This window comes from Macaca thibetana, chromosome 1 (genome assembly GCF_024542745.1).
Source record: "Macaca thibetana thibetana isolate TM-01 chromosome 1, ASM2454274v1, whole genome shotgun sequence".
Classification (NCBI taxonomy): Eukaryota; Metazoa; Chordata; class Mammalia; order Primates; family Cercopithecidae; genus Macaca; species Macaca thibetana.
Window position 1 is genome coordinate 78,650,373 of NC_065578.1, and position 72,089 is coordinate 78,722,461.

Genomic DNA, 72,089 nt, shown 5'->3' on the forward strand with positions numbered 1-72,089 from the left:
TTTTTCCCTTGGAGTGTGGGACATTCATCATATTCTCGTTGTACTTCTCATCCTTGCACTCCTCTGTACCTTTTCCTAGAAATTTCTAAAATGTGGAATACTGTAAAGAATTTACAATCTTAGGGTTTCTGGCAGGGGAAAAAAGCAAGTTAAAAGATAGGAATTTGAAGATGTTTTTGCTCTACCATTGAGAGATTGCATCAGTAATAAGCCCTGTGACCTTGAGTCCACAGTTTCACATAATGAGATCTCTGCCTCTTCACCTGTGGAATATATAAGGGTAAAGTGCTCAAATCAAAAGGGGTCCCTTTGATTTCTAATCAGTCTAGTATTCTAGTTAGTATTCATTTTCACATTAATCTTTTTGAGGAGAAGTTAAGTCTAGAATAAAAATTGTGATATATTATTTGGTAATACATTGTGCTTTCCAAATGCAGAGTTTATGATAAATACATGTAAGATGAGAAGTAATACCTTATCATTTTGCATTGTGTTCAAAGATATGCTTCACAATTTTGGGAGGCGGGTAGACACTTTAAGTCAGGAGTTCGAGACAAGTCTGGCCAACATGGTGAAAACCCATCTCTGCTAAAAATGCAAAAATTAGCCAGGTGGTGGCAAGTACCTATAATCCCAGCTACTTGGTAGGCTGAGGCAGGAGAATTGCTTGAACCCAGGAGGCAGAAATTGCAGTGAGCCGAGATTGCCCCAGTGTACTCCACCCTGGGTGATAGAACGAGACTCTGTCTCCAAAAACAAAACAAAACCAAAAAAACACAAAAAGATATGCTTCACATACATTATGTATTTGATTATATTCAATAGCAATTATCAAGTAATTCTGTATTAGAAGAATTTATAAAGTTTAATGCCAAACAATTACTGTTACTATTGTTATTAGAATTATCAGATTAAATTTTCATAAAAACTAAGCATAAAGAAACTTAAAGTTTAAAATCCATATTAGATCCCGATGTTATTTCATAAGTTTATTTTAACTTATAATGATTTAATTTTAGAATAACTGATTCACTCATATATTCATTCATTTATTCAAAAGATAGATATTAAGTGGCACAGTCTTTAAAATTACTATGCTATTAATGAATTCGGGCAAGGAGCAAAAGAGGCGTTGACACTGAAGTCACAGATCTTTCCATCCAGGGCAGACAGGTATTTCAAGATATAATTTTACTAACATTCAATTAGTACAATAATAAGGAGGCTACAGTGTGCTTTAAGAGTATATATTAAAGGTTTAATATCCTTTAACCTCCTAGTTTAAAAATAACTATTAGCCCTTGATTAGTAGTAAACACTAAATATTCCTTTCTTCTAAAAAATTTTAGCTTTTAATACATATGTTTTCTATATTTTTATTGAAATTATCTAGGAATTTCTACCAAATTTGATTTCTAGAATACACATTGTAGAAATTTTATATCAGTAAGTATCAGTGACGGGATAGTCAATCATGGTGAAGGAAAGATATTTTAACTCTGCTTCCTACTATTGTTAGCTTAAATCATATGGCAAATATATATTTATACTAACAATTTATTTTCTCAACTATATTTGTTCTTTTATAGCTGTCAAAGAAAATAATACTTGGTGTGAACTAAGCAAATATATCTACCTCCTGTCTCTCTTGAGAGTCATTGGAATTAAAGTCTAGAATTAGAAAATGAAATAGTCAAAACAATAAATAGAATATGAGAGGTGTCACTGTTACAGAAATACCTGACTATACTTCTAGAAGACCATAATTGGATGGGGAAAAGCCTTAGCCTAAAGTACAATATTGATTGCTGTGGGAAAAGTTGCGGTTATTCCATCTGAAAGAGCTCCGGAAAATTCCTGTGACTCACAGGCAACAGATATGAAAGAGGGCAAACCCGTGGGGTAGAGTTACAGTCCACTGGACTGGTCTCTCACTCCTGCCTACACAGTGAAGATGGCGTTTACCCAACTATACCATCTTGGGAAGGGTTATGCTTACAGGATGACCCGTAATGACTAGCAATGAATGCTTTCTCATATTGGCATAGTGGTGAGGGCCTGGGGTTACATTTGACCCTGCTCTACCTGCTCTCCTTCACATGAAGCCGACCAATACAACCACAGACCCCACCACACCCTTCCACTCAGAGTGTCCAGGCAGAATTCCACACTCAGGGAAGAAACCGACCAGTAGTAAAAGCAGAAGAAATCATACCAGCTATGTATCCTGTGGAAACCAAAGATTACTAACACACGAGGACAGCAAGTTGTGTGGAAGAGAGACACCATATAAACAAAGAAAAAGCTACCCTAAAGGAAACATAATTCACAGCACCAAGCAGGTTTTAGAAATTTTTTTACTTATCTTCTGAGATATTTAAGAAGTTATCAGGTTCATAAAATATGAAAAGTACACTCTCAAAGGATCAATCAAGAAACATGAAAAACTCTTAAGAGATCAAAATATGGGATCTGAAATTAAAACCAACAAAACTAGAAGATAATAATAGCAAAAATTTATATATACTTACAATATGCCAGATCATGTTTTATGCCCTTTATGTGTATTACCTTATTTAATTTTCACAACAGTGCTGATATAGACACGCTATTATCCTTTTTTATAAATAACAAGCCTAAAGCACAAAATTGTTAAATTGTTAAAGGAGCACTTATTACCCAGTAAATAAGTGGCATTAATGAGATACAAGCCTTAGTATTCTGCCTCCAAAAACCTTCCAGTTAGGAATTAAACTATTTTTCCTCCCAAAATACATGAAAGATGAAGAAAAAATAAGTTTAATAAGGTTCCAGAGGGAGAAAGACAAAAAATTATCTACAGACTAGTAAAAATCAGAAAAGCATCAGACATTTTGTCAACGATACTTTATTCCAGAGAGCGATAAGACTCTTAAATTCTGACATCAAATGATTTTCAATTCAGATTTAATACCAAAACAAGCAGTTGACTACAAGTGAGGACAAAATGAAGGCCTTTTATAGCATTCAGGGACTGAAACACTTGATCTCTTTAATATCTTTTAGGAAGTATCTGGAGTATGTGTGCCATTAAATGAAGAAGTAAAACGAAAAAGAAGGATGCACAAGATAAAAAATAAATCTGGCCAACCACAGGAACGAAATAAAGACAGAGAAAGGAGAAGACAGACAGGAAGGGAGGAAAGAAGGAAAGGTGGACATTACTGTGTACTATTGTAGACTTTATAAACACTGTACACTTAGCGTGTACTAAATAGATACCTTTTCTTTCTTCAATAATAAATTAAACTTAGCTTACTGTAACATTTTTTACTTTATAAATTTTTTAACTTTTTTGACTCTTTCATAATATCACAGCTTAAAGCACACATTGTACAGCTATACAAAATATTTTCTTTCTTTATATCCTTATTTTATATGCTTTTTTCTACTTTAAACTTTTCTGTTAAAAACTGAAACACGAACATAATCATTAGCCTAGGCCTACACAGGGTCAAGATCATTGATATCACTGTCTTCCATCTCCACATCTTGTCCCACTGGATGGTCTTCGGGAGCAATAAAGCACATAGAGCTGTCATTTCCTACGATAACAATGCCTTCTTCTGGAATACCTCCTTAAGGACCTGCCTGGGGCTATTTTACAGTTGTGAAGTAGAAGAAGTACACCCAGATGTAACGACAAAAATATATTACATAGTAAGTATATACTTACTGATTTATATACTTACTATGTAATATATATTTTATTTATTATCATTATTAAATATTATGTACTATACATAATTGTATATGCTATACTTTTAACAGTTGTCAGCGCAATAGGTTTGTTTACACTAGCATCACCACGAATGTGTGTGTAAGGCGTTGCACTGCAACATTACAGTGACTAGGATATCACTAGTTAATCGAATTTTTCAGCTTCATCATAATCTATAGGACCACCATTGTCTATGTAGTTTGTCATTGACTCAAATGTTATGTGGCGAATGACGGTACCTGCAGCGCAGTTCTGATGGGAGTGAGAAGCACAAGGCTTTGGATAGTGATCTCCAGAAAAAAATGACAAATGGAGACAGCAGAAAGTGGAAGCTGTTCTGGCAAAAGTGAAAACATGCTGAAGGTATAAAATTTACGAAGTAGAAAACACTTCAGCAGCTCTCGGAATAACAATGAGTTTGAAACATAAACAAAACTGAATTGTGGCAGAATTCTGAGTAATTGAAGGAGTGTAAGAAAAGAGAATCCACCTGACTTTGCTGGTAGAAACATTCTCTTTAGAATAGCCCAGAAGTAATTGAATTGGGCCCACTAATCCTAGTGTCACTGCTTGGAACAGCACTGAACAATATATGCACAGTCATAGTCAGGTGAATACTGATTCTCAAATTTTAGAGTCAATCGATATTCATAGAAGATTTATTTGTGGTTGCAGTTTAGATCGTAAATATGACCTGCATAGATGGCATACATTTTAGAATCTAGCAGAGAGGTAAAATGAAAAAGAGGATTAGAAAAAGTTGATGAAAATACAGAAGCCCAATTATATTCATCTGACAAAATGAAGAATCAAGAGATAGTTTTGAATGTTATCAACACTAAAAATTGGGGTTTAAAAGGTAACCAATAGGAGATGGAACTGGAGGTCATTGTGTTAAGAGAAATAAACCAGACACAGAAAGACAAATATATTGCATATTCTCATTCATATATTGGAGTTAAAAAGTAGATCTCATAGAGGTAGAGAATTGGTTGGCAGTTATCAAAGGCTGGCGAGTGTTGGGAGGTAGCGCTGTATTAGTCCATTCACACTGCCATAAAGAAATACCTGAAACTGAGTAATTTGTAAAGAAAAGAGGTTTAATTGGCTCATTGTTCCGCAGGCTGTATGGGAAGCATGCAGCGACTGCTTCTGGGTAGGCCTCGGGGAGCTTTCAATCATGGTGGAAAGCAAAGGGGGAATGAGTTGTCTCACATGGGAGGAGCAGGAGGAGAGAGAAGCAATTCTACACACATTGAAACAACCAGATCTCAGAAGAACTCCATCACGAGAACAATAATAGGAGGATGGTGCTAAATCACTCATGAGAAACCACATCTATGAGCCAATCACCTCCCGTAAGACCCCACCCACCTCTAGCAGTAGGAATTATAATTCAACTTGAGATTTCGGTGGGGACATAGACCCAAATCATACTGAGGGGGGAAGAAGAGAGGTTGGTTAATGAGTACAAACACACTGTTTTATAAAAGAAATGAATTCTAGTTTTTGATAGCACAGTGAGGTGACTACAGTTAACAATAATTTATTGTATCTTTCAAAATAGCCAGAAGAAAGGATTTGAAATGTTCAAACACAAAGAAATGATAAATGTTTGAGGAGGCAGATATCTTAAATACCCTGATTTGATCATTACACATTGTATGCATGTATCAAGATATCACACATGACCCATAAACAGGTACAATTATTATGTATCAAGAAAAAATAAAACTAATAATTACTAATCAAAAGAAGGAAGGAAAGATGAGAGTACAAGTGAATTAAATCTTCATGTATCATAAAAGCAACTAAATTGATAGTTTCCAATATGTTGTTACAGGGGTAAGTACTGTAAGAGTTAGAAAGAGTGAGTGCAAAGAGTATAGGGAGTGGACTAAGGGTGGTGAGAACAGTACTAGGACCAGTGGTTTCATCACACATTCTCTTTACTCTTTGATTGTTACCTAGTACATGTATTATTTTAATAAAAGTAATTTTTAAAAATATTATAGTGGTTTTGAAATATGTTAATTGTAATTTTCTAATTTTCTAAATCTAAAGACTTGAATGGTTGATCTGTTATCGAGGTTAAAAATAAAAAGAAGAAAATATTATTCAGACATAAAAAAGAAGGCAACCCTATCATTTGAAACAAAATGGATGAAGCTAGAGGAGGTTATCCTGTGTGAAATAAATCAGTTGCAGAAAGACAAATATTGCATTATCTCACTTACATGTGGAATCTAAAAAAGTCAAACATAAAGAAGCAGGGAATGGAATAGTGGTTAGGGGCTGGAGGGAAAATGGGAAGATCTAGATCAAAGGGTACAACAAACATTCAGTTACAAGATGAATAAGCTCTGGGGATCTAATTTACAGCATGGTGACTATAGTTATCAGTACTGCATGATACATTTGAAATTTGCTAAAAGAGTAGATCTTAAAAGCCGTTACAATACACATGCACACACACATATACACACAAAACAATGGCAGCTATGTAAGGTGAGAAACGTGTTAACCAACTTGATTGCCATAATCATTTTACAATGTATACTTATATCAAATAATCATATTGTAGACCTTGAATACATACAATTTTTATTTATTAATTATTCTGCAACAAAGCTAGGAAAAAAAAAAAAAACAGGAAGTATGTTTTCAGCAATATAACCAGAAGGTTCTGTCCTTTGTGGAGTGGGCTCCTGGATTCCACAGATAAATTCCTAAGATTACAAATGAGCATGGGACAAATGATTTGGGTCAGTATGTTTTCTATATTATAATATCTGAGTAACCATGATGTATTAAATTCATATGTAGCAGAACAAAAGGCAAGATTTATCTTCCAAACACTTTCTAGATATAAAGAAAAGACTGAAAGTTTATGCTTGAAGGCATTTACCCCTTTCACTTTTGATGTATACATGGGATGAATATAGGGTATAACAAATAATATATTTAGCAGATAATTGGAAAATATGAATCTTGACTAATTACAATGTGATGGTGGCCAAGCGCTCTATCATTTTTGTGATTCAATTTTCTCATCCACATGAAAAAGTAAGAGAGGAAGAAAAGAAAGAAGGTAGAAAAAGAAGAGGGAGAGAAACAGGAAAGAAGGAAGGATGAATGGGGAAAATGAAGGACGAGAGAAAGGAGAAAAGGCAGATAGGCAGTCAGTCAAGAGGGAAGGGTGGATTTGACTTCAGACTGGCTCTAAAGTTATATATTATTCTGAGTGAGGAAGATGGTTTACTTGGAACTGAGATGATAGATGTGCAGTTTTGGAGATTGGTGGGGATTTTAGAAAGCTTTGAGGCAGAGGTGTGTATTTTAGTCATGGAGTTTCAGGAAATGGGGTCTCTGAAGTCTTAAGAAGTAGGTGGTGGGATCAGATCAGTTACTAATTACGGAAAACAAAACAAAGCAGAGGATGCTTGGAGGCACTGGCAATTTATTAATGTATCAAAACTTCATTACTCTATATTCAAAGTACTTTTGTGGGAGCTTTAGAGGCTGAACAGACACGGGCTCTGACTTGAAGAAGGTTACACGTAGGCAGGAAGACAACACACAATGTCTTCTTAAACATGTAAAAAATCAAATTCCATTGTCAAATATGTTGTAGAAAATAAATGGTCTGGGATTGCAGAAGAAAAACCACTTCTGCTTTTGCGAGAATGAGAGAAGACTTTTGAGGGCACAACGGGTTAGAGACTGAGATTTCATAGCAGGTCAGACTGGGCCTTCCTCCCTGCAACTCTTGCTTTCTCTTTCCCTTTCCCTCTCAATTTCTCTAAGAGAGGTTACCTGAAACAATAGACCTGGTAAAGGAATAGAGTTAATGTGATCTTTCAGGGAAGGTGGAGTCACTTTATTTACCTGAGAAATTAAACTAGAAATTGTTGGTCACTGGAGACTTTTTTCAGTCTTTGTGTGGGGTGCAGAAGTAGTTGGATTTCCAAATCTATGTGGCTCTTGATCCCTGGAGCTTTGTTTCCATTCTTGCCTCATTCTTAAGTAGCTTGCTTAGATTAGCCAATAGCGGACAATACTGTGGCTCTTCCCAGCCACTTCCTCTAGAGCTCTCGCTCAACATGTAAGGCATGCTTTCAAGTTATCTCAGACAATTTTCCAGATATTTGTACTGCACAAGGATTGTAGTTGTCCAGCCTCAGGTGTCAGTTTTAGTGCCACCTGCTGCTGAACTGCTTTTTGTTTTTGTTGTTGTTGTTGTTATAGCAGTACTGCCTACCAGTGACATTTTCTATAATACATCTGGCCACTTTGTGAATCATCTCCATTCCAACTAGTGGGAAGAATCATACGTAAGCAGTATCTTTGGGGCCATGTCTGAATAAAGTAGATATCCTTTCTGCTACATATCGATGGTTAGGACTGTCGTCACATGGTCATTCATAACTAGAGAGAGGTTGGGAAGTGAAGTCTAGCCGTGTGCCCAGGAAGAAGAGAAAGTTCATATTAATGATCCAGCTAGCAACATCTGGGAAATGGAAAGAGTGCTGTGATAGATTGACAATGCCTGCCACGGGAAAAGGGTTGGTGTGGAAATGTTTGTGTCACATATTTGCCATCCTGGCCATAAACAATGCAATTAGAAACAATTGTTAACCAAATCTCTTAAAAGTTTATAAATGATCCAATTTTATTTCAACTATGTTTCCCCAATAATCTCCATCTTTTCTTAACGATCTTCTTTAATAATGCTTTTAAAACAAATTTCGGCTAAAACTGGAGTTTGAATTTAAAACAGGCGCTAGAGCATCTTTTATAAAAAGCCTAGTTCTAGAACATCCTTCGCTTTAAAATTCTGCTATCTGTTCTCTAATTCCACAGGGCCCAAATATTTCAGAAGCAATATAATCTTCAGTTTATTTCAAATTTCTAAGCTTTCCCTGGGGTACTTGTCTCTCTATAGGACATGAGTAACTGGGAACTTTGGCCTCATGCTATCCACTTGGTTAAAGTTCACAAAGGGGAGAAATTGCCCATGTGGAAACTGCAGTTCCAATACTTGTCGCTGAACGTAAAATAACTCGGGCCTCCAGGGTTAATGGTAACACTAGAATCACTTGAGGCTCAGGTAAGAAAATTGTAATTAAAAAGGAAATAGAGTTTGAGATATAGGTGAACTTTATTATACAAAAGTACAGTGTAGCATTTCCTTCTTAACCTTGGAGCCAAGTCTCTGAACGTGCTGAAGTTTTTGATACCTAGAAAATGCCTTGATGAGGGAAGGGGAGAAGAAAGGGGGGGGAAGTCAAAGAGACCACTGTTGGAGTTCTGCCCTGAATTTTTTAGAATAATTAAGCCCTGCTGCCGTCTATTTCAAGTTTTTCTACTTTTGTTTCATGTCAGCTCAATTTTCTTCTCGTCAGTTCCTGTGCAAGGTGCTTTTGGCTTTAGTTCCTTCACAACTGATTGGCATCCATCCTCTTCCCTTGATACAATATCCCCCCCAGTTTCTCCATGTAGGAGCTTAGCCAATTAAGCAGGGTATTTTTTTTTTTTTTTTTATTAACTAAAATTGCACGGCCTAGTAGCAGTATTTTCTTTGTCCTTCTCTGTGACAGGCTGAAATAAACACATCACCATCTGATAAAGGTCAGCTTTGAAACACAGCTGCCTGCTGGGCGTGGAGCACAGACACAGTGCACCCCAAACCTTTCCTGACTACTAATACAATTTCAAATCCAATTAAAACCCTCAGCCTCCTCATTGAATCCTGAAGGTCTTAGAGACCCAGCGTCTTCAGACATAGCCTAGTGAAGTCTTCCCCTTCCTGCTTTCCATCACCACTGACTCTCAGCAGTTGTTTATTTCTAGGACTACATTGAAAAGACCTCAACAAAGACATGTTGGAAATGGAAACCCAAGAGCATAGACCTCTCACTTACCAACTATCCACCCGAGTCTTGGTATAATCATTCACAACGTGGCACATACAACTTCCTCCCTCAACAGACTCACTAACTTGGAATCCTAAGTCTGCCAAAGCCTGTTTTGTTTTCCCACTTGCATTCACATGATTTAAATGGAGTGAAGCCCAGGAGAAATTGATTTCTCTTGGTTGCATTATACTTACATGTTTGTCTGATCTCATAGCTACGCTGAGTGCCTAGCAATACGACAGTTTTAATAAACACCACACAGTTCTGAGTAGGAGGCATGCAATCCGGAAAGGTGGGGACCATTAGTGTACCTACTTATGAGTCCCTTTGACAAGACAGACGTAGGGCACTTGGTATCTTGCACCTGCTACAGATGCTCTGCTCCTCAGTAGCGGTGTGCCCTTCACCTGAGGACTCAATTGCAGCAGTGGTATGCATTTCTCTTTGTTGAGTTTCTATCCCTCTTGATACTTCAGCTCTGCCAAGTACTCAGTGGGCCAGAACCACTCTTTCTTGGTGTTTGTGCACATGGTGTTAAGGGATTAAAAAACGGGGAGGAATATTTACCCTTTAGGAAGTAAAGTGTTGGAAGCTTACACTGCCGCTGAACAGCTTATGACTGCTGATAGGGGTTTCCTTTCACTCAGATGGTCTGGGGGCTTGAGAATCACAAATGTGGATCAAACCCTTGACTCTGTACCTATTGTGGCATCTGCCCTCTCCATGCTACTGTTGGTGGCTAATATACAGGGCAACCTCTTTGCAAAACATTTACATGTAGGGAAATTTTGCAAAGCACTGAAAGGAGTTTCAAGTCCTCTCGGAAAGTCCACAGGGTTCAGTGAAAATAGAATCTAATCAACCTGTAAAAATTGAAATCCCACATCTATTGCATGACTTGATTTGATTTGAGGTATCTTCTTTTTGATCCCCAAGCAATAAAATGAGTTGACTATCTCTCCTGGAACATTATTTGCACCTGTCTTTGCTTTTCTCAGCCTCCTCTTCATTCTTTGTCTTCTTTCAGGCTTCTGTTTCTGAAATCTTACTAATTGCTCCTCAGCCCAGGTATAATCCATCTTTACTGTGGTGAGTGGCTTTGCCACTAACTAGAGAGGAAAGGAAAACAGTCCTTACTGCCTGCCTCCTATTTATGAGGCACTCCTTTGCCCATCTTTTTTGTGTGTGTCCTTCTTTCCCTAAGTTTCATGATTTCCCCCCTGGCTCCCAGGGTTTTATAAAGATTTTGTGAAGAATCATTGCTTAATCAATTACATTTGAATCAGAGCAGTTTCAGAATTCTGTGTGGTGTTTAGACAGGCATCTCCTGTGCTCACAACAAACAGTACCATAGGGAAGTTGATCTTTAAGTAAATCTTCTTTCATTAAATGTTTCAAGACTGGGACATCTGTCTCATTCACCATCTCCAATAATAAAAATATTATATATTCATGCAATATTTAAAAGTTCATATGAAGGTGTAAGCATTATTTAATTTTATCCTAAAAGGTGATGAGGAAAAGTAGTATAGCACTTTTTAAATTTATATTTTAACATGTGAGAAATTAAAACTTGAAGGATTTTAGTGGCAGAAATGGAACTAGAAGCCAGATCTGATATTTGGTCCACCTTTCCGTTATAACACAGTTGACATAATATCTAAAAATTATAGAGAATCAACAGTGATTATTAGTTTTGATACTATATATACTTGCACACATTACATTAACTCAAATTTGCAATAATTTGTAAAATGTCGATTTTTCATGTTATATCTGCTTTTGAATTATTAGTTGCTTTCTCCATAATACCTTGTCCTATACCACCATCAAAAGCATATGTTTAGTATAATATTTTACAATAGATTTCTTTACGTATTAATATAAACAGCCCTTCATTCTGAGAAGCTCTGAATCTGTGCATAATGCCAAGCTCATTGTAGGGGTAAAAAAAAAATTTTTTTTAGTGAAAAATGTGTGAATACAATATAGAACTCAAAGGACTTTTACTACAGGGAGTCCAGACTTCCTTACCTACTAAAAAAAAAAAATTGCATGGGGATGCTAGGGAACATTGTTTAATGCCACATTCCAGAGGCAATACCCAAAGCAAGGGTTCCTTCTAGCATCACGTTAGCACGCAGGTTCAATTATGAATATTTGGAGAACATCAGTGAACTGCCCCCAGCTTCTCCTTTGCCTCTCTTCTACAATCATCTCCCATCTGTACATTGTTAATGATCTCTGAGCTCTGTGCTGCTCAACTCTAAGCACGAATGTGATCACAGCCTAAGGAGGGAAAGCCTCATTTGAGTTTGATCTGTTCATTCAGCAATAGTGGAAGGAACGGTGTGGAATGATTTGCCCAACTCTGGAAGCATTTCTGGAGAAGCGTGTTGAAGCCAGCAGACTTAACTTGTTTGACCTTCAGATTCCATCTTCCTTGACATTAAGATTTGTTTTTATTCTTTTTCCTGTTTTGTTGCTGTTTTCATAGCCAGTGGTGGTAATTCTTAGAACAGTCAAAACTGGTGTGCATATACACGTGGCAATTATGTGTATTTGGGTGTTGTGGTGTATGGTCTGGCATTACATTAATAAAGAGATCCCATGTTGCATAATTCTAAGATTTAAGATTACTACTTAGAATGTTTTTAAATTTTTGTCCTGATTTGTGCTCATATATATTCTAGCATACTTCATCTGTCCTATGAGGAGAGATAATAGGAGGCAATTTCTACATTACTTATCTCTGCTTTAATTACAACATATTGCATGGGAGACATTATTTTCAAATGCCTTCCTTTTTTTCTCAGTCCTGATTGTTTCTCATCCCAGAGCAAATATTCGCTTAAATGTTGTAAGCCATCTGTAGTTTATAAAACACCTTTAAGCTATTGTTTTAAAGTTTCATACCTTTTAATGTTTTCCTATTTATTTCCTGCTGATATCAACATATACCCTGCCAAAACCAATCTTTGGTGGATACTAACATATTCCTATTGAACATTTGATCCAGAAAGTTTGCATATAATAAGCAGAATGAACATCTGTGAGGGCTAGATAATTTTTAATATTTATGGAGAGTTCATTTCAGTGTTACAATTCTTATGATGAGTTTGGTACTTCAAGACACTGTATAGTGTGAGTCCTTGAAGCAGATTGCATCATGGGACAAGTTTGAGAACTGAGTACTAAAATGTTGATTAATTGGGATTTCAACTGTGTAGGAAAATATTAGTTGTAAGAATTTGAGCACTGTGCAAGGTACTCATGCATAGGAATTGATGTCATACATTTTAAAATTGGCATATGCCAAATGCATTAAAGAAAAATGTTTCCACCTTAGAAAGAAAAGTCCACAAATGAAACTTAATGTTTTTACTCAACAAGATGTCTAATGCATTGGCTAACACGCTGGAAAACAGAAAAAGTGATAATTGTGGAATTAGAATATCTTATTAGTATATTCTCCTGTTTGTAAAGTGTTAGTGCCTGGAAACAATTAGTCACAGGTTCAAGTATAGTATCAATGCATTATATGGCCAGGAAACTTGTCTGAGGTTTTTTTTTTTTTTTTTTTTTTTTTTTTTTTTTTTTTTTTTTTTTTTTATAGAAGGAGTCTCTCTCTGTCACCCAGGCTGGAGTGCAGTGACACAATCTCGGCTCAGTGCAACTTCAGCCTACCAGGTTCAGGCGATTCCTCTGCCTCAGCCTCCTGAAGAGCTGGGAATACAGCCGTGTGCCACCATGCCTGGCTAATTTTTGTATTTTCAGTAGAGATGGGTTTTCATCATGGTGTCCAGGCTGATCTCAAACTTCTGACCTCAAAGTGATCCACGTACCTCAGCCTCCCAAAGTGCTTGGAGTACAGGAGTGAGCCACCATGCCCTGCCCCATTCTGAAGTTTTTGGGTATTATTGATTTGTGTTTTTTCTGTGGGTATTTTAATGTTTTCTAACTCCTCTCCCAGGTAGTTTCCTCAGGGTCAGATAAAGTGAACTGGTTGGCAAAGGAGTTTGCTAAGATAATAAATGTTGTTATCATATACTGATAAAAATATTACCAATCAAATTTAGATTCAGGGATCAAACAGGTATTTAGAGATCGTGTGGTTTCACCTTTCATTAAATTGCACTCTAAATACATTTTAAACATTCATCTGATGATGTAACGTAGTTTGAGGCAGATGCAGGATTGAAATGTAACTCTGTCTTTTAAAGTACCTGAAGCATAGTGAATCTGGGAAATAAGCTTGAAAAATGGCCAAGATGGGTAGAAGTTAACCTGCAATGACTATCCTTGTTTATGGACTGCTATTGAGGAGCCTCCACTTTTCTTCACAATCCTCTCGTACACATTATGACTTTGGAGAGAGCCATCTTCCCCGAGTTGTTTACATTGGTAGGCAAAATCCCTTTGTGTCCAAGAACAGTATTCATAGGAAACAGGGCTTCAGGCTTTTTATTCTGTAATTCTCTTCTAACCTATCTTTTTCTGGTGCACAATTTCCATTTAGATCCTGAAATCGATACTGAAGATAATTAACCTTACATCAGAAAAAGCAGCCTCCTCTTCTCAACTAGCCATTGGAAATGGCTTCTTACCTACCCACTGGAAAATAATGAAAGAAGATATTGGAAGATGGTTGTAGCACCATAAAGTTGGTCTGTGTCGTTTTAAGCTTCCTAAATATATAAATTTGATTAATTATTTATTGATCAAAATGATGCTAGAATTTCCTGTGCATGTTTCACTTTGGGTCATACAGAGAGATAGAGTTTATTTCTTCTTGGTTTTGGAGGTAATGATCCTGCTGAAGGTATTAATGATACATGGATAGAATTCTTCAGCACGGAAGTGCTGCTGAGTTACCCCAAAAATTCTCTAGAACAATAAATATTATAAGCAAATAAGTATCTCATCTCATGGGACCAAATGGTTTTCTCAGCACCAAACTGAAAAGAATCATTTAAGAGTTCATCTTTGGCTGGGCATGGTGGCTCACACACGTAATCCCAGCACTTTGGGAGGCCGAGGCGGGCAGATCACGAAGTCAGGAGATCAAGACCATCCTGGCCAACATAGTGAAACTCCTTCTCTACTAAAATACAAAAAATTAGCCAGGCGTGGTGGCACGAGCTGTAGTCGCAGCTACTGGGAAGGCTGAAGCAGGAGAATTGCTTGAATCCAGGAGGTGGAGGTTGCAGTGTGCCGAGATCGCACTACTGCACTTCTATCTGGTGACAGAGCGAGACTCCATCTTAAAAGAAAAAAAAAAGGGAGCTCATCTTTCACAGGCATGATATAAACAAGAGGGTGCAAAGAAAATATGTACAGAATAAGTAAATCATCTGGAAGTATTAAAAACCAGCATGCTATAAACAATATACCCCAATGCTGTTTGTGGAGCTCTAGGAAGCAGAGACCATTGTCTCTGCAGTGTCAACATGAACCCAAAGACTGCCCTATACTTGCTGTTTAATAAATTGTTGTTGAATTGATTAATTGATTAGCTAGTTATCCAACAAAAATGAAGCCATTATTTTCTTTTCTTAACAATCCATATGTATCAAACAAAATGTTTGAAATATGGGCCATTAAGAAATTTGGTGTTGATATCCCCAGTAATACAAATAAATCAACAAATCCAGAGAAGAATTTAAAGGTTGACTCACCATTAGCTAAGAAAAATTGAATAAGGAAGTCAGTCTTTCAAGTAAATAATGCTTCCCAAGTCTATGTAACATACACAAATAGAAGCCTTTTAAATGACACGTTTGTTTTCCTATTTCACTTGACCCTGTGAAGACGGTTGAATAATTATGTTGTACAATGCTTTCTGTCTTTTTCAAGGCAACTTAGGATAAGCTATTAGTTTCACATATAATGGAAATTTTCAAAGGTAAAATGTTACGTTTAATTGGGCTAGGGACTTGAGCATAATGTTGCTCTCAAACAAAATGTCAGCATCCCTCAAGGCATGCCTAGAGATATTATCTATGAGGCACCTTACTGCAAACTTCTGTTAACCTGGGTCATAAAGACATGAATGAGTTTACATAAAATTTGTTAGGAGTAGTGGATTATTTTCCTTCTTCTTTAAACCTTTATTCTAACTCTAGAACTTTCAACAATGTGTCATTTATTCTGTTCATTTAACCTTAATCCAGTGAACATAATTTAGCCTTTCTTGATGACACATTTGGAAATACACAATGTATGAAAACTCAGATATGAGCATAGAGGCAGATGGCATGAGCATGTCATCATCCATCATTCAGCCTTCTTTTTAGACCATGCCCCTTACCACTCTGCTAAAGTGTCCTGATAAGCCTGATGTTGTGGCCACATGACCTCTGGATGTGAGACTTTTTGATGTGTAGATTACACACATACACAGTAAACGTGCAGATAACCAAACACATATGCTTCATTGATGGAGATGACTTTCAAGTGTTACAATATGGAGAGGTACATCGTTACATTTTTCTTCCCTACCTCTCTTACTCTGTTGAGCTATTCCAGTTTCATTCTGTCACTTGGTCTTCCTTCATATTTATAAAAATTAATTTAATTCAGTAAACTTTTGATAAACACCTTCCATATGTCAAGTACTAGAGTAAGTGTTGAGGATGGATAATGCCTGTTTCTGCCCTTGATGAATTTACAATCTACTATAGTTTACAAATACATGGCTGCTAGTTCAGAGAGCTGTGACCTTCACAATTTTAAAGATATCGAATTACCAGCTATGCATTTTTGTTTCCCTAACACTGAAACCTACCGGCAATTGCTATTTATAAGCGTACTTGCACCATTATTACACAGCTTTGAAGAAAGTGAAATACTCCTTGTTCCCATATCTCTGTCAAAAATGGGAAAATAAAAGATAGGCCACAAGAAAAATGAGAAATCATGTTTATTTGTCGGAGAAAATAATATTCTTATGAATTTAAATGACAAACAAGTGTTTCAGGACCATGACTTAAATCATCTCACCTTCCACCCTCACAGGTTATTTATCTGCCCTATAGGCATTTGAGTTTGTGATTATATATGTGAGGCTTACTCGCTACTTCTAACTTCTGCCAACAATTCTGCCACAAATTATTTATAAGCTTGGATATCTTCTTTCTTCACTTTTTAAAACTACTACTACTTTTAACTTTCTAGTATTTCTTTGGAAAGAGCTGAATTTTCCAAAGTGTCATTAGCCACTGAGAATACTTCTTTCCTTTGTAGACAAACTAATGATAGCATCTTTGCTATAACCCCTTTTATTTCCGTAACTATCATTTTTACAATGTTTTGCTTAGATCAGTTACCAGGTTACATATAGTGAAAAAACAAAATCCTTTTTAGTTTTGTTAATTTGTTTGAGTTCTTCAATTCAAAAAAGATCATATCATTAGGTTATGTGGTCACATTTTATGTTCTACCCAATGAAATGGTTATAGGGATAACATTTTATGTATGCAAATTCATGTTTTAATGAAATAGTTTACATTTTGCCTACAGTTCTTTCTCCCTGTTTTTGTCCCAGTGTGTTTCAATGCTTTGACTCCTCAACAGCTCCTTTCTAAATTTCCATATTATAAAGATGTAAAAGCAGCTGTTGTATTGAGTTTTCATAAATGCAATCCGACCCTAACGAACAGGAGAAATTAGAAAGGGCTGCTTATAGACACATTCAGAACATGTAGTTAATCAGTGACAACGAAACATATAATTAACTTTAAAGGGAAACAGCAACATAACAGTGCACTTTGAAGGACAAAGCCTTCATGACATCTCTCCCCAAGCTGAACACAAAGTTAAACACCCACACATACACAAAAATAGCTGTCTCTAAAGTGCCATCTGTGACGCTTAATATTTTGGGGGTGGGTGCGGGGGCAGTGGGGAAACTTGTGTGAGGTAAACCAACATGTGTTAGACATCAGCAAAAGATGAGGCAGTCAGAAACATAAGCCTTAACTGCAAGTCCTATAGTAGAAACAGCAATAACATTAACAGTTACCTAAACAAAGAAACCATAAAGAAATCTTTCCATAAACACAGAACAAAACTGTGTTCAGCCGAATGTATTTCTGTAGTGTCTGGAAAGCAAGGTTGTTTAGTATTGCTGCAATGATCACAATTACCATTTTCCTGGGAGTGAGAAGGTTGTTTTTGTTTTCTTAAGTTTTTGTAAAGTGCACATTAGTGAGTAAAGACAGTCCCCTTAGGTCAGCACCAATCTCATCGTGCGTGTGTAAACACAGATTAAGGCATTTTAAAAAGTTCATTCATCATCCAGTTGAATAGGGAACTTGCTGTACCTGTTTGAACAGAATGAAGAGAAGAATGCATTTGATATTGCAAAGGTACTGGATAACGAGAATGGGCGGTATGGAAATGTTCCATTTGTAGGCTCTATTTAAAATAGAATGAGCTTCTGAAAAAGAACCATAGTCTGAATCAAACTAGAAGTATCATGGTTCTCTCTCGTCTTGCAAAGAAACTGAATTTGATCTCTGGTTTCAAGATTTTCACTTCTCATATATGAAGGAAAGAAAAGCATTGATATGTCATTAAGAGTGGGGGCCACCCTTGATGAAGTGTGATGTTTGGGAGCAACTCATCTAACTTATTTATGTAAGCTACAGAAATTCATTGCAATCATCTTGAACCAAAAGACTATTATGACCTAAATGATTAGGCTTATTTCCTATGGATATAGGATCAGAAGAAGGCAAAGACAGGGAGAGGCTGCTTATGCCAAAAAAAAAGATACATAAGCCTAAAAGCAGAAGTGAACAAACAGGGAAAAATTGTGGATGGTGGTTCTTGTTTAAAAACATTCTAAAGGATTTCAGTAATGAGACTGGGGACGTAAAAGAATTGAAGAACAGTGCTAAGTCATGAAAGACAAACTTTGGGATGAAAAGAATCTGGAGTTGAAAATAAAAACAAGATTCTTACTTTTTCTTTCCTTTACATGCCTTTGAAATTCAGAGCATCGCTCTGGTGGACAGGAATATTAACAATTGGAATGCAAACTGAGTTGGTATAATAAGAAATATCAAAACTTTCATTTTAGTAATCAGAGTCGAGTCACAGAGGACAGCCCTGCTTGAAGCCCATTAACACATCATAATAACAACCACCTGATGTAATGAAAACAAATGAATTCCAAAGAAATAGAAAATGTAAGAGTGGGTCATTATCGCACACACTAATGAGGAACAGACTTTACCTGTTGTCTTGGGTTCCAAAGACATTTTTCAGTCCACCGAGGGCATTTACAGCAGGAAATATTTCATTCTTGTTTGGAAATTCTCTTTGGAACATGTTACAGGACTATTTTCTTGTCTTCAGCCTTTTTGTTTCAATTTCGCTAAGCTAAAATTTCTCTCTGTTGCTCATTACTTTTTTTGTAATTTTATAGAAAACAAGGATGTGAGAGAGCAGGGACAGAAAAAGCGAAGAGCTTAAAACATTATTGTTCTAAATCAAGTTGCTCAAATAATCAAGACAGACAATATCAGGAAGGACTTAACTCTTATTTATCACATTTCATTTTCTGGAATTTTTTTTCTTTTTTTTTTTTTTGTCATTACGAATGACAACCATGCCTGGCACAGTGTTTCAGAAAGGGATGAGTGCAGACCTTGGAATTTGTGTGGTTTTTGGTAAATTGGGATTCTAATCTGTTATGTGGGGTAAATAATGACAGTTCATGCTTTAATTCCAGGTTGGTTATGAGGATCAAATTGTATGTCTTCCTACATATCTCTGCCCAGCTCCTGACACCACAGGAAGTTTAAAGCAATTTACATGCCAGCAGCTTCTAAGTCCCCCTACCTACTCTCCTTCTTTTCTCAATCCAACCCCTACCCCATCCCTCACCAACCACCCTGGAGGCAACTTCATAATATTACAATTTAGTTTGTCTTTCTCCCATCCTCTAAGCCATTACCCCACCACTTCTCAGCTGAGAAAAATTGGCACATATGTGATATATTCCCATTGTATTTTAAGCTAAGATACAGCAAAGTAGGCTAGAATAATGCACATTTCTTCTCAACTAGTTGCAATTTGACTCTTTTCTTTTGTAGGAATAATCTTGCTTTAGGATTCTCAGTGCCTAGATCAGTGCCTGGAACCTAGTAGATGCTCAAGAGTTTGTGTAATAAATAAAACTGAATGATTTCATTTAGAAACCCTAAAGTACTGTACAAATGTTAGGTGTCTTATTCAAATATCATATCCTCTTTTGGTTCATTAGAGTTTCTATCCAATGCTGATACCCTGCAATGTCACAAACAAATGCTTCTAACAAGGACAGACATAGATAGATTCCAATTCTCATTCTCTCACTTATTAACTTTATGTTAATAAGTGATGAAACCTCTCTCAAACTCAGTGTTTTTGTCTATACAATGGAGAAAATAATACCTACCTCCCAAAGTGATAATGTCCACCTGACAGGAGTGCTGTGAGAACTGAGTAGTAGATGACAGCTGGCACAGCTCCTGGCTCTGAGGAGGCACTCAATCCATCTCCCTTGACTGACTAGATTAGCCTTGTGGACAAATCTGGGAGACCATGAAATCTTTATACATGGCTTTTAAATATATGCCATGCATTTTTTATGCCCTGCATTTTGGTGTATGATTGTATTCTGGATGAATCCTACCTGTAACCAAGTCAGTCATGAAGGCAACTGCATTAGATGGAAAGCTACAAAGGAGAAATGCCAACCGGATCAACACATTCCCCATTGGCTTACCACAAGGCCAAAAAAAAAAAAAAGAAAGAAAAAAAGGCCTACGGTTGACTGTTTAGAAATCCTTTATCTTGCAAATACACCACAGAGATACAAATTATTAAACTGCTAACTAATATTTTAATATAAAAATATAATGCAAAATAATCTCAGATTTGAAAGAGTCCCTAAATGCAGCAAGGGCATACATTTTACTTTTCTTGGGATAGTTCAAATTTATGCCTGTTTTTTGGCACAATTGTTAACAGCAGGCCCTGATACTCTTGTCCTGGTTTGGATAATAAATGGCATGGTCATCCTACCTAAAGATATCTGTCCAGACTTCATCTCATACTTAAATGCTTTCTACAATATCCCTATCATATGGTTAGCATTTGGCTTGAACCATTTTTCTGACAGAGAACTTACTACCTCCTGAAGAAGTCTAATATATCATGGTTTGGTTTTCCTAGGCCTTTGTTAAAATAAGATAATTGGGTCTCGTTTTTGCTTCTACCTCTTGGTTCTCACCATATGCTAGGGTTATGCAGAACAAGCCTGCCTCTTTTCCTGCATGACAGACCTTTGAATATTTGAAGAGAGCAGTCATGTCCTGCCTGAGTTTGCTCATTTTCTGACTTTGAATTCCTATCTCTTAGTTCAATTGTTCTTCTTATAACTGGCCATTGGATTTTTTCATCTTTCTGATTGCGCTTTTCTGAATGCATTACAGTTTATCTTTGTCCATGCCTAAGTGAATTGCCCAGAAAACAACAACATAATACAACTATGGTTTGCCTAATATCAAGAAAAGGATGACCAAGACCACTGTCTTGGGGTATTATGTTTCTGATAACTAAACTAGAAATCCAGTAGTTCTGATCATCACATCAAACTATTATCTTTTTTAGAAGTTATTTTCCAAAAGCAAAGCCATGCTTTCTCCATTCCAGTAATTGTGAAAGTGAGATTTTGGTATTCACAGTAGAGGGTGAATTTTCTTTGAGGAATCAAGGCATTGAGAGAACACAGTTGTTAAGAAGGAAGGAACTTGTCCAGGAAGTGAAAGTTGGAATGTTTTCTTCCTGGGTGGGGGTATAGCAGAAGGACTCAAATCAATGAAGAACAGCAAACTTGGTGTGGACAGCATTATTAGTGTGAGCCAATGCCTCAGATTTTCATCCCTTTCCTGGACCAAGGGAAGATTAACTTTTGTGCAGGGCCATGTGACTAGTGATGGCCAGTGGGCTTTGATAAGGAGTGATGAGCATTAATTTGAGGTATGAGATTTTTCATGTTTCCTTCCACTACTAAGTAGATTCCTGAAGTTTCATATTGAGGAAGAGTTGTCACTATAGTAACGCAGTCGGAAGCACTAAGCCCACATGGGAACAGCTGTCTTGGGGAGTCATCCACTTTCACACTTGTTAAGGCCTGCACTGACTGTGTACTTGTTATTAGAGGAGGTCTGAGTCTATATACATTGAAGAGCTAGTCAACACATGATTCATGGCTTCCATTTACTAATCACTTACCAAGTGATAAGCGCTGTACTAAGCACTATCCATAGATTTTCTCACTCTGTCTTTCTAATTATCCCCGAGACATGCATTAGTTCTAATAGACAAACACCAGAGGTGAGGTTAGTTCTTAAGAGGTTAGCTAGCTAGTTTCTGATCTGGGTCTGTACGGTGTCAAGCTGTATTCTGGCTGCTGCATTATGCTGCTCTTACATACTTAGCTATACTATTTTGGTGTCCCTGTTGACAAGATAAAGGTGATTATTTTAAGTATGAAAAAAGAATACATTAGTGAATCATTCAACAATTCAATCTGTCTTTCAATAAGCTTTTATTGAGCAATAATTATAAACTTAGTGCAATGCTAGAGATTAGATATAAAGAAAATTAAGCCAAGGCCCCTACCCCTCTCACCTAACTTTTCTTCCTTTCTCTTTCCTTCATTTTATTGGGGCACAATTCTTCCACAGGTTTTTCCCCCTTTTTTAGGGATGTTGCCTAGGGTGGACTCAAACTCTTAGGCTCAAGGATCCTCCCGCCTTAGCCTCCTGAGTAACTCTCAGAATGACATTCCTGGGATTTAAGAGATGCATGCCACCATACCAAACTCCTTCCAATTCTTAATATTAATTCCAGTGAAATGAGTTCAGTTATTGTAACTCTGGATATCTCTATAATTTTACTCACTCTGTCTCTGGGTAAGAAGAATGATGTAACGAATTGGTCATTTTGGACAAAATAACTAAATATTATCAGTTCACCTTCCTTTGTTCTTCTTCTTGGGAGGGGACCTGACTTCTGGAAGCTCAGTTCTCCTCTCTTCTTTACTGTTTATCTTTTCTGTGCTAATTCCTTCCACCTGGGAAGGCCTGTTCTAACCCTGTGTTCCCTATGAGGGAGCGAGCTAATCAGTCTAATTTTGGAAATCAGTGGCCAAGTTCATTTGACTCTCACATTAGCCAATCTTCTCTAATGTAACTTCTATCAATAACAAAAGTGCCATTTTGGCCTCTGTATTAGTTTTCTATGGTTGCATAAGAAATCACCACAAATTGCAAGGTAGAAAACAACACAAATCTATTTTCTCCTGGTTTCTGTAGGTGAGCAGTCTCAATGTGCTATCTAGCTCATTTCTCTGCTTGGGATCTCACTAGGCTGAAATCCAGAAGTTGGCTAAGGTTACAGCTCTCATCTGTGCTTGGAGTCCTTCCCCATGCCAACTGGCTGTTGGAAGACTTCATTTCCTTTCTGGCTTTCATCTGGGGGCTCCAGTCAGCGTCTAAAGGCTGCCCACATTTCTTACCCCATGATCTCCTACATCTTCATGCCAGCCATAGCAAATCAAACCCTTCTCCTGTTTTGCATATCTGGCTTTGATGACCAGTCAGAGAACACTCTTTGCTTTTAAAGGGCTCATGTGATCATTTCAGCCCACTTGGATAATATCCCTATCTTAAGGCCAACTATGCCATATAACAAAATCTAAACACAAGAGAAAAATTCATCATAGTCACAGTCCCAGAGATTATGCAGTACATGTATACTGGGTGTATGTGTTGGGGTAAGGAGGAACTTGAGGGTCACTTTAGAATTCTGACTATTTCAGCTTCCATCTTATTTTTTTATTATATTTCTCAAATTGTCTAGAAATGATGGAAGAGGAGTAGATTTTGTTTACTGGGGTTCCCTTAACATCTTTGATAATTTCTTTTTTTTTTTCCTCGTCTCTATTGTTTATGTGTATATCTTCCTCTTTTTGCTGATAGAAAACTAAAGAAAAGTTGAATATATATAAATAACATATTCATACACACACACAGACTTGTATTTTGTATTCTAATTGGAAGAAGGAAAAATTGCAAAGGTTAATGAATATATTGAAGCAGAAATTCCTGGAGCTGGGTAAGAATGGAGAGGAGTCGAAGGGGACTCATGAAGTAACTGTTCTATCCATAGTGCCAGCTTCATTCTTTCTCTCTTCTTGGAATTAGTATCAAATGGTTGTCGAAGGAGCACTAACCCTAACCCTAACCGTAGCAGAATCCCCTGTAGGTGTGACCAAATACAGGCATACCTCCTTTTATTGGTTTCTTCCTTAAATCCAAAGATTCATTTTACAGTTTCTCAATAGGTTGCTTATTACAAAGTTTACTATGACTCTTTCTTTACATGCAGTCTGCCTACAAGAAATTATTAGAAACTTTCTCAGAATGAAATTCCTGGGATTTAAGGGTCCCCTCATATTATCTCTATATCTGTTATATTGCAATACCTTAAATTAAAAAAAATATATATATATCTACTAGGCTATGTACAAATTTACAATTTTAGGCCTGGCAGGTTAGTTAAGGAAAGGCCATGATTTATTACACTGACACCACTGACATAGGTAGCTAGAGCTCCTTATGTACAATACTCTTAAAACCTCTGAGATGTTCATAGCACAGTCTCATTTTGCATACAAAAAAAAGTTGGCAAGACCTTGTGGCTAGTCAGAAGTGAGAAAAGACAATGAGGAATGGAAATACATATTGTTTTATAATGACTTTTCTGTTCACTGGAAGAAAACAGCATGTTAATTACTGAATTGAATGTGAACACTAAGTTGTTTTGTAAGACGCTTGCTATGAAAAGTTTAAATAAGAACAGAATCATCCTTGTCTATAAAATGCAAACTATGAATTCACCTAAAATCATACAACCTATGAGAAACTATCTAAACATATTCACTTCTATAAAAGATGGATATTCCTGGTGGGAAAGAGATTTGATAATGAAATTAATTCTACTCCATCATTTAAGCCCATGACATAATAGATGATGACAGTAAATGATCAAAATGTATGATTTTTCTGTAAAAACACTTAAATAAAAAAAAAATGATTCTGGCAAATTAACTGGAAATAGGACATATCTTCTTTTATTGCCTTTCACTTGGCAGATACTGCTTTTTTACAAAGGGAAGATTTGTGGCCATCTTGCATCCAGGAAGTCTATCAGTACCATTTTTTCAACAGCACATGCTAACTTTCTGTCTCTTTGTAACATTTTGGTGATACTCGTAATATTTCAAACTTTTTCATTATAGTGATCTTTGATGTTACTATTGTAAATTTTTGGAACACCATGATTTGTGCCTGCTAAAATCAGAAAATTTAACAAATGTGTGTGTCTGCCTGCTCCACTGACAAGCCATTCTTTCTTCTTTCTTCCTCTCCTCAGGCCTCCCTATTTCCCAAGACATGACAATATTGTATTATAATTAGGCCAATTAGTAAGTAAATAATGACCTCTAAGTGTTCAAGTGAAAGGAGGAGCTGTGTGTGTCTCACCTTAAATCAAAAGCTCAAAATGATTAAGCCTAGTGAGGAAGGCATGTAGGAAGACAAGATAGGCTGAAGCTAAGCCACTTGCCACAAACAGTTAGCTAAATTATCAATACAAAGGCAAAGTTCTTGAAATGAAAAGTATTATTCAATTGAACACATGAATGATAAGAAAGTGAAATACCCTTATTGCTAATATGGAGAAACTTTTAGTGATCTGGATAAAAGGCCAAATCAGCCAGAGCATTTCTTTAAGCCAAAGCCTAATCCAGAACAAGACCATACATTTCTTTAGGTTTATGAAAGCTGAGAGAGGTTAGGAAACTGCAGAAGGAAAGTTGGAAGCTAGCAGAGGTTGGTTCATGAAGTTTAAGAAAAAAAGCCATCTCCATATGATGAAAGTACAAGATAAAGCAACAAATGCTGACGTAAAAGCCACAGCAAGTTATTCAGAAGATCTGAGATTCTTGATGAACATGGCTACACTCCAGGGACAGATTTTCAATGTAGATAAAACAGTTTTCTAATGGAAGAAGATGCTTTCTGGAGATTTCATACCTAGAGAGGAGAAGTCAGTGCTTGGCTCCAAAGCTTCAAAGGACTGCCCTTCCTTTCCCTTCCCTTCCCTTTCTTTCCCATCCTTTCCCTTCCCTTCCCTTCCCTTCCCTTCCCTTCCCTTCCCTTCCCTTCCCTTCCCTTCCCTTCCCTTCCCTTCCCTTCCCTTCCCTTCCCTTCCCTTCCCTTCCCTTCCCTCCCCTACCCTCCCCTACCCTACCCTCCCCTACCCTCCCCTCCCTTCCCCTCCCTTCTTGTCTTTTTTTCTTTCTCCTTTCTTCCTTTCTTCCTTCCTTCCTTCCTTCCTTCCTTCCTTCCTTCCTTCCTTCCTTCCTTCCTTCCTTCCTTCCTTCTTTCCTTCCTTCCTCCCTCCTCCCTTCCCTCCTTCATTTCCCTTTCCCTTTCCCTTCCCTTCTCTGCTTCCTTAGTTGTGTGAAGGCTGACTCTGCTGCTAGGGGCTGTTGCATCTGGGGATTTGAAGTTGAAGCCAATTTTCATTTACCATTCTGAAAATCCTAGGGCCTTTAATAATTAGGCTAAATCTACTCCACTGTCTTTTATAAATGGGACAACAAATCCTGGGTGACAGCGCATCTGTTTACAGCATGGTTTAGTGAATATTTTAAGACCATTGTTGAAGCCTACTTCCCAGCAAAAAATATGTCTTTTAAAATATTATTGCCCATTAACAATGCTCTCAGTCACCCAAGAGCTCTGATGATAATATACAAGGAGATAAATGTTTTCATGCCTGGTAACACAACATCCATTCTTCGGCCTATGAATCAAGGAGTAATTTTGACTTTCAAGTTTTATTATTTGAGAAATATATTTCATAAGGCTATTGCTGCCATAAATAATGATTCCCCTGATGGATCCAGGAAGAGTAAATTGAAAACAGTCTGGAAAATCTTCACCATTCTAGGTGCCATTAAGAACATTCACGATTCATGGGAGGAGGTCAAAATTTCAACAGTAACAGGAGTATGGAAGAAGTTGATTCCAACCCTCCTAAATGACTGTGAGAGGTTCAAGACTTCAGTGGAGGAGGTAACTGCAGATGTGGTGGAAATACCAAGAGAACTACAATTAGAAGTGGAACCTGAAGAAGTGACTGAATAGCAGCAACCTCATGATAAAACTTGAAAAGATGAGGAGTTACTTCTTACAGAGGAGCAAAGTAAGCGCTTTCTTGAGCTAGAATCTTTTCCTAGTAAAGACAATTTGAACACTTAAAATAACAACAAGGAATTTAGAACAGTACATAAATTTAGTTGATAAAGCAGCAGCAGGGTTTGGGGGGATTGATTCCAATTTTGGAGGAAGCTCTACTGGGGGTAAAATAGTATCAAACAGTATCACATGCTACAGAAAAATATTTTATGAAAGGGAGAGTCAATCAATGAGACAAACTTCATTGTCTTATTTAAGAAATTGCCACAGATACCTCAACCTTCAGCAACCACCACCATTATCAGTAAGCAGCCATCAAAATCGAGGTGAGATCCTCCACCAGCAAAAAGATTATGACTTGCTGAAGAATCAAATGATAGCATTTGCAGCAGCAACATATTTTAATTAAGTTATACACATTGTTTTGTTAGGTGTAATCATATTGCACACTTAATAGACTTAATAACACACAGTATAGTGTACACATGACTCATGCATGCTGAGAAACCAAAAAATTTGTGTGACTCACTTTTTTGCAATATTCTCTTCACTGGGGTGGTCTGGAACTGAACTTGCAATATCTCTGCCATATGCCTGTATACCAAAGGAACTCATAATAATTTCAGAAACATCCTGTTTCAGGGCTACTAAAGCAGATCCCAAGATTATTGAATTCCATAGACACACCCAGTGTTGAGTTGGCAAATCACCTTCTACGTTGAGTGGCATATCTGATAACTGGAGATCATACAACTATAAAATCAAGGCAAATATTGAAGTCCTTTTCTTCCAGGCTTGTTGAAGAGAAATGAAGACTTGCTCTTTTTTTCATGTATTCTGGGTTGATGTTTAAGAATTACAAGGATTTCAGCCAACAGAAGCTTGTCAAAATTCCTGAATTGATTCTTCATGGCTGTGAGTCCTCATGCTGTGCAGTGTTGGTCACGCTGCAGTGCAGAGCATGGCATGCTTCCCACTGGCAACAGGGTGTTAGACCACTGGCTTCTCTCCAGTATTAACACAATCATTTCTGCTTCTGGGGATACTGTGCCACCTTTTTATGATGGATGAAGTGTCTTAAATAGGCATTCAATTTATTCATTTTAACAGTTGCCTTTGTTGAATAAATACTAACTGCTTGTTAGAAACCTATTTATTGAGGATGAGAAGTTATATCATAGACACATATCAAATTTATGGTTACTAAATCTCACTTAATATGCTTTGAATATTCTAACCTTTCAAACAAAAATAGCTGCTATTGAATAACAATGTATAATTTTTATTTTCTCAGGCTTATTTACACAATGTTAAAAACAATGTGATAGATATCTACTCTATATTACTTGTAGTGGTTAAGAATTTCAATAAATGTGTTTTTAATATTCATTTGATTTGTAATCAACAGAAATTATCTTATTAAATGTGTGAGATATTTATAATATTTCTTGTAATATGTTATTCCAAATTCCTCCTAATCTACTACTACCTCTCTTGGGAAGAAGTGCAATCTCTGTTATTAGAAAAAGGATTACTTAATTTCTTCCACAGCAAAGCCCTGTAACAGGGCTAAACTATCTGGTTGGTGATTCAATTGACAAATTGGCAGCTAGGATTCTCACCCAAGCAACAATGAGAGAGTTTGCTGTTTTCAAATGTAACATATTCTCTCATTCAAAAAGCTGACAGCAGTTTTACATGCTTCTGGTATACTGAATAATTGAATTCGGCCATTTTCAGAATACCACACTAGCGTTTTGTTATTATTATTTTGTACTATTGGTTATGAGATGAGTATAGTCTCTCTTCACTGAGGCTGATGAGGCTTTCAGTTGGCAGCTGACATTTCTAAACCTTTCATCAAAAGAAAGGGCTACCTAACATCTGGCATTTCCTGTTAAAAAGACTGTGAATTGAGATATCTGTAATTTGAATTGTTTTCTACTGATTTTTTTTATTTTCTGATTTTTAAAAATGCTAAAAGACTTTTTAATAAATTTAATCCATCTTGCTGGATTCCTTTTAAACAAATGAGTTGTAAGAACAAGCAGCAAAATTTATAAATGTAGAATATATAGATTCTTGCTGTCAGAAACCATGTTTTCTATTTGGGGAGTGCTTTAATATCTCAAAAAACAAACTTCTATCCAAGATTGGTATTTTAAAATGTAAATTGGAATTGAATAACTAACAGGAAACAAGATATTTTAGGTAAGAATAATGAAGTTAAGTTTAGAGTCCTATCTGACCCCCATAATAACCCCAGTGAAGGTAACTACTTCCCAAAGGGCATTAGGATATTTTCATGAGGTCATCAACAATAAATAAATTATTATGCATGTTGCTTTAAATGCTTCCAATACAATTTATTTTATTATCAAATGATTTGATTGGAGTCATCTTTTATAAACATCATGAAACATTTGTTATAGTTTTTTTTTTTTTTTTTTTTTTTTTTTTTTTTTTTTTTTTTTAATCCTCTGACTGTTGATTATCTTCTTCTCTAGACAAGAGTCAGGCATGTTGTAAGCATTATCTGGGGACTTGAGCATTTCCTGGCAAGGCATTTTACAAAGGTCAACAGAGCAAGAGATTATCCCCTATTGGTTATAGAAGCTAACCCATCCACTTCAAAAGAGCCAACAGTTTCTTGCTCTTTGTGAAATCAGTTATAATCAATGGGATGTAAAGATTACATTTCTGCCTCTAGTCACACATCCCATTTCTTTTGCATTAGTATTGATTTAGTCAAGAGTCTATTTAACCATTAAAGGCATTACTGTATTCCCAAATCCTGCATTTAAAGAAATCCAGAGTGTCTTATTGAGAATTAAGAAAACAGATGGGTCTATCTCCCTTAAGTTATATTGGATTGGATTATATTGAAAAAAATCATCATTGGGTAGTTATTTATGCACATGGAAGAATTGCCTATGATTTTTGAATAAGCAGAATAGTTGTGTCAATTTTGAGATAATAATGATAAAATAAATAATAATATAGTTATTGATTAAATGAGCCAGGCCTTATAGTGAGCTTTTTGTATACATTATGCATTTAGTCCTCAGAACAAAGCAGTTTATATACCACTTTGCTGATTAAAAAATGGACACAATTAAGTAATTTATGCAAAATCACACCACTATTAAGTGTTGACCCTCATATTAAAACTGGAATGTGTCTGAAGACAAAGCCAATACTTTAACCACTATGCTATACTATTTCCAATACTTTAAAATACATTTGGTGTTCTGAAAATATAGTTGCTTTTACATGACAATAAAAGTTGTTGAAAGTCACTTCCTGGTGTGTTACTCAGTGTCTTACAGGAATCTGGCCTTTATCCAGCTTTCTTGAAACATTGAACAGCTAAACTACTTAATTGTATTTTCCAATGATAATTTCCAGCTCATTAGAAAAATATCCATGTGAAATAGTATTTATCACAATGAGTGAAACCACAGTTACTTGCTTCTCCTGTTACTATGTGTTTTTTGTTTGTTTCTTTAATAATAAACTTGAACTGAAATAATACAAAACGTGTGATGTGTTTACAGAAAAAGGAAGGAAGGAAGGCAGGAAGGAAAAAAGGAATGAAGGAAGGAAAGAAAAAAGGAAGGAAGCAAAGAAGAAGGAAGGAAGGAAGGAAGGAAGGAAGGAAGGAAGGAAGGAAGGAAGGAAGGAAGGAAAGAAGGAAGGAAGGAAGGAAGGAAGGAGATTGAAAGAGAAAGAGAATGAGGAAAGAAAGCAGATGAGTTTTGGAGATATTGCTGCACCCTAGCACATGTTTTAATTCTTGAGGTCATTCTTCGAATATATGACTTGAATGTTTATGGCCATTTGCCTCTACTATTGCATGTTTGCAAAAATGAGTGAAAACAGATTTTAAAATAAAAATAAGCTATTGACTCATGCCAAATATGTATTTGGTATTGACAAACACATTAAGAGCTAATTTCTTTTAATTGAAAGTTTATTCCCTGGTTGGCACAAATCCGTCTACTAATAGGTTCAATAATTATGTGAATGCATGTGTTAAATTTATATGAATAGCTCTATTGTTTGGAAAACAATTAACCAAATGTCCACAACATTGTCTTATCTAATACTTTACAGTAATTCTGAAGGAGAATCAGTAGAGACATTGAAGCAATGAAATATCTGAATATTAACAATATGATTTTGCATCAAATGCATTTCAGAATCTGAGTGAATGAAGAATATGAACAAGGTTAGAAGTCTTTTTAGGTTTTGGGCATAATGGAAGTTCTGAACAAAAAGACAAAAATATAGAAGAAAATTTATTTGGGAAGTGTATATGTAACTCAAGAGTTGACAAGCCATCTAATAGAATTTATCTTTTTTTTTTTTTTTTTTTTTTTTTTTTTTTTTTTTTTTTTTTACCTGAACCAGATGGCCCCTCCTTAATTAAAGTGAGTGCATGGTTCCAAAGCGTTCATTGCAGTCTCCCCAAGGCCCAGTTGTACCACAAATGATTCTCACTTCTGGGAAAATATATTGTCTTCCTACATAACAAGAACCTTTGAAGCAACCTTCCTTGCAACTCAGTCTCCTTCTTTTTCTTAGTCTAATTATCTTTCAAAAATAATCAGAATTGTAATTTAAATATTACAGTACATAATTAACCACACTGGTTGACAGAGAATGAGAAATTGTGGCTCCAGGCAAGCATCAAAATTAATATATACAACTGGGAATACATCTTGTTATGAAGGAGTGTCATCTGTCTAGTATGCAGAGAGAAGCTGAGCTGAGCAGTCCGGGCCCTCTTCTGACCGGACCACTATCTTGGGTAAGGTTGATGAAATCCCATGCACAGTCTGCCCAGTCCTACTCTTTCTGATGCTTTGTTTTCTGTTTTCCTCAGTGAAATGTTTCTGAAACTCCCCAATGACCACCTCTTTCATCTTCTTAAAAGTCTCTGGCTTCTTTTAGGTGTGAGCATTTGTAGGTAATTGTTTGCTCTTATTGTTTCTGTTTTAGCTTCATGACCAGTTGTGAAGGGTTCTCAGGTCTGGCTCTTTCCCAGGCATATTGCAGAAAGGTGGCTTTGCTGTGCACCTTATATTTTAATGCACTGGGGAGGATGTAATGGCAAATAAGCTGCAATTAAATCTTTGTGTGCCACAGGACCAAGTATCATCTAAAGGCTGCTGAGTTGTGAGACTGAGCTAAAACATTGTTGATTCTTACAAAAGAAACAGGCACCCCATGCATGGCAAGTAGGTTCTTTCTGGTTTTCACCAAAAATTGGGCTTATCAAGATTTCTGACATATTGTTGTTTTTCAATACCTTTCAGCTAAAGGACCGTGTTGGGCTGTGTAAAAATGATGGATGTCAAAATGTTGCCTCTCAGTTAGGAATTACCAGGATTTGCCCTCTGAAATTAATTTTAAAGGAAAATATATCATTCTTTCTTCCTTTTTTAAGAATGCAAAAAGCAACCCTAGGCTGTAGCCCAGATTTCCACAAGAAGCAAAAGGAATCAGCAGAAGTATTAGCTGAATAAAGGAAGATAATAAGACAAGGAAAGAAATAGAGAATTAGTGATGATTTCACAATCAAGTAGAGTCTTTTGGTTGGCCTCATTGTTAACTTTGTGAACTTTATAATAACATTTTGCCCACATTTGCAGCTTCCCTGCTGGTACAGCATGCTTACTCTTGTGGTCTCTATTCTTTTTGGTGGTGGTTGTTATTTTGTAATTCCCTTGTGTTGGTTTTTTCCTCCCGAAGAGGCATCATGTAATGGATCCATTCACCAAATTTTTTAATTGGGTCCATTGCTTCTACCAGGAAAGAAAAGCTGAATGCTGACATTTTTCATCGAAATCGTGTGCGCCTTTACTGAAAGCGAAGAAAAGATAATGGCTCTGGCAGCTATTTTCTAATAAGGTCTTCCCCTTAATGGCCTTAGAAAGTAAATTAGAAAACATGGCTGCAGTTGGTGTTTCTTGATCGGATACATTTTTCTTGCCCAAAGGATGTAGATGCTAGGCAGCATTGCCTCAATTAGATGCCACCTTCTTCCCCAGAAATGGAAACTTTTTACGTAGCTTTCACTTTAAACTGCACAGGAATGTGGATGACTGCATCTAACTGTAAGCAAGTCTGATAATAAGTTGAGCTTATGATGGAAACAACCATTTGTTACGTTTGCCTTTGATTGTAAATAGCACTAAATGTCTCTTTTCTTTCAATGTTTTCCCAAAATTAAGATTTATTTGTTTAGAACTCAAAAAACATTTATTTATCTTTCTTTTTTTAAAACAGAAACAATGATAATAGATGACTACTTTTTCCAGTGTTTAGCGACCAATTTCACAGATAATTAAATTACTCTAACAAGAAGATTAATCAACTTTTAATATGAAACTGCAATGTTGATTTCATTGCATATGTATTTTATGCTACTCTCATATATGCCAACTAGAAGTGTATGTATATTAAAATACCTATACCCACTCGCACCCATGGCTATTAAACAATTAACCCACTTTTCATGGGTAATCAACCCACAATAATTTGGTTTGGGTGTTCATTACCCAGATTAATTCAAATAAAAAAGACACAGTGAGGCAGAAATTGGATAAGTGGATACTATCTAATCCCAGCTGTCTTGATTTTCCATAGGGAAGTCTGAACTGGATTTTGACAAAATACCTCTCTTCATCACAACCCCTCCAATCAAATACAATGTGATTTTTTTTTTCTATTTCTTAAATTATTCTTCCATGAGTTGTATGTAGTTAATAGTCTTCAAAATTCTGAAATACTAAGTTTAAAAAAATCTCCAACTCCCCCACACCCAAATCCTACTCAATTAAAATTTACTTTATTTACATATATATTCATATACATAATATACAAAACAATAAACATAAAACAGATCGTGAAGCCTTCTTAAAGGTATAATGAATTGACTTTAAATGTTTAGCAAAAATAATTATAAAATCTAGCAATGATGTTCAGTTCTTCTATTTTTTTTTTTTTTTTTTTTCATTTTGTAGCCCCCAGCTGCTGTCAGTTAATCAAGGGCCAAAAGAACTCAAAGAACAGTACGTGTCACGTCAGGGTATTTGCTTTCTTTCATAATTTAACTCCGGCGTAGAAGACCAAGACATATGTATCTTTATATGATAATCAGTACCCAGGAAGATTAGTTTTTTTTTTATATAATTGGATCTATCCACATGTAAAAATATGACAGAAAATAACCTAAATATTCAAACTAAGGGAATTTAAAATAAATTTTGGTATGCCTATGCAGTATGAGGACTCATTTAAAGTGATGTTTATGAAAACTGTTTAATAACATGGACAACGCTTATATGTTCCTTCAGTGATTCTTAACCCTGGCTACACTTTACAGTCATCTAGGGTGCACTTAAAAGAATAAATATGACTAGCGCCACCTCCAGGGATTCTGATTTAATTGGTTTCGACTGGGATCTGAGCTTAAGTGTATTTTAAAATCACAGAGGATTATTATTTTCCATAAAAATTATGATGTCAACTTGTAAATATAGTATAATTAAACTGCTTTTAAAATACTCCAAATATTCTTGTAGGCAAGAAGGAGATCTACAAATAAATGTTTTCAAATAATGTGTTGTTGAACTCAGGTAATGCAACTTTGAATAACAATTATTTTTCATTTGGATGTATTTTCACACTGGGTATGTGTTTGTTGAGCTTAAATTTATTTAAAATGAAATTAAAGGCAAATAATATTCAAATGTATATTTGAAAAAGGAATTCTGTACATCTACACACACAAGCACCCAGTCTCTTGTGTTTAGACTGTTCATTCACATATCGAAGTATGACGTTACTCTTTGAAGGACTGAGCCATATCCTTTCACATATATCTTTATCAGAACATAGGAAGCCGCATAAGTGAGCATTATATGTAGAAAAACACTGGTGGATAAGCACATAGATGGTTTTCAATCCTAGCTGTTCTACCCGGAGTGAATGTTACATTCTGAGACACAGAAAACAACCACAGAAGAAAGCTTCAGAGAAATATTAGGAGAGTTTAAGGATAGCACTCAAGTCAAATCTTTTTTCTCCCATTTTAAGTTAAAGACACTTATAAAGAATTTTCTTTAAGAGTAGTGTAATGCAGATGCTTAAGTATTTTGTGCGTAGCATGAATATTATATTCTGTAACCACAATTAAGTCTTCTGGGTTTTATTCAGTGATTTAAAAAATAAAGCCATTTTTGTTGTGGTGGTGATTAGTTTTATGTGTCAACTTGACTGGGCCATGGGGTGCCCAGACATTTGGCCAAACATCATTCTGGATGTATCTGTGAAGCTGCAGATTAAAAGTTGACTCTATGGACTGAGTAATGCAGATTGTCCTCACCGATGTGGATGGGCCCCATTCAATCAGGTGAAAACCTGAAGAGAACAAAAAGCCTGAGTAGGAGGGAACTCCTCCTGCCTGATTACTTTGAGTTGGAACATAGGTCTTCTGATTTAAACCAAAACAATTCTTCTTGGGTCTCAAGTCTTTCAGTTTCCAAACCAATTTATACTATCAGTTCTTCTGGTTCTGAAATCTTTGGTCTCAGACTAGAACTACATATTAGCTCTTCCTTGTCTCCAGTTTGCCAAATTAAAATCTTGGGGGTTCTCAGCCTCTGTAATCGTGTGAACCAATTCCCTATTACACACACACACACACACACACACACACACACCCCCTGTTGCCCTATTGGATTGTTTCTGCGGAGGACTATAAACTAACGTCTAATGATTAATACAATTAGTATAGTCATGAAAAATTATTTACTATGCAAATAAATAGTAAAATAGTGTGACCAGATTTTAGTTTAGTCTATGTGTTGAATATTACTCATCTTAGGCAACATGAAAGAGACTGTTTCAACTATTAAAGCCTTACACAATTTTTACTTCTACTGAATTGCTTCATATGATGCAAAATTATAGTTAGTTTCATATGTAAACAATGGTTGTTTAGTAAATCCTTAAAAAAAAAAAAAAAACACTGGAACTTCTAATGGTTTCCTTTTTTCTTTTTTTTTTTTTTTTGAGACGAAGTCTCGCTCTGTCACCCAGACTGGAGTGCAGTGGCGCGATCTCGGCTCACTGCAAGCTCCGCCTCCCAGGTTCACGCCATTCTCCTGCCTCAGCCTCCAGAGTAGCTGGGACTACAGGCGCCTGCCACCGCGCCAGTCTAACTTTTTGTAATTTTTGGTGGAGACGGGGTTTCACAGTGGTCGCGATCTCTTGTCTTCGTGATTCGCCTGCCTCGGCCTCCCAAAGTGCTGGGATTACAGGCGTGAGCCACCGCACCCGGCCTCCCTTTTGTTTTCTGTATTTATATAATGAACACAAGTCTTCCCCAAAGCTTCAAGACTATTCACCTTTAATTGAAAATCTACTTATTTCCCGAAGACATTCTTCTCAGAGTCCCTTGAGTGTATGTTTTCTATACAAAATGATTGATTTCCAGGTTTAGTGCATAGCTACTATTCTCATGCCTCAATTTCATAGCATTCCTGAACTAGACCCACTGATCCCGGACTCAGTATCTCCAGATTTTGGATATTCTTAGATTATTGATCCTACATATTCTCCAATAACTCTTTCCCAAAGTATTTTAGGGAGATATTTTAGCAATAACACTCTTAAAAAAACCAGACAGTGTGTTTTCTTTATCTTTATTGCTGAAATAGAATTCTGAGTACACAGTGTTAGAATGACTTTTTAATTCTTCCTTGCCACTTTAAAGACATTGCTCTGATGCCTATTGGTTACTTGTATTATAGCTGTTGAAATTCTAGTTTTTTACTCATCATTCTCAAAGAGATTTTATTTATTTAATAATCTATTTATTTTTGAGAGATGGTCTTACTCTGTTGCCCAGGTTGGGGTGCAGTGGCATGCACATGGCTCACTGCAGCCTCAACCTCCTGGGCTCAAGCAATCCTCCCACCTCAGCCTCCCCAGTAGCTGTGATAACTGGTTCACGTCACCATACATGGCTATTTTTTTTTAATTTTTGCAGAAACAGGGTCTCTCCATGTTACCCAGGCTGGTCTCGAACTCCTGGGCTCCAGTGATTCTCCTGCTTCAGCCTCCCAAAGTGTTGGAATGGCAAGCTTGAGCCACCATGCCTCACTCTCGGGAGGATTTTAAACATTTGAGAATGGGAGCAGGGAGCTACTCTGAAGTTTATTGGGAATGAGTATTGATTCGAATTTGTTTTTCCTTACTGCACTTAGAATTCATTGGAATTTTTGAAATTGAAAGTTTATTTCTTAATTGATTCTGAAAAATTCTCATCCCTTAACTTTCTGGACATTGCCTTTTCTCCATTCTCTTTCTCTTTTCTATTCTTCTGTGACTTTGATTACAAATAAATTGCGTCTTTGGACTCCTCTCTTTGCTTCCTGTTACTTCTGTAATCTCTTTTTTATGTTTTTCATCCATTTGATTCCTTCTACTGCATTGCTAGTTTATTCTGCACATATGATAGTCACAAATTCTCTAGACAGCTGTGTCCAATCTGGTTCTTAAATCTTAATCAATGTTTCTAACCTCAATGATTGTGAAATTTATTTCCAGTAGTTTTATTTAATCTTTTTTTTCAAATCTGCTTAAGCATTTCCGATAGTCTCTGGTTCCTTGCTCATGTTTTGGACTCCATCATTTATTTCTTTGAATATTTTTATAAATACTTTTTTTGTGTTTGATGATTCTAATATCTGAAGCCCTTGGGGATCTAAATATAGTATTTATTGTTTCTGCTTTTAATATTTTTCTCACTCATGGTGATTTATTTCCTTGTGTACTTGATATTTTTCTTTCTATTGTGAGTTCATACTTACCTGGACTTCATCCATAAAAATCCCATGGAGCCTAAATTGACAGGCTTCCCTCTTGAGTGTAAATGTGTTTGTTTCCATTGAAACAATATGTTTTTAATTCAATTAATTATCTTGGATTTTCTTAGACTATAGTCTTTTAGTGGTCACCACAATAAACAGACTCACATGAGATTAGGTCTATAATCATAATTCCTAGAACAGGCTATTACTGCCATTTCTATGATTAATTTCCCAGCTATACCTTGGCAACTGACATGGTTTCTCTTTAGTTCTCCTTGCTACAAACAGAATATATATAGCATCCTCACCTTCAATGAGAGGGGAACACTATTGAGGTATCTAACTTTGTGTGGTGAAAGGAATCCTCTCCTTCATCTCCTTCCCCTACCTTTTGGGAATCAGAGGCTCATTTAATTTTTCCCAAGTGTTAAACTTAACACAAAACTGTGGCTCTCAGTATCCATTTTCACCCAGGGATACCACACCTTCCATGTTTATTTAAAACTCTGGCTTCAGAATTCTGCTTATTTTTTTTTTTATTTTTAGTCCCCAAGAAATTAATTTTCTTATTTTGACATTAGCACATTTAAAGAAAGTTCATTATAATTTACCAGTATCTAAACGTTTTGGAAATGGAAGATTTTTCAAATGATTTATCTACCATAATGGTGTCATATGGAATCATTAATACTCTTTCTACACACAGGTGTTCTTAAAATAACCGTTCCTTCTTCTCTAGACCGCACAGCCCTTTATGTACTTGAACGTAGCTACTGAGATTGAACGCTTTATATCTTTGTGTGTGTGTGTGTGTTAGGCATCCTCCTGACCTGTTCAAAATTTCCCATTTGACATCATTTCAAGTCCACTTAACATACTGAACTATTACCTCTGAGCGCATTTCCGTTGGCACTGTCTATATTTCAATAACTGAGGAACATACTGTAAGTAGGTCCTGACAAGAACAGAGCAGAGTATCATGGTCACCTCCCTCAATCTCTTTCATTAATATAGCTTAGGAGTAAGTTTACAATTTCATGTGCAGTAACAGAACATTTCTCTTGTGTTGGTGGTATTTTAAACCCATATGCCTTAGATGGTTGCTAAGCCACACTTTCCCTTCTCATACTTGTAGAATTGTTTTTACTAAACCGAATGCCATCACTTGATATTTGTCCTTATTATGCTTCATTTTGTTGGGTTAAAGTCACTGTATTAGGAGTCTAATATGGACTTATTTGTCATCTTTCCTAGCTTTAAAGTATTAGCAGTTATTCAATATTTTATATTCTTCCACATATTTTATTCAGTTAAATTTCATGAATATATTTCAACATTTAATTTTTTATTCCAAATTTCAGTTTCCCACCACTGAAGATATTTCCTAAACCTGTGAGTGTGTGAGTGAGTGTATGTGTGTATGTGTATGCTGTCTTAGCAATCGATTATTAAAGATGAAATATTACATCAAGATGAAGATTAGGGACTCAGAATAGAAGCGTAAAAGAAATAAGACATGCATGTAAATGCAAAAGCCACAGGCTGGATTAACATGCAAATTTGCTTTAAATTTTATAACTCCCGGCAAGCATGTGCTGGGTTGGTTGGTTAAAAATTAATTTAATTACTTCTAACATACATTTAAATGTCTTTGAAAAGTATGACACAAACTGAGGATAGAAGTTGCAGAAAATTGGCTTCATCTCTACCAATCTTTGTCAAACATTCTTTTCTCTCATTACTGTAATTAATTCGGTCAATAATTTTAACTTATGAATTACAAAAAAAGATTTAAACCAAAACATAATTTTCTTTAACTGTATACATTAAAATAAGAAGAAGAATCTTATTTATTCCCCCACTGCACTGGCATTTATTGAGAACCTTCTACATTGCTGACACTATTGTAAGTGGTGGAGATGCAGCATTTAAAATCCCTGTCCTCATGGGGCTTATGAGAAGCCAGATAATAAACAGTGACATACTGAGTAATTAATGCAAATGTATAGTATGTCAGCTTGGAGGAAATACTATGATGAAAGAAGGATGGGATGGTGAAATGGCAATATTTTGGGAAGAGAGGGGTTTGTAATTTTAAATTGATTGTTTAGGAAAAGCTTCATTGAAAACAAAATGGCATTTGAGCAAAGACATAATGTAGCTGAGAGAGTGGGTGTGCTTAAATGTGGGGAAATACAAGTTCAAAAGCTTTAAAGCATGAGAGTATATGGAATATTCCAAGGTATCTGGAATGGGGTAGGCAAGGAGGAGGTTGTTATAATATTAGATGAGGTTGCAAGGGCAGGGATGAAATATGGCTAGATTCTCACTATATTTTGAAAGGAAAACAAACAGAATTTATCACCAGATTGGGTTAACCACGTGAAGGAAAAAGGAATCAATGATGAAACTGAAATTTTTGACCTAAGTACCTGTAATTATGGAGTGGCCATTCAGTTGGATGGGGAAAATTGTAAGATACTTATGTCTGTTGGTGGAAGATCAAGAGTTTATATTAGAAATGCTGATTTTGGCATGTCTATTAGACATCAAGTAGAGATACCGGATGAGTAGTTGGATATCTGAGTGGGGAGTTCAGGTGACCCATGTTGTCTATTGCTGAATAACAAACTACCCTAAATTTAGTGGCTTCCAATAATAGTTTATTACTATTTCTCACAATTCTGTAGATTGTGCTCAGCTTAGTGGTTCTTGTTTTGAGTCTTTCATAGCTGCAGTTAAATGAAGGCAGAGACTGGAGTCATTTGAAGGCTTGACTAGGTAGTGAAGGACCCATTCACATGGTGTGCAGTCCATGCTAGCTGTAAGCTAGGATTCAGCCAGGGCTGTTTATAGAGCATCTACATGTGATCTTTCCTTGTGGCTTTGGTTTGCAAGGAGGCTGGGTTCCAAGAAAGAGATCCCAGGAGCAAGGGATTGATCCAAATGCAAGCTGTAACACTTCCTATAGCCTAACTTTGGAAGTTACACAGTGTCACATCTGCTGTATTCTACTGGTTGAGAGTAATTTCCAGGGTCGCCCCAGATACATGGGGAGTTATGCAAGAATGAGAATATCAGTAGATGTGGCTCACAAAAGGTCATTTTTAAAGGTCAGCTACTATAACATGATAAACAGATTGAGTGTCATAAAACATATGGATGGCATTCAGTCATAAGACATGATGAAATCAATAAGGTGGTAATACAGAGAAAAGAATAATATTCCAAATGGAGGGATCCCTGAGATACTTTGATTTACAGGTTGGGGAAGAAGAAGAAACAAGCAAAGAAGATGAGAAAGAAAGGCCAGAGAAATAGGAGAAAACAAAACAAAACAAAACAAAACAAAACAGGAGAGTGTAGTGCCTGGTTTCCAAAGCCACAAGGAGGATGTTACCAATGATGGCAAATGTTGCTGATAGTGCAAGAAGTTGTCAGATGAGAATTGGCCACCTCAACATGAAAGCCATCAGTATAGCTTCAGTGGAGTCATGAGGAAGACTTCAGTGGAGTCATTGGGATGCTTTTATGAGCCACTTTGATGAGAAGAGTTAGAGGTAGTCAGTCTAGCTATCTTTTTAAAAAATGTTTATATTACAAGGCAGAAGCAAAGAGAAGTATCTGGTTGAGGGGATCAGGAAGTCAAAAGATGAGCTTTTCTTCATAAAAGTATGCTTATATGCTAACAGAAACGATACAATGCAGAGAGAAAAATTTAGGATCCAAATAGGTCAAGCGGAGTTGTTGGTCCTCTGTCCTTAAGTAGATGAGAGGACACTAATGGAAGAATGACCTTGGATTTGTAGTGTGAAAAGTTCACGCAAAATAACAAGAAGGCAGGCAGGAAATATGGACCTTGATGGAGATTGGAGGATAACCAAGGTGATAGGAGATTTCGGAATTCTTTTCTGTTTGCTGGTGTTTTCTCAGTGAAATTGCCAACCAGATCATCAACGGAGAAACAGAATGTGGAATGAAGTGTATGAGTTTGAGGGTAAGAAGAAATGTGAAATAGTTATTAGGGAGTGAGGGAGACAGTGTGATGACAGTGGACTTGGGACATGTAAGATTATAAGGCAATAGTAAGAACAGGCCTGTAATGTAATTTATAGAGACAGATTTTTTATAGTTTTATGGAGAGATAGAGATAGAAATGCTGGTGGAGGAAAGAGAGAAAACTTGTCACTACATTCAGTGGGGGTAACATTTTCTTTTTAAGCCGTAAAAAAAAATATGGGCAAAAAGTCTCATATCAGAACAGGGAAAACTATGTGAACTACAAAAATTGGATGGAATATCCTTTCTAAAGACTCAAAAATACGGTTGTAGAATTTTATTACTTTTATAACCTATATTCTTAAAAGCCCTCAAAAGAGGATTTGGAAAAGGAATAGCTGAAAATATATTGGAAAAAAAAAGTTATTATGGCTAAGACCTTCAGCTTTTGCCTCAAACTGTGAAATCACAGACCCATGAATGAACTGCTTCTCTATATTTAATGACATACATAAGTAAGGACAATTGCTTCAGAAATACTGTGCTAGGCTATTCTTGCACTGCTATAAAGAAATACCTGAGATGGCGTATTGTATAAAGAGGTTTAATTGTCTCATGGTTCTGCAGACTATACAGGAAGCATAGCAGCTTCTGCTTCTGGGGAGGTCTCAGGAAACTTCCAACCATGGCAGAAGGCAAAGAGAGAGTGAAGCATCTAACATGGCGGGAGCAACAAGGGGGGTGGTGCTACACGGTTTTAACCAAATCTTGTGAGAACTCACTCACTATCGCAACAGCAGTACCAAGGGGGATGGTGCTAAACCATTCTAGAGTAACTGCCGCATGATCGAATTGTCTCCCACCAGGCCTCACCTCCAACATTAAGAATTACAATTTGACATGAGATTTGTTAGGGACACATATCCATACCGTATTAGATGCATACTTATATAGAGACATAAACTAGTTTAAAATTATATAATAAAACATACTAAGTATCTTACTTCAAATGGAGGTAAAAAATACTAAAAATTTTTTGAAGCCTGGAAACATGACAGTATGAGAACATTAAAATATAAACACTAATAGCCATAGGAATCCTGCAAATGGGTTTTGTTTTTGTAGGTTTTTTTTTTTTTGTCTGAAATTTCAGTGTCTATTACAATTTTTTGGAAAGAAATGATTTTTACAGGTAGCTTAACATTTACATTAAATACAGTGTTTTTTTCAGTGTAGAAGATTTAGACAATTTCCAAATATGTTTTAATGCATTCATTAAAAAACTTATTACTAAGAGTCTATTTGCTCCAGGCACTGTGCTAGATGCCGGATATTCGTGAGAAATAAAAGCAGGCTTGATTTCTCCTCTTATGAAGCTCGTAAACAAAAGCACACAAAAGAGCATGAAAAATTATGTTTGCTCGCGTTACTCAAGGATTAGTCAAAACAAAGAATTTGGTGTGTTTCAGTGGGATAGACCGGCTCACTGTTCTGTAACGTGAATCCAGCACTTGTTAATTTCTGATTTTTTTTTTAAATTACAGCCTTTCTAGTGTATGTGTGATATTTTATTGTGGTTTTGACTTGTATTTCCCTAATGACGATCATATTGAGCATTTTTAATATTCTTACTGGTCATTTTTATGCTTCTTTGGAGAAATGTGTATTCAGTGCTTTTGCCCATTTTTAAGTTGAATTGTTTGGCTTTTTGTTGTGAGTTGTGAGATTCTTTATATATTCTAAATGTAAAACCTTATCAGACGTACAATTTTAAAATATTTTTTCTATTCTGTGAATTGTTTTCTCACTTTTTTGATAATGTTGTTTGATATGCCAATGTTTTTAATTTTGATGAAGTCCAGTCTATTTTTTCCTGTTGTTGCTCATGTCTTTGTTGTCATGTTGAAGAATTCATTGCCAAATTCAAGATCATGAAGATTACTCCAGTGTTTTCTTCTAAGACTTTTATGGTTTAATTCTTATATTTAGGTCATTGACCTATTTGAATTAATTTTTTACGTAGGCCAAGATAAGGTTCCACTTCATTCTTTTATGTATGGAAATCCAGTCATCTCAGACCAGCTGTTGAAGAGACTATTTTTTCCCCATTGAGTGAAAAACAAAATCCATTGTCTATAGATACACAGGTTTATTTTGGACTCTCAATTTTTTCTTTCTTTTTTTTTTTTTTTTGGTTCATATGTCTATCGTTATAGCAGTACTTCCCTATTTTAATTACCATACCTTTGTAGTCAGGTTTGAAATCAAGAAGCCTAAGTCCCACAATTTAGCTTTTCTTTTTCAAGATTGTTTTATCTATTTGGAATCCCTCACCATTCTATGTGAATTTGAAGATCAGTTTTTCCATTTATGCAGAAAAGTCTGCTAGAATTTGGAGGGAGATTGCACTGCCATTGTATATGGCTTTGGGTATTACTGATATCTTAACAATATTAAGCCTTCTTATCCATAAGTATAAACTATGTTTCTATTTATTAATATTTAGGTATCTTTTTATTTATTTCAGCAATATCATGTAGTTTTCAGCACATGAGCTTTTCCCTTTTTTGGTAAATTTATTTCTAGGTTTTTATTCTTTTAGGTGCTATTGTAAATGAAAGTGCTTTCTTAATTTTCTTTATGAATTAGTCATTGCTGGTGGGGAGAGACTAGTCATTTTTGCGTGCTGATCTTGTACTCTAAAACTTTGCTCAATTTATTTAATAGTTCTAGCAGCTTACTTGTGGATTATTTATAATTTTCTACATATAAGACATATATAAGACCATATCACATGTGAATAGAAATAGTTTTATTCTAGTTTATTTGCCTCTTATTGCTTTTTCTTATTCAGTTGCTCTGGCAAGAACTTCCAGTACAAAGTTGATGAGCAGTGCTAATAGTGAGCGTCCTTTGTCTTGTTAAACTGTGGATTATTAGGACATTTTATTAACCTAGGAAAATTTTTAAAGTTTTTGTAAGTACGGGTTGTGGGTATATATGTGTATGCGTGCATGTGTGTGTGTTTGTGTATAGTAAGCTAGCTGTCACAAATGACAATCCTCAAGCACTCTGTGGCTTTCTGTAATAAAAGGTGTCTTGTTTTGTTTTATTTCTGTTTTCTTCTTTTTTTTCAGCCTATAATGTTACAGGATGGAGAGGTTGATTGACCCTCTTTCAGCCTTAATCTCTGCCAATTTTGGCCTCAAAGGCTACAGAGGTAGGGGAAAAGAAAACTAGAAAATTTTGAGAGATGTTTTTACAGGTTATGACTGGATGATGTTGCATCAATTTCATCCACAGAACTGTCACATAGCCTCAATCCACCTGGAAGAGAGGCTGAAAAATGTGATTGCACTACGGATAGTAATCACGGTATTGTAAACATGTAACATTCTTTTCTTGCCACAATACAAATTAATACTATTCAGGTCCACACAATCACACAGATGTATTTTGCTGGCATACACACTCTTTATACTCTGCATGTTTTTTTCTGCATTAATCTCTGGAAGGCAGCTTCATTTCTTGTTAACCCTTCCCCAATGAATATATTCTCACTCTAACCACAACAGACTACCTACTTTTCTCAACATGAAGTTGTCACACATTTTACATAATCTTTTTTTGCCATAAAAATTCCCTTTTTAAACTATTACATTAAGTTCAGATGTACACGTGCAGGTTTGTTATACAGGTAGACTTGTGGGGGGTGGTTATATAGGTAGACTCATGTCATAGGGGTTTGTTGTACAGATTATTTCATCACCCAGGTATGAAGCCTGGTACCCAGTAGTTACTTTCCTGATGTTCTCCCTCCTCCCATCCTCCACCCTCCAGTAGCCCCCGTGTCTGTTGTTTCTTTGTGCCCATGTGTTCTCATCAAAAATGCCCTTTCTGGCCGGGCGCGGTGGTTCACGCCTGTAATCTCAGCACTTTGAGAGACCTAGGCAGGCGGATAATGAGGTCAGGAGATTGAGACCATCCTGGTTAACATGGTGAAACCCCATCTCTACTAAAATAATATAAAAAAATTAGCCAGGTGTGGTGGCAGGTACCTGTAGTCCCAGCTACTTGGGAGGCTGAGGCAGGAGAATGTTGTGAACCCAGGAGGCAGAGCTTGCAGTGAGCCAAGATCGCATCACTGCACTCCAGCCTGGATGACAGAGCAAGACTCTGTCTCAAAAAAAAAAAAAAAAAAAAAAAAAGAAAAGAAAAAAGAAAAGCAAAGCCCTTTCTTTCATCTTCACTTGCAAATATCCTATTTATCATTCTAAACGTAACTCTCATATCATATTTTCTGTTACAATTTGCCTAGACAACATAAATCACTCCCTTACATCTTCAGAGCTCTTATACAACCATGAATAATAATATGTACAACATTTACCGGGCACTTACTATGTGACAGGTACAATGCTGTATGTTTTACAGGCTCATCTGTGTTAATCCTCAAAATAGCTACGTAGAATAAGTAAAATCATAATTATTTTCTCCAGTATGGAAACTGGGGTTTAGAGAGATAAGGTAATTTATTTAAGCTAAAACCTGTCCAAAGCCCTTGACCTTAACAATTATTCAACATGGACTCATATTGTTCTGTCATCGTCTTACATTTTGTTTTGTTTTCTTTTGTTTTGTTTAAACTAGGAGTGCAGTCATGAGTTGCTGGAGGGAACAGCTATATGATCCATTTCTGTGTCCCTAGATCATATTACAGGAATACCACTGCTTTTTCTTCACTACTAGAGATTAATTACCAGCCTATTATTTCTGTGACATGTATTACTAACCTTGATCTCTTTGGAAGAAAGTGTTACAAAATCAGTAACAGCTCACATTTTATGATATCTGTACAAAATTAAGGGCTCTGAAGAAAAATATGGCCAACATATTCTTGTTCCTACATAGATTAACTTAATGAATTATTCCCCTATTCAGTCAAGCAGAGACTGGTCTAGCAACATATACCCAAATTCCTTGTCAGTGGCTATGTATCTAGGAAATACAAGCTAATTTAGGCATTGCCAAACAAATATAAGTAGAAAGAGAACTGTTTCAAAGATAGGAACAAATTATGTTTGAAAATTACGATGTTTTGCATTATCTGCACCACTGCCTTCTCCATTGTAATGACTTTTTGAGATCTAATTTTACAGAGAATAATCCTTATCATCAAAAGTGAACTGTGTCAGAGAAGTAGGAGTCATGTCAACCTGCCACCACCAATTAGAACATATTTGTTATAGTGTGTGCTTTTTCCAACTATTATTCTATGTAATAGCAAATCATATTTCTCAAACACAAAACTTACATTCAGTGGCCTCATAGGTACATGCAAGTATTAATTAAAAATCTTTGGTATTATGTCTCTCAACTTTGATTTAGCAATTCTGTCCTAAACCAGTTACATCTCATTAAAAACAATGGAATAACAAGTATTCACGTTTCTCTCATAATTCACACCTGCTGTTTTATATGTCAGTAGTTCTTAAAGGCCTGTTTGAAGATCAACTGTCACAGAATCCCTAGACAACAGTCATACTCACATATACACCACACATGCACATGCACACATACAAATATATATGTAGCACCTGTAATTTGTATAAAACTACATATACACATATATACACATATATACATGTGTATGCATATCAAACATATGTAAACTGAATTCTGAGTTTGAGGTGGGCTTTAAGAATTTCTTTAAAAACTATATATTGAAATTCATAAACACAGCATAAAAATAATTAGTTCAAAGATTTATAGTAAAAAGCAAATGCTCTCTGATCCATACCTCAAAAGGAAGTATCTAGTTCTCTGTCTTTTTTCTTTCTTTCTTTGTTTCTTTCTTTCTTTCTTTTAAGACAGAGTCTTGCTGTGTCACCCGGCCTGGAGCGCAGTGGCACAACCTTGGTTCAGCACAATCTCGGCTTACTGCAACCGCCACCCGGGTTCCAGCGATTCTCTTGCGTCAACCTCCCAAGTAACTAGGATTATAGGTGCCTGTCACCATACCCAGCTAATTTTTGTATGTTTACTAAAGATAAAGTTTCACTGTGTTCACCAGGCTGGTCTTGAACTCGAGACCTCAGGTGATCCACCCATCCTGGCCTCCAAAAGTGCTGGGATTACAGTCATGAGCCACTGTGCCTGACCTAGTTCTCTGCCTTTAAGTTTTAATAAGAGAGCATGATTTCTTGGTCAATTAAGTAATTTGTTTAATTTTGAATGTGACTAAAAATACTAGATCAAATTGATCTCTGGCCAACTGAATTGCAATGAATAAATCAATCTTGAGCCTTTAAAATACATCAATCTCTATATTTTAAAGAAGCAATCAGATTAATTTATACATGAATTCCTTAGTAGTGTATGCACACTCATTTCTGAGAAACCTATTCTAATTTTATGTCTTCAAATAGTCATTAAAATTGTTTGGGACTGAATTATATGACATGTTCCATTATAGCTTTAATGGACATGTTAAAGCTTAATGATTGATACTATTATTAATGCATGGATGGCGCTATTTAGACTGATGTCATATGTCACCATATACACCTTAATTAATAAAGTAATTTTGAGCAAATTTTTAAATGAGAGGTTGTAGTTTGACGTATAGTTATCATTCAAAAAACATAGTCCAATTGAAGATGAAGAACGAAGTTGGATGACCGATATTACCTGACTTTAAGACTTACTATAATCAAGACAGTGTGCCACTGGTGAAAGAATAAACACAGATTAATGTAACAGGACAGAGAGCCCAGAAGTAGAACCACATGAATTTTGTTAACAGATTTTTGACAAGAGATCAAAATGTCCAGTTGTTTCAGCACCATTTATTAAAAATATGGGTCTTTTTAATAAGTGGTGCTGGAGCAACTGCACATTCATATGTAAAAAAAATGAATCCAGACATAGACCTTATACCTTTCATGCACATTAACTCAAAATGAGTCGCAGATCTAAAGGTAAAACACAATACTATATAAAACTTCAAAAGATAACGTAGAAGAAAATCTTGGGTTTGACAATGACTTTTCAGATACAACACCAAAGGCACAATCAGTGAAAGAAATAATTGATAAAACTGGATTTTATAGAATTAAAATTGTTTGCTCTGTGAAAGACACTATAAAGAAAGTGAAAAGACTAGCCACAGACTGGTAGGAAATATTTGCAACAGATGTATCTGATAAAGGACTGTTAACCAAAATATTAAAAAAACACTTAAAACTCAACAATACAAAAGTGAACAACTCAATTGAAAAATGGGCAAAAGATCTGGACATATCATGAAAGAAGGTATACAGATGTAAATAAGTATATAAAATGATGTTACATATCATATGCTTTTCAAGGAAATGTAAAATAAAACAAATTAAATATAAATAAGAAATTTGAGTGCATATTGCTAAGTGATAGGAGCCAGTCTGAAAAGACTAAATACTTTATCATTCCAACTATTTGACATTGTAGAAAAAGCAAAACTATGGAAACAGTAAAAATATCTGTGATTGTTAAAGTTTAACAGGGAGTAATGAATAGGTGGAGCACAGATTATTTTTAGAGCACTGAAACTCTGACACTATAATTGTGACTAAAAGTCATTATACATTTGTTCAAACCCATAGAATGTACAACATCAAGAGTAAGCACTAATGTAAACTATAGACTTTGTTGATAATGATGTGTCAGCGTAGACTCATCAGTTGTAGCAAATGTACCACTTGGGAGGGGGATGTTTTAAGAATAGGGGAGGCTGTGCATGTGCATATGGGAACTCTCTGTACTTTCCTCTCAATTTTGCTGTGAAGCTAAAACTTCTCTACAAAATTAAGTGCATTAACACAACAACAAAAATCCATAGCCCATTCATCAGTAATTTTTTGTTAAAATAACAAATCATGAAGTATTTCAGAATGTTACTAATTTAACCATATGAATTTTATATTAAAATGTTAAGGAGGCATCTAATATGTAGGAGATATATGTGTGTGTGTGTGTGTGTGTGTGTGTACCTATATACACACATGCAAAAAAATCTTAATAGCTGATTGTTTTCAACATTATTTTCCAATATGGTGAAATAAATTTTAAGAAAGAAAACCAATTATGAGTGCAAAACATATTTCAGTAACTATTACAAAATATCAAAATGTCATCTGATCCATATAGTCAGCATTTATATAATGGCCAATGGCTGGAGTAGATGAAATGCATAAGTCAGGGAAAAGAGAAACAGATTGATAGACTTTAAAAAATTATATTGTTATTACATATGCTTGCAACAATGATGCAATTCTCTGTGGCCATATTATAGTTTAGTAGTGTTAGTAAAAAATAACCTGAAATATCAATTTTATTAAAATTAATTTTTTCTTTCTTAATGCATTTGTTTCCTTATTTATTTACCAGAACATGTGATACATATATACACTTAATAAAACTAGTAATTTGCATCCTGAACAGATGCAATATGTAGCTCAGAACAGGTAAATAAAACAATTTTAAATAGTGCTTAAAAGTGGACAAAACAGATTTGTAGATTTATTCTGTGCTTGAAAATACGGGTTCCTATATTAACTTTTGTGGGGAAATCATATCAGTCCTTTGAATTTACAGTCAAGTTGTTTTTTTCTGCTGGTTAGTAGAGGGAGAAGTCCATCAGAGGAGAACTTTTTTTTTTCTTGACAGATAATATGTTTATAAACTAGATGAAGATTAAAAAATGAGAAAAAAAATCTAGAAATAGTGCCTGGACTTTTCACAGTGCCTAAACTTTTCACAAGTTTAGCAAACTTGTGAAAAGTTGGAATGGAAATTTTAAAAAGCAGACTAAAGAAAGATTTTAGTAAGAAATTGATGTAATTTTCTATACTTTTTAAATTACATGTTAGTAACACACTATTTTAGATCACTTTTCAAGATATCTAGATTCAATAGAAAAATCTAGTTTTTAAGTTTTGAAAACTGTTAAACTTAATATGCTATTGCTGTTAAAAACTTTGCTTTTATTTTCGCTTCCTTGTCCTCCTTTTTTAGGAAATCCTGTATGGGGAAAGAAGAATCCTTTCCTCATAGATTTGGTTAGAAACAAAATTTTTCCATATGTGTTTTTCCTTTTTTACCTTGGTGGACTGAATGTGAGGAAGAGTCTTTGTCTACATAATAACTGAACGTGGTTTAGAGTTAGACAAACTGAACAATAATGCAATAAATTTACACTGAGTAATCATTCAGTGAATGTCAATAATTTGCTTCAGTGCCAGAAGTAAGAGTAGCACTAAAAGATATAATCAATAAAGGAGACAGACATAAAACATAAAACAGCAGGTAATGATTAATTCAAATTACTAAAATGACCTGTAAAGTCAGTCCGTTAAGTGAAGTAATATTATTGAGACAATAAAAAGTTGTATTACCATGGTCTTTCTATTCTTTTATTTCTAGATAAAGTTGTTCTATTACGGCAAATCTCTAGAAGGTTGGAGCTTGTATTCGTATGTTCTCGCACTGCTACAAAGAAATACCGAAGACTGGATAATTTATAAAGAGGTTTAATTGGCTCAAGGTTCCACAAGCTGTACAGGAAACATAATTCTGGCATCTGCTGGGCCTCTGGGGAGGAATCCGGAAACTTAAAATCATGGTGGAAGATGAAGGGGAAGCCAGCATGTCACATAGCTGGAGCAGCAAGAGAGAGGAGGGGGTGCCACACACTTTTAAACAACCAAATCTCATGAGAACTCACTATCACAAAAACAGCAGCAATGGAGAAATCCACCCCCATTATCCAATTACTTCTCACTAGGCTCCAACTCCAACGTTGGGAATTACAATTTGATATGAGGTTTGAATAGGGACACAGATCCAAACCATATTATAGCTTATGTTTAAGTTCATGTACAATGTTTTCTAGTTGTTACAAAACCATAGATTTTGAAAAGAAGATAAATACAGTTCCTGGTTTTCTTTTTCAATGTAAACTTAACGAAGTCAAGATTGACATATACTTATTTTCTAAGTGGATAGAGGTATTTACGCCTGTACATGAATAGATACATACACAATCAACATACTGTTTATCCAATTCTAAATTATTTTATTCATTTTTAGTATAGGAGGGCTATTAGGGGAGGTGGAAATGGCCAAGTAAGAAAACAATGACAGATAAAGACATGAGATAAGCAGTAAAAAATAACAGATAAAAACATGAGATAAGCAGTAAAAAACACAAAAAAAGTTTTTGTTTGTTTGTTTCTTAGACTGAGTCTCTTTCTGTCACCAGGCTGGAGTGCAGTGGTGTGATCTCAGCTCACTACAACCCCAGACACCCTGGTTCAAGCAATTCTTCTTCCTCAGCCTCTTGAGTAGCTGAGATTACAGGCACGCGGCACCATGACCAGCTAATTTTTGTATTTTAGTAGAGACGTGATTTCACCGTGTTGGCCAGGATGGTCTGGATCTTCTCCTGACATCGTGATCTGCTTGCCCTGGCCTCCCAAATTGCTGGTATTACAGGCGTGAGCCGCCACTCCCGTTCAAGCATGCTCATTTTTAAGTAAACGAAGATGACGTAAGTGAATGTTCTTCCTAATCTAGGCCACTTCTGGATTTAAAACTAAATAGAAAAGGAAAGATAGGATGATTGGATGGTTGCAAAGTAGATATTAGAAGGACAAATAAGAAATTTATTTTCACAAGATGGATATGTGGTTTATTCCTTTCTTTCGGAGTTTAAACCCATGGCAAAATAGACATGTATGTTAATAGTTTAATTATGAAGAAAAAACATATTGTGTATCTTAGGTTGTATTTTCTAGAAGTTGAGCCTAAAATAGGAATTTGGATTCCTAAATTTATTGAAATAATGCTCTTTCAAGAAATATCTGGGGCATGAGTGAGCGGGAAAAAAGTGAGGAAGAGGAAGGAGCTGACCAGAATGCACTTGTCCTTAGCCTTATAGTGGGAGTACTCTGGAGTGTGAATTGCGTTGTGCAGGAATTCCGCCTTGCAGCCAGGGGGAGTAGTTCCGGGGATGCAGCCCTGCAGACCTGTGGAGAGGCGTTGACCCTGTTAGTCCAGGGCAAGGCTTCAGAAAAGGTTGTGTGTGCATTCAACAGGGGATGAGAGTATCAGCCAGTAAAGGGGATTCAAGTGGGGCATACACCAAGGTGGCTCCATAATGTTAAGCAAATATACAAAATAATATGGATGGACGAGTCTAATTTCAGCTGGGAGATTTGTCAATGTCGTTATGACATGTGGCTCTGGTTTCCCTACATAACTAGAGCTTGCAATTGAGATTCTCCTATGTCATTACATTCCAGAATTCCTTGTGGGAAATGTCAGAATTCCTTTAGCAGTGATTTTTAAGCTGCATCCAGTAAAATAAGTTCAAATAACTCACTTCCGGTTTTTATAGGCATATTACTAGTGAAGGTTGCAGGTTATCTCAAAGAAATATGAAACATGAAACGAGGATATTTTATGGTCCAAACCTTTATAGTTTCTGTCATTTTTTACTACTGCACTTTTATGCAGCTTTGAGTTTATGTGTGGTTTGTTGTGAGGGGATGCATTTTTCTGTTTTGTATATCTGGAGCTAGTGTTTTAAAGATCATATTTAGGAGTGTCTGTTTTTTTCTTCTATTTACATTGTGGTTTTGTGATTTAATGACAATAGAGGGAGTTATATTGTATTGGGAGTTTATAAAATTCATATGGTTAAGAGAGGCAAGTATGTGTGCATTGGAGAAGTCACAATCCACCTATCAATTACACCCAGGGACTAAAGTAGATGTGGAAGTTGAATCAACCTGAGTCTGGAATGTGTTCACACTCTGCTCAGTTGCAGAGTATGAATCTTTCAGACCATAATACAATTTTATTTCCAGTCTTATAATCCTATGCTTGCATTAAACCTAGGCTTCTTAGACGACAGTTGTGGTGATTCACATCTGTAATCTCAACACTTTAGGATGGCTGAGGTAGGTAGATCACTTGAGTCCAGGAGTTTGAAACCAGCCTGAGCAACACGATGAAACCTAGTATCTACTAAAAATAATAATAAGAAATAACGGTGTGGTGGCGCATGCCTGTAGTCCCAGCTACTAAGGAGGCTCATGTGGGAGGATTGCTTGAGCCTGGGAGGCAAAGATGGCGCTGAGATGGTGCTACTGCATTCGAGCCTGGGTAACAGAACAAAACTCCATGTCTAAATAAATACATAAATAAATAAATAAAGGCTTATTTAACGTCCACACTCATTCTCGTAATGTGCATTAAAAATTACAAAACAATCATAGGCAAAATTCATATTTCTAGTCTACTGAAGAAAAAGTAATCCATTCAACTATTTGGAAATTTATTAAATTTTAACTGACCGAGACTGTACTGAGAATAGCTTATTTTATTAATGATGTTACCTGTTTTGGGAAGCATTATGTCTTATTTTTTTTAAACATAGGCTATGGAATGTTGGAAGTGATCTTCGGGGAATTGTGTGAAATATTTTTGCCTAAAGGAGAGAAATTAATCTCTAGACATAGAATTTATACCTTTTTATTACATAGGAGAATGTTTGACATGAAGATCATAAATGAGATTTTTAAGGGCAGTGATCTCCCATTGTCACACTGAGTCTTGTTACTTCTCACTGTCTTATAGCTTTCCTAGCACTCCTCAGAAGTATGATGAAAGGGAGCTTTCAGATATAAGGGAGGGGACCTAATTGCTTTAGCAAGTCAGTCTGAATAGGTGTTCTTTATATAGGGAAAAAGAAAGTGATTGAATGGGTATCATAGGGGTTGATTTGGAAAGAGGTAGGCTTAGTGTAGAGACAAACATTTCAGTAAGTTTCAGGACTCAGAATGGTCAATTGTGAAAAATCATAGAAATGTAAGTGAGATCAAGGGACCTGGGACTCCCTCTTGTCTGCTGAGAACCTCAAATTTAAGCTCCAGCTCGAAGATTCCTTTCTGATAACTTGGAGCCTCCTGTGGTGGTCTAACACAGATCAAAGAACATCACTGCATCCAACTGTAAAGGCAGCATGGTCTTAATACAAAGACTGGGAGTCAAAAATTTGAGTAGAACCTCATCTTGCATCTTCTGCAAAATCATCAAATGGTATCTTACAAACACGAAAGACCAGACCCATCATTTAGCATGGGGATAAAAGGATATGCTTTGGAACATGACTGATTCACATTCTAGTTTACCACTTAATGGTGGTCTAATATAGATCAAATCGCTATGTTAATTTGGGCAAGTTCTTAATTTTTCTAAATTTTAATTTCTAAATAATCAATTTTCCTCAAATTTGGAATGAGAAACTTTGCTAAACTTGATTAAAACAAATATATAATATTTACATTTCTATGTTGAAAGTAATAATTATAATATAATCATTTCTGTTTATGGGTATAACGAATAGTTTTCTTTGACATGCTATCAATATTTACTAAATAACTCATTTTTTACTGAAAGGCAATGTTATATTTGTATAAAATTATACAATTTGTGTAACATTGTTATATTTGTATATTTTCTTATGTACATAAATTTTTATTTCTGTATGTTCTTTAATACAGATACAATTTTGTTCCTTTGACAATATCATACAATTTTTATTATATTGAGCTTATTTTAAGTTTTGCTATTTGGCAAGGCAAATATTTCTGTACAGTCTTTTTTTATCATAATATTCCTATATTTTTTCACAGACATTTTTCTTTCAACTGAAATTTTAAATTAATTAAAATCAATTTTATAAAGGTTCCAAAATATCCTTCATTTGAATGATAATTGGATTATATAGTAATTGCTTGGATCTTTGCCCCTAAGCTCCAGACTCAAGTATAACCGGCTATATTTTCATTTGGATATTTCAAATATACAGCCCACATTTAACATGCCCAACATTGAGTTTCTGTTGCAACCTTTCCCTTCTCAGTTAATGGTAATCCTATGTATACACGAGCCAAAAATCTTGATCTCATCATTCATTTCACGCTTTCCTTCATACCAAACAGTCAGTATCAGGGCTATAGCTTTCATACATATCCAGGATATGATCACATCTCTAAAAATCTGTGGCTACAACCTGGCCTATGCCACCTTTATTTCTCACGGGGACAGTTGCAAGAAACTATTCTTCCTGTTCTGCCTTGCTCTCCTTGGTATGGTGAATTGGACGACAAGAGTTTTCCTGTCAAAAACTCAGAGCATGTTTCTGTCTGCTTAAGGCCCTCCAGTGACTTTCTATCCTACTCAGAATGAAAAAAACACAACGATATGAGCTGGTTCTCCCTCACTACTCTACCCTTTGCTTACTCCACTTCATCTGTATTAGTGTCCTGCATACTCTCAACTCAGATACATTGTACTTTCCTCCTCTGCCTGGGAGGGTCTTTAATCAGATGCCACATGACTTGCTCTCCTATCTCCTTTAGGTCTGCATTCAAATGTCATGTTCTCACTGAAGCCTTTTCTGACTACCCTATGAGAAACTTCTATCTCTATAACAATTTCAGTTTGCTTTTACTGGTTTATTTTTCTTCATAGCATTTTACTCTGTTTAGCATATAATGTGTTTATTTTATTTTCTGCATCCCACTTCTATCACTGCATTCTCAATATACAAAGTAATAAAAATGAATATTCATTGAATTAATGAATGATAAAACACATACACATAGAAGAAATGACATTTTCATGATACTAAGTTTTGCCATGCAGGAAGACAACGTGTTTTTCCATTTACTTAGGATCTATTTCATGCCCTTATGCATTTAAAGCTCTCTCTAAAGGGACTCTGGCCTTCTACTGTATAGTTTGCTCCAATACTTTTTATAGTTTCAATGTAATTTAAATGGACTATTTTCAATTTTAAGTAGCTATATCTGTTCTAGAAAAGCCTATTAATATGTATTTTTGATCTTTTTAGCCATTATACCAAATTATTTTATTAATTCTATTAGTTTTTGACCTGATCAGATACAAGATTATGGAATTATAGCATCTCTGCTCAATAGTCTTTAGTTGTTGTTTCGTAGCTTCCCAATGCTTCAGATGAAAATTGTAGCGCTAATCTGATTTGCATATTGTAATATAAAACTACTTTCCCCTCACCTTAGGGGATGAGGTTTTGTCTTTTAATGTGGAACTTAGAAATTTCTATTAATTCTGCCTGAAAGTTTGTGAGTCTTTTCCACATGCAATTTCAAACTTCAGCTCAGGACTTTTTTTTTTCTTTCATTGTGAAATTATTAATTTTCCACTTGTTTCTTTTTTTCTCCTTTTGGCATTCCTATTGTAAGTCCCTAGATATACCTCTCTTACCTTGTAGCTTTTCCTTCAAGACTTACGTTCCTTTGTATTTATTTATTTTTTGAGGCAGGGTCTCACTGTGTTGCCCAGGCTGGAGTGCAGAGACACAATCATGATCACAGATCACTCTAAAACCTCATACTCCTGGGCTCAAGTGGTTCTTCAACCTCAGCTTACTGAGGAATGAGGACTGCAGGCAAGTGTCACTATGCCTGGCTAATTAACTTTTTTTTTTTTTTTTTTTTTTTTGGTAGAGACGAGGGTCTCACTATGTTTCCCAGGCTAGTCTCAAACTCCTGGCCTCAAGTGATCCTCCTGCCTGGGCCTCCCAAAGTGCTGGGATTACATGCATGAGCCATTGTGCTCAGCTGCGTTCCTTTTTATTAGTGCTGTAAAATTAATTTTTATTTTAGTGTTGTAAAATTTTGTTTTCTACTTGATCTTCAAGATTACAAGATCTCACCTTGACAGTGATCCTTCTAATTTCCAATTTCTGTCTAGAGTTTTTCACTCAAAATTTATATAATATGTGTTGTTGAGTAAATTTTTGTGCTCTAATTGCTTCTCCATGTGTATTTTCATTTCTACTATTTAAAATTAAACTTGATTTTCCCTCAGTCTTTAAAATAATATATTATTTTACCTTTTAATGTTTTGTCAGCAACCATATATTTCTATAAAACAGCAGGTAAATTTTGGAATAAAGGCATAGAAATTTCTCTTCTTGCAATTTAGTTGGTGACAAACTGGAGAAAATTACCCTTCTGCTGAGGAATGGGAAAGAATCTTGATGCGGCCTGATTTTCTTGTGTGTAAATCAAAGCCCTTTCTCAGCTGGTGGACTGAGATGTAGCTTAACCCTGACGTTATCCTGCAGGTCAGGGGTGGTTTTCTCTGGATCATAAATGGCAAGCAGGCTGTTATTTTTTCTAGGGATTTCATTGTTTTCTGCTATCTGGATTTTCCCAAAGATCTGTTCAATCCTAAACTTCATCTTGGTCTGAAGAAGGGCAAGTCCTCTCTCCAGCTCTCCATTGCTGACTTTCACTGATGCAAGAAGAATGAAGTCTCTGACCTGCCTTCCCAGGACCTCCTGGGAGAAACCGTGACTGCTGGTGTGTTGTCAAAACTCACCAACATGATTCTCGTTGTGGTTGTATGACTCTAGAAAGGGAGTTTAAATCAAATGATAACAATTCACAGATACTTTTATGAAAACAACCAGTAGTGACCACTATACTAGTTGGTTTGTATTTACCAAATTCCATGTGTGAGGCCAAGAATTTATCTCTAAATCCTCTGGGAAAAAAATCCAGCATCTCATCTTTTTTTCTGCCAGCTGTAAAAACATTGCAGGAAGGTACTGGCTACTTTTTGTTGTTGTTTTCTCCCTTCCTTGAATCTTTGGCTTGGACAAGCACGGAATGAAAATCATATAGAGCATGGAGCTTATAGCAAAGGAGAGTGTAGAGGCAAAGAGAATAAAAATGCCGGGACAATTTCTTTAAAAATGACTTAGAGGAAGATGTCTTCTTTTTGTGTTGTATAACCTCTCACATGGTTCTTGAATGCTGCTAACCATGGCTAGAAGTGCAATTTCCAACAAGTAAACTGTAATCTAGCCAATGTTGTGGGAGTTGTACTTGTCAACCAATGGTCAAATAAGGCTCTACCTGTCAAGAGTTGCAAAGTAAATGTAGAATCTTACCTTCCTGAGGTGCATCTAATTTAGGTTTCTTATTCTGTTCTTTACTGTGGCATTATTAAAACTTAAACCCACGCCATTATCCTACCGAGTCATTTTCAATGCATAAGAACATGCTTTCAAGCTATAACTGCATCAATACCTGCAATTGTACTTTCTATTGAAAATACAAATGCTTTTTTTTCCTCCCTTCAGAGCTGTCAAAGCTTCTGATGCTGAAGAGTTGATCTTGGAAAATGCAGGTTCAGTCCTGCTACCAGCAGAAAGTGAAGAAAGTCCTTAATTTCACAATCGATGTCATCCTAATGATGCCAGTGTTTTTTTATAATGGTGCAGAAAACATACTTCATTGAGTTTTATCTTTTTGTATTTGGGAAGGCAAAATTAATCATTCATCTGATCTGTGACGTGACAAGTTATATATCATATTCTGTTAAAATCAGTTAGTTGTCGATCAAAATCAACGGTGCTTTTTCTTCAGATTGATTGGCACCAAATTCTTCATAGCTTAAGAAATTTGACATTTTGTATAAGAACTCACGCAGCGTGGAGACACAATTTTATTGTCAATTATCACATGCCTGTAATTGACAAGTAAGTAAGTAAACACCTGTTTAGTGCGATCCATTCATCTTAATTCCATTGTGGTCCCATACTTTTGCTTTAATTTTGTGCTTGCTATCTTTTGGACCTGAAATAACTCCCCACGATCCTTTCTGTAAGCAATATTAAAAAGAGACTTCTTTGGTTAGCTTTCTGCATTTCTCAGTCAGATGCTAGGATCAGATGCACAGCCACAAATTTAACTTAGTTTCTCACACCATACATGTAATATATTAATTATATAATTTACCCTATGTATATTTGGTTGTTGCCAAACTTTGATGAATCTTTGTTAGTAGATTGGATGCCTTTTCTATATGTAATGAGAGTTTGTGACGCTGATTCTGCCTGGAAAGTACGCTATAGTTAATGCATTTATTTTATTAAACACCAACAGAACTACATCTAGTTATTTCTAATTACTTGGTAGCTAATAAACATTAGCCTAATTTAATAAACCTAATTTGACATCATGATTTTTTCCCTTTGTAGTAAATGTGAGCTCTAGAATTTAGGTGGCCAGACCTTCCTCAGGTTGTGCCTCTATTTTCCACAGTACTTCCATAGTATTGATTTAGTCTTGTTCGAAAAAGGCAAGTCAATATACTTAATAAAGAAACAAAAATTCTCACTATTCACAGGTTCTGTATTCTGAATTTGTAATTTTGTCTACTGGTTAAAATGTCTTTGCAGACCCAAAATTAATACTTGTGGGCTTTTGGGTCATTTGCAGACATGTACAGAATAGCCAAAAATTTGAGGCTCTTGGGTGTGTTCCCAGCTGAGGTTGAACAAAGTGAATCTGCCTTCTTGTTTCAGGTCTTGGTCATATGGCAAACAAGTGTTCGTTTTGAGGCCTATGTAGTGGCACATTTTTCATATTTTTGTGATGTTTTTAGGTAATGTTTGCTGTTTAAATAGCCTCCAAGCATAGTGCTGAAGTGCTGTCTAATGTTGCTAAATGCAGGAAGGCAGTTCTGTGCCACATGGGGAGAATTTGTTTTAGGTAAGTTTTATTCAGACATGAGTTATAGTGCTGTTGGCCATGAGTTCAATGTTAATGAATCAGCAGTAGAGTGTATCCATAAAAAGGAAGAAGAAATTTACCAATCTGTACATGAGAATGCTCCAGAAAATGCTAAAGTGACTTCTACAGTATGTGATGAAGCTATGGTAAAGATTTAAAAAGGTTTAATTTTTCAATTCAACTGATTAAAAAAAAACTACAGTGGGTAGCATTATGATGCTGAAAGCCAAATAAATTTATGATCATGTTATCCAGTATCAGGAAAATATTAAACCTTTCTCTAGTAGTGCCAACTGGCTCTCATGTTTCAAAAGGTGCTATGGTATGAAAAATACTGAAAGTATGGGTAATGTAGGTTCTACGGATCAGGGGGCTGAAAAGGAATTTAGAAAATACTGTTATATAGGAAAAGTATTCTGTGGAAGAGCGGGTTTTCAATGCTGATGAGACTGGCTTGTTTAACATTAATGAATGACCCATATAGCTCAAACAGTGTTTTGGTTGATGAAGTGTTGTGACCATTGTCTTCCAGGCATCTAATTCTCTAGTGCTCCTTAGAACCATAGTTCTGTGCTCACTAATTCAGTGATTGTGGTGACTTTATAAACATACCTACATTGAATAAAGAGAATTGACTGTAAATGAATAAATATATTCCATTGTATTCAAGTGTTCTGTAGAAATACAGAACACAAATCAATTTCTCATCATCATGAATAACAATGTAACTGATGGTGAAAATCTCATTTGTCTTTAATTGCTACTCTTTATCATTTAGCTTATTTGGGAGAAACAACATAACATGGACTATATTGCTATCTGATTAGTGAGGTCAAGCAAGCTACTAAAAAATTCCCAGTCTGAAAGGAAGCATCACCACAATGACATAACCTCCTATATCAGTCAGGATTTCCTAGATTGCTGCAGTCAGTAACAAACAATCCAAACACTTTAGTAATTTACCATCACATTGCCATTTACGGTAAAGGAGAATGAGATTAGGTATGCCACATATTAATTCTTAAAATTTACGTTCTGTGTCTGGAAGTACTTTATTTCTTTTCTTTTTCTTTTTTCTTTTTCTTTTCTTTTTTTTTTTTTAGCCAAAGAAAGTCACATAATTATTCCCATGAACCACTGAGTAGGATTTTTGGTGAACAGCAAAATAATGCATCATATTCCCTTAATAATCATGAATTTTAAAACAACAGGCCGGGCATGGTGGCTCACTCCTATAATCCCAGCACTTTTTGAGGCCGAGACAGGTGATCACTTGAGGCCAGGAGCTTGACATCAGCCTGGCCAACATGGCAAAACTCCATTTCTACTAAAAATACAAAAATTAGCCGGGCATGGTAGTGCATGACTGTAGTCCCAACTACTTGGTAGGCTGAGGCACGAGAATCGCTTGAGCCCAGGAGGCAGAGGTTTCAGTTTGCCAAGATTGCACCATTGCACTCCAGCCTGGCCTACAGAGGGAAACTATGTCTCAAAAAAACAAAGCAAGGCAAAACAAAACAAAACAAACCCACAAAACTAGCAATGGAAAAGGATTGCAATATGAATACCACATGCGAGCAGTTGTGTTAACTTAGATTCATGAATATCAATATTTTCTACTATGGAAATCTAATTATTATAACTTTACTACTTAAGCCTATCCTGCAGCTGTTTGTTGCCATCAGGATAATTACCAATTCCCTAGTCTGCCATTTAATTGACTTCATAATGTGGATTTTACCATTTATATCTTTCCATTTTTTGCCTTCATTTTATGCAACTGCAATCTTGATAAGAACCAGAATATGTCATGCCTTTGTGCTTTTGATAATGCTGTCTATTCTGCTGGAATGCAGTTTCTATCATTCCCCCTTGGTCTGGTTAATATTTTCTAATCCTTTAAAAATTCCCTCACTCTTGGCTCTATCCCATTGCAAGACAGATTATCTCCTCTTCTTTTTTCTGAGAATAAACTATCATTATTGCATATTACAACACATTCCATTAAACATGTATATATATACATATATATATATCCACCAGACTGTGAGCTTCTTAATGGCACAGGAACTATGTCTTAATTATATTTGCATGCTATTGTCTCATAAGGTACCCAGAATATTTTAGATTATAAATAGCTTGTTGAATAAATAAGTCAGCATTGAGTTCAGATCAAATAGCAATTATTTGTGTGTAATTTAATGTATCAATACAAAATCATAAATCCAATAATATTCAAGCCCAATATTAGTCAACATGTCTGATAAACTTCAAGACACCTGTGTATTCACAGAACTTGTATATCTGGAAAACTCTACAAACTTTATAAATTAATATTTTCAGCTGCAGGATGAATGCTTTGTGATTTTGTTCCTGAAGCACTTACATAAGAAACCACAAAAATAACTTTCAAAACATCCTATAAAATTAGCTCAAGGGTGGGTACTTGATAAATGTGGAAAAGCCTCTAACTTGCTCATGCATTATGCTCAGGAAATGCTACGCAAAGAAGATTTTTAAATAATAAATTAGGACCTGAATGCAAGTACTATTGTGACACTTACACAACACGCTGTCCTGGTTTCTTGATTAATGAAAAAGTAAGAAAATAATGCAAATGACCAATTTTTCCCTTGAAGAATGAAGGAAGAAGAATCAAATCAAGAATTAGATCTTGCCTTGCTCCTATGACACTTTACAAAGACCTTCAAACACATTAGCCCGGTATGTTGCATTAAAATTTAAAACTGTAAAACCTTAAGATTTATTTAAAATGTCAATACATTTCTTGTCTTCCATCCTATCATTTAACATTGCATTTTTTCAAGACTTGGTCCTAGCTTTCTTCTTCTCTATATTATGTATTTTCATCTATGTCCACGTTTTCAATTACCACTTATAAAAAGATGATTCTCAAATTTACATGTACTCTAAATCTTCATTGTTATCTAGACTTTATATGGAGACACTAACGTACCATGTTTGGATCTATCAAAAACACATTACTCAATGTGTTCAAACTTACTCCTTCTTTCCAAACTAGTCCTCTTCCAGGGCGATACCAGTCAGTGATCAGCACTATCATGCATCTAGATGGGCAAGTCAGAAATTCAGGAGTCTGTTTTGTCTTTCTCTTGTGCCTGTAATATCCAGTGCAACACCAAGCCCTGCATATTTTGGATCTTAATTGGCTCTTCAATCCACTTCCCTCAACCTCCAGCACTATTCCACTAAAACATGACATTGTGAACCCACACCTGAAATACTATAATAGCCAACATTCTTCTTGACCCACAACCAAATATTCAAATTTGTATTAGGCTTCTCCAGAAAAACATAATCAATAAGATAGTTACATATATGTATATATACACACACATATATAGTTATATATGGATACATGTATGTTTGTGTTATAATAAATAGTACATTAATAAATATATTTTAATTATAAACATAAATATATTTATTTTCAGGTGTTGTCTCATGTGATTATGAAGGCAGCCAAGTCCAAAATCTCCATAGTGGGCTGGAGACTCAAAAGAGAGCTGATGTGCAATTCAAGTCTGAAGACTGCTTGTTGGTAGAATTTCTTCTTGCTCAAGGGAGATCAGGCCTTTTGTTCTATTCAAGCCTTCCATTAAGTAGACTAGGCTCACTTATATTATGGAGGGCAATCTACTTTACTTGAGGTCCACCAGCTTAAATGTTACTCTCATCCAAAGATGCCTGCACAGAAACATTTGGAATACTGTCTGGCCAAAATATCTGGTCTCTATGGCCCAGCCAAGTTGACACATAAAATAAACTTACACAACATTATAGCCAGGTTTACACTTTTTTATTACAACTCCAGTCATGCTACCCTTTTCTCTATGAGGGCAGAAATAATATATAATTTTTTCTATATGTGCATTTTTTTGTCATACTATTTCAAGCACAGAGCACATCAAATGTAATAAATGTTGTTGATCAAATGGTGAGAAGCAAAAGAATGACCAAGTACCCAGGTAAATTTCTGTGATGACCTGCCATATTTTAATACCAGCCACAAGAAAGGAGAAAATTCACCAAAAAAACTATATAAGGACTACAGAATAATCTCATTAACACTCAGTAGGTTTCTCCTTTTATTTATCACCTAAATTCTCTACATTCTCTTTGATACTAACCTTCAAGATATTGAATATCTTGGTTGTTTTTTCTAAATATTTTTCACTCTCATTCTTTTAATGCATCTTCACATGTGACCTCTGTAAGAGGCATTATCATTCATTTTCTAGATGAGCAAAATCAACTCACATTAGTACACAGGACTTGATCAGAGTCCCATTGCCATTCAAACCTGGGAAACTACTGCCATCCAAGTTTTCCCAACATCTCAGCTCTCTCTTTTTATCTAGAAATTGTCAATAAATGGGTTTTTACAGTTTGTAACTTATTGAGTATTCAGAGAGTACACAAAATCACAGGCAGGAGGACTGTAGTAAGAAACTTGGCTAGTAAATGTCAGAAAGAAAACTCTTCTGTAGATTTTAAAACTAACACAATCTGAGCAGCAGGAAGCTGTAGCAGTGAGTTGTAGTAAGGGAGAATGGGAGCCAAGGAAATAACATGAAGAGAAAGTTAAACAGCAGGAGGCTTTAAAAAGAAAACACAACTACAGTAGTCCCTCCTTTATCCCTGATGATAAGTTCCAAGACCCCCAGTGGATGTCTGAACCTGCAGATAGTACTTAATTCCCTATAATATATACTACATATTTCCCGCATATACCTATGATAAAGCTCATAAATTAGGCACGGGAAGAGACTAAAAACAATAATTAATAATAAATTAAAACAATTATAACAATACACTTTAATAAAAATTATGTGAGTGTGGTTCTCTCTCTTTCAAAAGATCTTACTATACTGTAGTCACATACTTTGGAATGGTGATTGACTGTGGGTAACTGCAACTGCAGAATGCGAAACTGCAGATAAGAGGGGACTATTCTACCTTGCTTTAGAAATCAAAATAAGATAAAAGAACAAAAGATAGAGCAGGGAAGGGTAGTCTAAACAACAGCAATAAAGAAAAGCAGTGAATGTTAAGGAGACTATCAAGGTGAAGTTAGGTACCTCTTGCCTTTCAATAGAAAACACGGGGTCATGAAACAAAATGAGGTGACTCATGAAGCAAAGGCAGAGGAAATTAAGGACAAGTATTGAGACTTTTCAGGAAGTCTCAGAGATCCCTGTCTCAGATTAGATGAAAGACAGGAATTACTTTTACAATATAACATTGCAAATGAGAAGGGAAGATGGATGGTAGTCACAAAGCTGCTGATAATGATGCTATTAATAGAAGATTCTTTTTTATTATTACAAGTTCCCACCACTGTTACTTAGAGATGACAATAAATGCATCTATCTAGTTTAGAGGAGAAAAGTACATTTTTTCTCAAACCTCATAAATTCTTGGTTGAAATAAACTCCTTTAACAAAAGACATTAACAAAATTTAAAACAACAGATTTTTCATATACACATGGGAGATACCCAGAAAATGAGTACTTGTCAAGGAGGTGGTTTTAAATTTCAGTTAATGTAGCATTTTCAACAAAGAACAGTAAATTTTTAGAGAATTGACAAGACACAGGACAAGGACTTTGAGTTTCTAGGGGTGGCAACTTGTAGGAAGACAAATAACTGGCAGATAAAGGCTAAGGCATAAATTGGTGACTGTCAATTCCTCTGGTGCCATCTCTGGACCGTTAAGGGCTAAAGTCTTCAGTGCTCAACCTTTGCTGTCCCTGATAGAAAGAGGGTGGGGGAGGCAGGATACCTTCTCTCTTTGTATTAATAAATATATATCCTGATTTTTAGGCAAATAGAGGAAGGGCAGAGCACTTCCTTGCACTAGCTTTTTCTTAATTGCCTTCAGCTCAACAATCCTTATGCTGAAGAAGCACATTTTGAGGGGGAATGTTCTGTTCTTCCAAGCATCCCAATGTCACAAACATGCCAATATGGGGTTGGGATTATCAAGAATAGAACAGGACGGCTTCTATCTCATAAATATTCTGTGTTCCAGGAATTACTTTGCAAAACATTGCTTGGGATGAGGAATATATGTTTTAATGTAAACAGTATATTAAATAGTATTTAGGTTCTCTGATAAAATTCTAAAAAATATATTTTTGTTAAATGAAACTAAATATTTGTTTTGACATGCCCTCATTAGACACTGACACAATTAGATATCGTGTCATGACATGACTTGGACTCTGACACCAATGGACCCTGAGTTACTGTCACTTGTTTATTATTATTATTATTATTATTATTATTATTATTATTATTTACTCATATGGATCACTGGTGTTTGAGGACCCACATTGAATTTGAAGAGGATGAGGAGATAGATGAAAATATCTTGGCAAATTTAAGTAGATTTTAAGTTTGAAACATTTTCAACTCAAGACTTCAGAGGGTGAAATGATTGATGTTTCATTTTTACCTAACTTGAGAAGTTATTAATTAAAAATATTTATTAAACAATACATGTGTCTGTATTTATGCTAGATGTGAATGGTCTCAGGTTGACAATACAGTACGGAGTCCCAGAGTTTAAGGAATCTAAATCTAGTTATAATTTCTATTTTCTCCATAGATGTATTAAGAATACTTCTCTTTGGTTCTCCCTGATAGAAACAGGGTGGCGGGAGCAGGATACCTTCTCTCTTTGTAAATCCGTGTCTTGATTCTTAGGCAAATAGAGGGAGAGCAAAGCACTTTCTTGCACTTGATTCTTCTTAATTGCCTTTAGCTCAACAATACTTATGCTAAAGAAGCATATTTTGGGGGTCATGTTCTGTTCATAGTATATAAATATCTGAAGAGATGACAAAGAAGAAACATAGTGAAAGGCAGAAAAAGTTTTATAATGCGTGAAATAGGTGAAAATTGGGCTAGATGGGTAAAGAAGAAAGGGCTGATTCCGTTTCCTAGCACTGCCTTAGTAAATTACCACAAATGTAGCAGCTTAAAACAACAGAAATGAATTATCTCACAGTTCTGGGAACTAGAAGTCTGAAATCAAGTTGTCAGCAGTGACTTATTCCCTCTAAAGACTCTAGGAGACACTCCTTCTTTGCCTGTTCTATGTTCTGGTGGCTCTAGGTATTCCTTGGTTTGCGATTGTATCACTCCATATATCACTTCTTGTATCTTCCCATGGCTTTCTCCTCTTTGTCTCTGTGTCTTCTCCTCTTATAAGAACAATTATCATTGGATTTAGGGCTAGTCTAGATTGTCTAAGATGATCTCCTTTCAGGAGCCTTAACTTAATTGCATCTTCAAAGACTCTTTTTCCAATTAAGATGACATTCACAGATTCTGGGGATTGAGGTATGGAAACATCTTTTAGGAGGGCTCCCATTCAACCCACTACAGGAATTAAAATAGGAACACTTTGTATTCGAGGAGGCAATTGTTGCAGAGTGATAAGTTTAAGAAAGAAAAACACCAAGAGAAAAAGCAAAACAAGCAGAAGAATTCTGGAAAATAAGAGAGCTGTGGGGGAAGGATGAGGCAATTCTTCCCTGTAGCTTTTACTTAGCATTACAATTGGACACGAATATTGGTTAACCTTCAGAAGAAATAAGGAGAGGTTTCATGGGATGTTAGTGCCATGTAATTACTATAGAAAATGTGAAGCTGTATACAATAGACTCTTCCTCTGTGTTGGACTGTATGTTTACAATCTGAAATTTACTCTTCGTGCCTTGAGGTAAAACAAAGGTTTTCACAATTATATTATTATCAACCAGAATTTCAGGAAAATAAACATTTTTGTGGGGAGACCTTATAAGGAAAGTTGCAGTTTGTATCAGCTTTGAAGACATGCTACATTAAAGTCACTTAGGGAGAAAGGCATAAGCTAAAGAAACATGTATCCTTACTGTGACCCTTTCTTTCCTCTAACATTGACATTGGACTTACCCAGAGTAGAAGCATGAGCAATTACCCAGCAGGGACCTGCCTCAGTTTGCACTGCACTTGACTCAGCATTGCAGAAAACCTATGGGTTTTTATTTTTTCCCTCATATAGTGGCCATCAGCTTTCAAATATATACAATCTGTAGGCAAATAATATGTGCTTGACTTTAATTAAAACAAATTAAATATTAGTTTTATAAAAATAAACGTGTGTACATAAGAGGGTATTAGCATTTGCCCCAATTTGTAATGTGAGATGTGAAGTTCTTTCTTCTTTAGAATTTGACAAAGCACTCAGGGATACAGTGTGAAACTTCAAGGTAGTGCTCACCCTCTACAGGTACCAGACCTCAGCAGGAGAGCTGTCCTCAGAAGGAAGGTTTGGAAGAGGACACAGAAGAATAGTTTGCTGAAAGTAGATTAGAATGGAATTCTTAATAGTATCCTTCTGTAGCCTCTTTAAAAAGAATAGATTTTTCTCTCTAATTAATAAACATCAGCATATTTGGTCACATTGGTAATGTATGCATCCCCCAAAGGCTTTCTCTCTGTATTATAAATCTTCTTGCTTCAAGTTATCATGGGAAGACTGAGGTGAATGTGTCTCTGTAATAGCCTTACCACTTGCTGGTCTTATAGAGATTATACATCAGTATCAACTGACTCAAAGAAAAAATTTGAAAAAAAGTTTGGCAGTCAACCCAACTACGTCTGCAATGAGGAAAACCTGAGGATCAGAGCAGGAAAAAAGATGGAAGTGACACTTATTGGGAGCACTATGTATGGAATGGGATTCCCTCCACTGAAATTCATATGAAGGACACTGAAACCGAACATCTTTGAACTCTAATTCTTCTAGGTTTAGTAGCCATGCAGTATCACACATAAAGGGAGGTAAGATGGTCTGTTGAGTTACTATTGCCTTAGCCAAACATTAAGACACATTGCATGGCATACATACAGTTGTATGTGTATACATGCATGAATGTGGGTAATTATTTTACAAGAAGGTAATGAAAGTTTAAATGAGAAAACAAACTACATGTAGAAAAGAGATAAAAAGATTTTTTTTTTTTTAAAAAAAAGGAAGCATAAGTGAAAAAAAAAGAAAGAAAACTTGAATATTTGCCAATTTCTCTCTTCTTGACACAAAAAAATCAAACCTAAATTCTGGTGTCCAATGTCCTCCTGACAACTGAATTCTGGGAGATGTCCTTTGAAAGACTTGGATGTTAATCTGAAACTAATTCAAGCCTTTTGAGCTCAAAGATTGGATTGGAAATCTTTTAAGAGCAGGCTTTCCCATGAGATTTCCATTACTTCTATTCTTACTGATAAGCCACAGGTATCAGAGAAACATCCATTTGTGTGCTATCTTTGGATCCTTCACTACAAGAGAAGAGGTACAGAAAAAAAAAAGATGGGGTTTGCTTTGATTCAAGTTTCAGAGGAAAGTTTCAATCAATTCGAATTTTGTCTGAAGCCACTCTACTATAATAGCTTAAAGTCTTTATTAGATACTCCTATGATGTTACCTTCAGTGTAATATACCAGCTTTAGGAGAGGGAGTTGAACTGTTCTCATGGATAAGATCTAGTACTGGCTCTGTTCCTGACCTATGAAATAGACCTTGGATAAGTAATTCATTTACTTTGTTCATCAGTTTCCTTACCTCTATAGTGAAGCTAGTTACTTAAAGAAGGATTCTCTGTAACATGACTTGAGTTACTTGGTCAAAGTTGACATTTATATATGTGATGTTAATAATACTTAAAAGCATTTTTGTATATGCTGACTTTGCACATTTCAAGTGGAGTAGCTTGTGAGGAGAGCTAGCTATATGATAAGGGAATATGCCTGGGTTGTGTATGAGTGTTTGGTTCCACATGTCCTCTGGTACATTTGCATAAGCTAATTTTAATGAACACATATGGACTTTTCCCATGAAAAGTTTAAGAAATGCATATTCTTCTTCTTCTTTTCCCCCTCACCCTGAATATGGCTCCGTCAATGATAAGTAATTTTTTATCAGCAGCAGAGCTTTCTTCTACTGCTGGTGTGATATATAAACCCTTGGGGCCAAATTGTGTCAAGGGTCTACCTTTTTCCCACTCCATGACTCAGTGTCACACCTGCTCTGTGAAATTTTAATGACAAGGAAGCAGTGTCTTTCTTTTGTCCACTGACATTAAAAACAGTCAGCAATACCAGAAATACTAGAGATTCACAGTAGCTTTTTATTTTAACCTCACTGAGTCCTCTTGGAGACCTCAATTAATAGGATTAAACATACTTTCTGAGAATTATCAATATACTTTAAATATAAATTTACACTGCCAAGTCAACCCTAGAGGGGAAAATGAAAAACAATTGTAAAAATCTCTATTTCTGTAATAAGACAGAACATTTCCCCCAATCGATTCCTGTATTATAGGCCATAAATAAAAATATCACTAAGGAAATATCTTTGTCAGAATGATGTACTCCCTGTGGCATGGCATAAAGAGCTTGGATATGCTACAGACACTGCATAAGCAACAAGCTAATTGAGGATTCCAGTTTATTAAGCTTGAATAGTATAATTTTTAAGGACTTCTTTATATGGAAATAATACGCAATTATAGTTTACTTCCTTTGTATTTTCTTTGTAAAAACTAAAACTTAAAATGCAGTCAGCTTTTATGTATGGTGTCGGCTTTATTTCAAAGACTGCTTTGCTCCTCTAACCTGACGTTCTGTAGACATAAATGAAAATAGAGTATATGATTTTAAGTTTTTCTTAAGGTCAAAATCTAACATTGACATTCTACTATGATGCTTAAGAGGTGATACATTCTTTTGTAATAGTTATGGTGTATTTGAGGCCATGTGCTAGTGGGAAATGCTATGGTTATGTGTTAAGAGTAATGAATATACATGGAAAGGGAAAGAGGCATTGGATTTTCTTTACTATATTGTTCACCCTTTCTAAGAAGTGATATATTAAAATAAAAAGCAATGCCATCTATTGCTAATTGTTGACACTGTTTTTCTGTTGTTTATGTTGTTTTAATTAAAAACATCATGGACGACTTTATTCATTTCCAATACAGAAATAAGCAGCCATGAGATGCGAAATGCTTGGTCTGGTCATGTCAATCCTATTGATTACACATTAAGATCACAATATGATCCTATGCATGTATCCTGCTGTTTCCAGTTACATATAAATATGCTACTATATTGTGCATACACACACACACACACATTTGCTTTTAAAGCACATTATACTATGCCAGAAGATTCATGAGCACTATTGTAGAATGCATAAAAATCACTGAGAAACGAAAGTCTGAGCTTATTTATTTACTCATTTTTAGCAAGTATTTATTGAACTCCTAATGTGCCCCTGGCATGTTCTAGGTACTACAAATAGGGCACTGAACAAAAAGCAGACCCCAAATTCTGCATTTATGGAACTCATATTTCAGTGGAAGGAATTGACAACATAGTAGTACTTAAATAAAATCAGCTGGATGATGTACAGTATGAGGCA

The 72,089-nt window shown here is 35.7% G+C and overlaps 1 long non-coding RNA gene across 1 annotated transcript; it reads left to right on the top strand.

Moving 5' to 3' along the window:
• Nucleotides 1-31,658: 31,658 nt before the first annotated feature.
• Nucleotides 31,659-59,275, top strand: LOC126960905 (uncharacterized). The gene is made up of 3 exons (XR_007728148.1): nt 31,659-31,818; nt 44,745-44,792; nt 58,169-59,275. It is a non-coding gene; the product is annotated as an uncharacterized LOC126960905 (long non-coding RNA).
• The last annotated feature ends 12,814 nt before the right edge of the window (nt 59,276-72,089 follow it).